Source organism: Magnolia sinica, chromosome 11 (assembly GCF_029962835.1).
Source record: "Magnolia sinica isolate HGM2019 chromosome 11, MsV1, whole genome shotgun sequence".
Lineage (NCBI taxonomy): Eukaryota > Viridiplantae > Streptophyta > Magnoliopsida > Magnoliales > Magnoliaceae > Magnolia > Magnolia sinica.
This window is the reverse complement of record NC_080583.1, coordinates 55,238,912-55,311,000: the sequence shown is the minus strand read 5'-3', so window position 1 is coordinate 55,311,000 and position 72,089 is coordinate 55,238,912. Positions and strand designations below refer to the sequence as shown.

General features: G+C 40.1%; 1 protein-coding gene across 3 annotated transcripts; it reads left to right on the top strand.

The window, feature by feature from the left end:
• The first annotated feature begins 18,791 nt into the window (after nt 1-18,791).
• Nucleotides 18,792-70,286, top strand: LOC131219157 (protein RETARDED ROOT GROWTH, mitochondrial). 3 transcript variants are annotated; one of them, XM_058214172.1, is made up of 7 exons: nt 18,792-19,229; nt 20,182-20,293; nt 29,705-29,864; nt 65,748-65,896; nt 65,968-66,119; nt 68,614-68,728; nt 69,113-70,286. In XM_058214172.1, exons 1-7 carry the CDS (start codon nt 18,982-18,984, stop codon nt 69,251-69,253), a joined length of 1,077 nt encoding a protein of 358 aa, XP_058070155.1. In that variant the 5' UTR covers nt 18,792-18,981; the 3' UTR covers nt 69,254-70,286. The 3 variants fall into 3 exon arrangements, with proteins under 3 accessions (XP_058070155.1, XP_058070156.1, XP_058070154.1); XM_058214173.1 differs by having other exon boundaries at nt 19,088-19,229; nt 20,165-20,293; XM_058214171.1 differs by lacking the exon at nt 18,792-19,229 and adding an exon at nt 19,378-19,757 and having other exon boundaries at nt 20,165-20,293.
• Nucleotides 70,287-72,089: the final 1,803 nt, after the last annotated feature.

The following is a 72,089-nucleotide window of genomic DNA, read 5'->3' as shown; positions in this document are numbered from 1 at the left end:
TTCGATAGTCAAACTCTTTCAATTCTTGTATTCTGGATGATTTTTATATATCATAGAATCAAGGGAAATCAAAGGATGTAAATGAACTCAATATAAATAAATATGATGATTGTTCTCTTTCTATTTTCTCTTTGTTATGATTAAATAAGATAATCCTCTAAACCAAAGGCATTTGTTTCTTGTCGAAACAAAATGGCAACTCTGCTGGGGAATCGGTCTTATTTAAGATTAACATAGAGAAAATTTTGAGAACTTTTGTCATAGTTTGACGTCTTATCGACCCCAAAATGGTGACTCTCAACGGGAATATTCTCCCCTTCATCTCTAAGATAGAATATTTTACTATTTAATTACTAATTGTAATTTTATACTTTTGTCCAATGGTTATAAGACACGATTTCAAATTACGAGCAATGGCAAGCACAATAAAAATGACGAACTTCTACTTCACGGTGACCGGGATTGTAGTAGAGTCTGCAATGAATTAGATTACAAATCATGAAGCCTAGCTTACTACAAGCAAGAATGACAAGCCCCAAGTTATGGCCGGAGTCATATCCGTTTCGCCACTGGCACAAGAGAATGATAATGACTGGATTGTCGTAGCATCTCGAAGAATAAGAACCCGAAATACAGCAACTACCAAGATGAACTCATCTCCACATAAGATCAGGGGACCAATAACACGGAATACAGTTAAAAATAATCCTGAACTCGCTCCTCCAGCCTTGTATCCAAGGATATGTATTCCTTCTTTGACATTACAAGATTTCTTGGCACTACCTATTATGAAGACTCGATGGACGAGAAAAGAGAAAGGTAAAGCACCGATGAATAATCCAGTTTTTGTTCTCAAGATAACTTGGCAAGAAATCTCACAGTCAGCCGAATTCTGTGGGAGTACGAACGTGGCAACGGTGCGAGCCCCCCGTTGGGTGGACTGCTTGGATAACATACATACATCATGGTGGATCACAAGATGAGAAAGAGGGAGAGAGAGAGAGAGAGAGAGAGAGAGAGAGAGAGAGAGAGAGAGAGAGAAGGATCAAAGTAGCGAAGGGGCCTCGCCATTATGGGCCCCTCTTGATACAAATCATACATTAAGATGGGTCCCACCAATGTGGGCCCTTAAATTACAAAAAGGTAAATACAAACTCACCCACCTTTGATCATGGACTTCTTCTTCCATCAATGCATTCTAGAGCTCCGGGGGATGCATTTCAACGGTAGAGATGATCTTTAGATGGGGGGATTGGGTGGCAGGGAGGTGGGCCACCTCAAGCTTTCTCCTCTCCCTTGGACATTGGATTTTCATGGGGTTTGCTTGAAATGAAGAAATGAGAGAGAGAGAGAGGGTGGGATGTAAAGAGAGAGAGGGATGGGTGAGTGAGTGATGGGTGTACTTAACATGTATGGGTTGTAAGAGAGAGAGAGTTGACTTTAGGGGAAGGGTGGTTGTACTTGGGGATGGGATGGTTGTACTTGACATTAGGTGATTGATGTGTACTCGCTTGATGGGACATGTTGTAGAGATTCTCTTGGGATTGTAAACACGTGGCGTTTTTCCAAACTGAATGCGGGCCCACATCTCCTGGCCTGAGTATCGCCTCGGCGTGCGAGACGCAGCATCAGAACTGCAGCGACGGTGCAGTCGCTAGGGTACAAGTCTCGGGTTGAGCCAATTCTGAAATACGAGATACAACTCAGGGCTGCGTGTAAATGCTGATAACATATTACGAGTTGCCGAAATTTGACCGGGAGGACCACGGAAGCCTACGGAATGGTACGGGCTAGGATATGGGCCTTACGGCTCTCCTCTCCTAATAAAAATTTCATCTTCAAAATTTAAACCACAACACAACCAATACAGAGCTCACTAAGGGAGGGATATCCTATCGCTATAGATATAATCAGAATACAACATACCAACACAATCAAACACCTAAAAGATGGGCCAACGCCCACAAATCTTAGCCTCTTTCTCCCAAGATACCTCATCAGCACTATGATGATCCCACTGAACCTCGGATCCTGGATCGGAAATGATTGAAACTGGAATACTACGCAACCTCACAATCTCAACGGAAGGGAGCTATATCAAAAAATCTCTAAGTTATTCGAACTTGGGGATCTAACCATTCTAAGTTCTCAACAATCACACAGTGTAGTGTAGCTATCAGCAGATATGTGATGTTATCCTCAGGTATTCCCAACTTATGCTCTGATACCAACTTTTGTCACCCCCAAACTCAGAAACCAGGCTCACAAAATTTTTGATCGCCTAATCCGGTGCCGACAACCTCTGTAGTACCTCATTCTCAGCTCCCAGCGTCCATACGCCAGATTCCGATCCCAGGATCCTACAAGGAGGATTTTTCAATGTACATTTAACTCATAATAAGCATAACTATAAGTTTACCCAAATCACAAAGGCAACATCATCATCACATATCCACTAATATTAACATTTAAATACAATGCTGAAAGGAAAATACATATGTCGAAAATCAAAGCCCTAGAAGATTGCTGCACGCTCCAAGCTCAATGTTGCTGCAACTTAACATCACCTGCACGCATCTATCGTGCATAAGCTTATAGAAAGCTTAAAGGGTGGTGTAACTGTGTGCACAAGATAAGTGCCAAGTTTTCAATGCAATGCCATAATCATACAATGTCAGAAATATTGGCAAGATCATGAATCATACAATAAGAGAGTAAGCAAAAATACTAACAAGTCTATGAGTCATACAATATCAGAGTATGCAATACAGATTAGCTATACAAATGAAGAGTCATAGAGAGCCAAATATCAGATGCCGAGGGTACAATGCAATATATAAATCCTGCTAAGTCTGTTTAGGCTATATAAGTACAGAAAACATAACAACCCAAAATGCCTTATGCCTGCGGATGCAATATACGATGCGAATGAAATGACCAACCTGAAGTATGAAGTCGGGATGATAGTACGTAGTATCGCAGGCTACGGGGTCTATAACAAGGGTGTAACGCATGAAAATCGGGGGGTCAAGTAAAAGTCCGACTCCTGAGTTCCAATGCATCACTTATGCAACATATGTAATGATGATTAAATGTTGTCTGTATTAGTGCATAAAACATGAATAAGATTAAGCCAAAACAGCAAACATAATCCAGGGACAGTTGTAATACGCAAGCGGAAGACTAAAATGAATATATATAGGTTTACAAATCAGTATAAGTCCCCAAAGTATGTGTGCTCTACCAGGTCAATAATTACATTTATTATTTCAAAATACAAAATATCAAAAGTGTAATAGTCCACTACAAGTATAACCCTGAAGCCCCGCCGATCAGAGCGGTCTATGTAAACCCACCTGAATACTGCATGTAGGAGAATGCCTCCTCATCATCCTCAAAGTCTAGCTCTGCCTCGTAGGCTGCGCCATCGTCTGAACCTACAACAGGGTCTGGTTGGTGTTTAAAACACCGTCCCATAACGTAGGAGTGAGTGATCAACTCAATGGAACAATAAAGCAAAGGTTAACATGTTATCAATTCAATCAAGCAATAATGATAAAGCAATACAATCGAACATCCCTAAATGCTCTGATTAATGCAGGATAGTATGAATAAATGATGTATGCTCTCGCCTACACTCCCTCAGCGATCTTCATCTAACGGTCGTGCATGTCAGTCACTTCCTCGTGCTCTCTACACATCACCAAATGGCATATGCAATGTGGTGCATGAGCGTGATTACCAAGTTCTTATTAGTCCTTTTCATACAGCAGGATTGGGAAGCTAAGGTACCTCCCTTATATCAATTCCCAAACGATGATCCATTCTAGGGTCGTCAGTCCTAGTAAGTCTCATACGATGTTACGGTTCTAGGTCGCTGCAAAGGGCTCGTCACCTGATCAGTGCAGGCTTAATTTGTACTCTTATTACTATGAAAAGGCTCGTCACCTCTACGCAGTCTCAGAGTATGTTCGAGGTCACTACAAAGGACTCGTCACCTGATTAGTGTAGGCCGACAGCTCGAATACAGTGTCCCATACCACCGTATTCGGCTCACGAGTCAGGGTTGCTCACTGGTCACTACGGGGAGGCTCGTCACCCCAGCGTAGGCCGACAGCTCGACCACGGTATCTCATACCACCATGTCCGGCTCATGAGTCTTAGCGGATCGAGGTACCAAGGTTTAAAAGGGTTTCATTGGTGAGTTTGGTACCTTAGATTCAAGCAGTAGCGTCCATACATGGTGAACATACATCGGGTCAATCGGGTTACTTGACGAGCTCGACTACGAGCGCACGTTGAATTGACCGACATGAAGTGCATAAGTACTCCATGTGGCCTAACCACCGCCGACAACCAAGGTACGACTCGGGTTCATCAAACACGTCCTATGTGGCGAGACAACATCAGCCACCTATTCAGTGCCTGTTACCGATTGCCTGGACTATTCTGTAGTCCCAGACACATTCAATTATAGCAGATAATTATACAAGCTAATTAAAATAGTAATGGATCAACAATTCCAATCATATAAGCATGTGAGCATTTGATGGATTTCAACTAAAACATGAATTCACATATATGCAGTCCCTAAGTGAAATAGACAAGAATGTAAGTTACATGGAGGAAATCATACACATCGTTAAGATAGTTGAGAATCTCTTCTCAATGCCCATATAAAGTACAATATATCACACACTTGTTCATTCAGACATTTCTACAAACACTTAGGCTACATATTCCAGCATACATGACGTATGTTGGTGATAGCACGTATTATGGCAAATCCTTTCATCATGGAGTTGTTACACATGCAACTAGCATAATCACACGACAATTTATCATGGCAAACATTCCTTCAAATTCCATACTTATACGATACTTTCTACATATACATGAAATACACTAAACTCAATATAGTTCATATATATTAGAAACAGGAAATAAACATCGCATTTAGCATGTGAAATAACACCCACATTAGTAATAAACCATTAACCGGCATTGAAAGCCTTGAAAACCATAACCTATATGTTTATAGTCTGCACCTTTCGCTGGTAGACTCGTAACGAACTTAGTTTTAAAGCTAAGTCTTTGTCTACGGCAGATTGACAACCTATAGCATAAATTAGGTTAGCTATTTCATAACTTACACTATCTGAAACCCTAAAATAGATTAGGGTTAGGTTTTTCTTACCCAAGTTTGTTGTCAAAAATGCCGGATTTGTGATACAGAGGGGGTGGCTAAGTGCTTGGAGTAATGGGATCGAATCCCAGGAAGATCTTCCAACTCACTCTCTCACTTCCTGTCTTTTGCTTTCTCTTTTCTCTTCTCTCTCTCCTAGGGTTTTTTTAAATTCGTATGGGATATGAGAGAGGGGGTTTAAAGTCCTTATATAGGCCCAGGTTTGATGGAAATGGCCCCAGGGCCAAGGTATACTTAGGTTATATCCAAATATGGACTGTTCCGATCCAACGGAGCACTTCTGGTGGCCCCTTTTCTACGTGCGGTCGGACTTAAGTTCCCTGACCATGGATTTAGGTCAGGCTGAGTTTTTGTTCCGATCGAATTTACAGATCGACCGTGGCAGACCAGTTTCAGTTTAACGGTCATGGTCACTTGATCAGGGTCACAAGTACACCGACATGTGTGGGACTTTTCTCCTGATCCGAGGGTGTATTTGGGTTAGATTCTGACGGTCTGAATCCTTATATTTGGCCCGTTAGCGACACAACTCAGATTACTTAAATTTAAATTTTTATTTCTAAATATTTTCACGTTTCTCACACACTTTGCCCCAGGCTCAAGTCGTGCATTTCTAGACACAGTCAGGACTTGATTTCCAAAGGAGTTGTCAAGTCCAGTAATGTGGTCATAACCATTTAGTTTCGAGGTAATTGGACTTTCGACGTGCAATCCAGGTCTGATACGGAGTTTCGGTGTGCTCCCGAGAGCAACCGGGTTTAAGGACGGATTCTAGATTTCAGGATAATGTAGCGTTAATGATCCTGCACGTTTTGGATCTTGTAGATCATATTTAAAGTGATTAGTGCTAATTTCACAAGCACTCTAGTTTAGCACTTGCTAACATTAGCCTAATTTCTAAAGATTTTGGTCCTGGGTGATTTCTGTCTGAGGTGGTACTCAGGTCCCTATATGGATTTTTTCGAGACATTACAAAGGGACTTCTATCCAAACTAGCCCCATACCTAAATTTGGATCGTTAGACTCAATATGGTAAACTCCTAATCTCAGGTTAGTCGCCGGCCCAACCGAAATCCTGGTCATGCGAAGGTACACGTAACAAGTAGTTGCACACCACCAGCCCGAGTGGATAGTGAATGAATGAGTATGCAATTCCTGCTCAATAAGTCCACATATCAGTACAGTTCCTCTCTGGGGAATCACTGGGGTCTATTACACTCTAAACTAGATTGTTGCCCCATCGCGCGCAACAAGGTAGGTGGAAGAGACCTCACTATCCGCCTGTCAATATCAGGCCCGACTCATCGATAGCAGACCCATTCCTCGTGCTAGTTAGACTCAGCCTAGTATTGCCCCCTCCTCTCGGGCAGGTAAGGTCGTATCCCCTTCCAACCGACCACGACACAGTGAGAGACATGGCCTAACGATATACGGCCCTCATGCGCTCATGCATCCACTTGATCTAGATGTTGGAGCAACCTCTGGAACCAAGAGGGTTCTGAGACTTTCACCAGGGGATATCTATAGCACCCCATGTAGAACAGATTTTTGGTGTCCCATCTGGCCATCCATGATATGCCTGTGGAGGCTACGACCCTGATGTTGCTAAGGCGTATGGTGGTCATATCACAAAATTTGATATACATGAGTCATACCATCCAGTCATGTATCAAACCTGCACATATCGCATGCTCATGTGGGGCAACTCCGCCTATCAGGGAGTCCCATAAACAACCAGTACTATGGCATATGCAATGGTCAATCATATCTCATAATAAACATGCAGATGATGCGTATGGGCATGTATTATGATGCTATGCTGTCACATACTCATAATCGGTATCAATTATCGTCATTGACAATCGACCTCAACAATGTAGACATTTAACCAACATTGCCCCCAAGGAATGGCCCACATAGAGCCTAACATATAGTGGACCCATGGCCTCATACAGGTGCTAAAGATACAACACCATGGGCCTCACTCAAGAGCTTAATACACATCACGATGGGCCTTTTACATGGGCCTAACATACATCACAATGGGCTCCATCGCCTGTCCCTCAAATGCATCACAATGAGCCTCATCACATAGGCCTCATATACATCACATTGGGCCTTAAACACGGGCTGAATACACATCACAACGAGCCTCAAATACAGGCCACATATACATCACATTGGGCCTACATATATAGCTGGTGTGAGTACCAACCAACCCGTCCAGCAGGTGAGTCCCACATGGGGCCCACCACATACATACACACACACACACACACATATACATATATATAATATTATATTATATTATTATATATATAGCAAGTGTGAGGTATACCACCATCCCACTGTCCAGGGATTGGACGGTGAGGACGCAACACATTCATCATGGTAGGCCCCACACCCCACACGTGCACACATGCAAGGTGGGTCCCACCGTGGATGGACGGTGTGGATATAAACCACATATATTATGGTGGGTCCCACGCCATGTACAAGACGGACGGTGGGGATTAAACCCAAACCTCATGATCAACCAGACTTGCTAGCGATGCAGAAGGGGTTGCTGGGACCCACCGTCCCTTGGATAGTCTGGATATAGCACCACATCATGGTGGCCCCAGTCCCACGTGTGGAAATCCCACATACATTAAGGTGGTTTCCACCGTCCAGCAGATGGACAATGGGTATATATAATATATACATCAAGGTGGGCCCACGTGGGTGTGGCCCACTAGGCTTGGATCAAAGCTGGTATTTGCTATTCCCTTTGTCCAGGCCTGTCCTCAATGGATAGCTAGGTGGGCCCCGTTGGACATGGCAGCGATGCGGGCCCCCGTTGGGGGGATGGCTTGGATAACATACATGCATCATGGTGGATCGCAGGATGAGAAAGAGGGAGAGAGAGATAGTGATGAAAAAGAATGAGAAGTGAGACAAGAAAGTGACTATGAACACGACATTTGCAAGAGATCCTTTAAAAATCCTAAAAGACAAAGGGAAGACTATTGCGGCAAGAGAATGGCCAATTGCGATATATTCCATAAAAAACTCTCATTGTAATTCACGATTTGTTAGACATCTTCTGAAGAAGTCAGTAGTGACTTAGCTTCTATCCACCAAATAGAAGATGAACTGGTCAAGGAATTCATTAGTTGACGGAGAACCCTGGGGGCATCAAGTTTACGATTGGTGAAAGAAAAAAGAGAACGAATCAAGCTATGCATAGGATGCATAAGAGCAGATATTGCATTGGGTCTTATTGGTTTAAATATACACACTTTTCAAAATCTAATCGAAAAGGCTGGCCATATAGAAGAGATCACTGCAAAAATGGAGTCTTATAAGTGAGCTATTTCAAAATCTTAAAAGAAGTTCAATCAGTATCACGGAAGAAGAAAGAAAGATGAAAAATCAACAAGATGAACAAAGGAAATCTAGCAGAAGAAGCAAATCTGGCAGAAGAAGCACGGATGAACGTAGAATCAAGAAAATAAAGACAGAATTTGGATAGTCCAAGGATTACGGAAAATATTCATTCGAAGAAGATGATATACTTCCTATGCTGAACAAATTGTTAGCAGCAGAAAAGATGAAGTTGTCATGGCTAAAATGTCCAAAGGAGATGAAGAAGATAAGTTAAAGCGACTATTGTTATTATCATCATTTCCTCGGGCATCGAACTGATAATTTCTTCAACCTAAAGAAAATATTGCAAGAAATGATTGATAGCAGTGAAATAGTCATCAGGAAAGCATACGACATAAGAGAAGAAATAAGAATACACAAGCCTAATTGATTTGAAAATTGGAGGCAATTCTAATCTCAGATAATCTGTATGTGATGATGAGGCATTAGTGTATTTGTCAAAATTCACAGCATCGTGATATATTGTCTCTTAGGGTCATTATGATTTTGATTACGAAGTTTATCAGCACAATACTTCCTAATCAAAAGGGGGCAAGATAAGCAGAAAGATGAAATAGCCTCAAAAGAAGAAGCCACGTATTCTTCGTATGAATGAATAAACAGTGGATTTTCAAGCATATTATCATCAAGCGTCAATGATTACTCTCAAATCAGGAATAGTCATCATCGCCATTGCTATCGCCATATAGCTAACGCAAAGATTATTCTATTATCAAAATTTATCGAAATTGATATTATCGCTGAGCTGATACACCATTTCAACCATATATAAGCATATCAATAGCAACGACGATTTATTATTTACGGCTACATAGCTTGATAGCAATGGCGATATATCAATTATCAATTTGTTATCTTCAGCAAAGCCTATACGATCAACCATATATAGACATATCAATAACAACGACGATTAAGGGTGTACATCAGGCCGAACCGAGTAGAACTGAGCTTAACCCAGCCTGGCCCGGTCAACAGCCAAACCCAGCCCAGCCTGATCACTGGGCCAATATGTCCAGCCCAAACTCGGCTCGGTCAGCAATCGGGCCAGTTCGGGCCAGTTTCGGACCTTATAGCAAGTTCATGGAAAGGGCTTTGACAGGTAATCCGCATCCCATTACAAGGCCCTCGATCAACGGTTTAGATAGTTGAACTATAGACTCCATAAAAAATCTAACTAGTCAGGACATTATAATTCCTTTTTATATTTGGGTGAATCTAGGTCGTTCAAGTTATACGTCTCATTATGACGGTGCATAACTTGAAACATGTCAAACTATTCAGGCTATCCAGTAAGCGGCTATCAAATGAATGGTTAAAATGTTTCAATCGTCAAACTTAAATGGTTACGACCTTCCAATTTACGTGATTTTTGGACTCTGCTCCATCTACAAAGGGACCCACGATTTGGACAGCCTGGATTGCTGTAAATCTATGACACCTGTGAGGTGGATGAGTCACTGTCACATCAAAGATGAGCGGTGAACTATCCCAGAAGTTAAGAGAGAGATTGAGAGAGAGAGATCGAGAGTTTTAGGGTTTAGGGTCGGGCGGCATTCTCACTTCTCTGTCTCAAATGGTTAGGGCAAGGATTTAGGAATATATATGTGTGTGTGTGTAAACGGCCGAGTTGGGCCGGGTTGGATTGAGTCAAGCCGAACTGGGACCTGTTCGAACTCGGCTTGAACACAGTTTCGAGCTGAAGAAAATGGCTCGTCCCAGACCGAACTCAGTTATGGGTTGGGCAGAGTCGAGCTTTTTTGGACCGAGTCGAGCGAGTTAACTGAGCTAGCCCAGTTCGTGTATAGCCCTAACGGGGATTTATTATTTACGGCAGCATAGCCAAGCCTATACGGCCAACTACGCATAAGACCTACCATCATCGGCAGTATATATATTATTCGGGTAGTAGTGAGAAGCCAGTGGCCCTAAAAAGCCTGTATAGGCCATTACATGCATACCCATGTGGGCAACAGATGGAGCCAGCGACTAAAAGCCCTAAGCGGCTAAAAAGTCCACAATGGCTAGTTACACGTGAGACCAATGCTGTCTGTGTAGCTTCCGACAGCATCATGGGGAAGGAGGAAAGTGCCCTCCCATGAATGGGTCCGACCTTGCAGGCGAAGAAAAAGTGGGCTGTAGTGTGCGCTCTTTGGCTCGTCCATAGATAGGCCAACCATGTATAAGACCCCTTAGATTCCTGGTTTGTTTCCAGTAGAAACTAATGAGGAAGGATTTTCAGCCTACTCATTGATGGACTGGTGACCTTGAATTTGGTACCCCCAAGGTAGCCTTGCGCGCCCCATGAACTCTAGGGAGTTATGCGGCCAACTCTGTGCGTAAATCCCACCGAGTTCACGGCCCCGGTAGCTTCATTAGGCCCCTTTGATGGATCGCGGTTTGTGAATTCCCCAACTGCGATAAGTCCAGCGAACTCATAAGAGTTACAGCGACCATTCGTGTAAGACCCAACTCCAACATGAGTCTAAGAAACTATGCTTGCTCCACTACTCAAGAGCTAAAACTATGTGAAAATGTTTAGTCAGTTTAGTCATGTCAAGTCAAGTTCAATCAAGTTAAGTCTAGTTAAGTCAGGTCATTTCAATCAAAGTATGTTCAGTCAAAGTATACTAGCTACACTACTCAAGAGTTTAAACTATGCGTAGCATCAAAATGCTGCAGACACATTGATGATATTATGAATGAACATTCGCCTATTTTGCTTAAGATATACTCAAAGATGCAAATTGCCTGATATAAGAATCTCATGCTTAGATTAAACAAACATACAAAATGCATATCTTCTGAAATAGGTTCGGATTACAACAATATCAAGTTTGATCAAAATATTCACTACTTTCTATTATAAAGCCGAGATGCTTTAAAATCAGTCGTTAGTCTTCGATGATGATATGCTTATCTTTCCGAAGAAGACGAGTCTTCAATTTATGATGTGTTTATATTTTTGAAGAGGACGATGATGCCTTTCTGTCTCTTGCCTTTCTAATGACAAATGAGAGTTATCTTGTAAATTTTACAAGGGCAGAGGAGGATAGAATTGCAAGGAATCATTATTTTCTTTCGTAAAATTCAGAGACTCAGGTGTATTCATCAAAGGAGTGCCGAAAGTTATCTATCCTTCAAGAGTATCAATAGCCTTCACTCTAGAAATATTATCTTCTAAAGAAATCTTTATGCAAAGTTGGCCTGAAAATGGGTCACGATCTGTTTCTTCAAAGTAGCCAATGCCTTGGTCTTTCTGATAATCTTTTAGGTGAGGAGGAAGAATCCATATTGCATGATCTACCGGGTAATAATTGTCCACCAAGTAATACTGACGAACCCACCAGCGCATCCAGCAATAAGAAGCACTAAACGGATAATTATAACCAAGAATTATGAAATGCGATCCGGTATGAACGTTTAAGATCTACCTCCATATCAAAGCCCAATTATATAGCCCGACTTCGTAACTTCTCCTCTCTTTAGTGACAATATCGCAAGTCTCCGGTATAGTTTGATCGAATATAAACTCGCGAGCAAATCTACTTGGATAGTAAGGTTCACGCTAGAATATGCTACCTTCCCTCCAAGGAAGAGTACTAGACCCGATAGAAACAAGAAAAGAATGCTTGCTAAATGATATGGAATCATCATCAATGACTGCTACATCTTCGGGCGAACTAGTAAATGGGAATTGATGAAAGTCGATAGGATCATTGCTTTTTATCTTCCTAGTGACCCAGCCATTCGACTTTTTAATCATCTTTCTTAGTTGAAATGTTGAAGAGGAAGTCGATCAGGGTTCGAATACACTCTTCTAGAATCAGAAAACGTCTAGGGGAAGTACACTCCTAGTCAGTCGATGAAGAAATGCCATGGAGCACAAACAAAAAGATTCGGAAGAAGGATCTTTAGAACCAGAGATGACATCCCCAAAAGCGCGATATAGAGAGCACATAACTGTAGGAGTTAGTGAATATTTTTGGCCATCCACCTTTGCACCTGCGACCATGAAGAAGGATGGCTTGATGGTATCTATCTGTTCGGAATCAGGAAATATTACCAAGCTTAGCCAGTAAACCAGAAAAGTAGGTAGTTCGCAGGAAGAACTGTATTTAGTGGTATTCATGATGCCCTTGCAAATGGTCTTGAGTTCTTAATGGTTATGGCCTGCAAAACTGTCAGAGTGAAGATACAGTTATTAAAGCAAGACCATGCAAGATCAAAATTTTGAGAAAATAGAAGACAAGAAGAAGAAAGTATACTGCAACTTTCGAGAAAAATGGGCTAGCCATTCAAGAGAAGTAATGTGATCAGGCCGAGGAAAATTAGCCAGGGCGCTAAAAAGTTCAAGTGTGGTCTTTGAAATCCTAGATTTATTGTTCCCTACGGAAGTTAGAGCAAGCTCTCCATTAGAAGGTACATACGCATAAAAAATATTACCCATGATGGGGAGACCTGTTATGCAGAGAAGGTCTCATAAGGTAATACTCATTTCACCTAAAGGGAAATGGAATGAGTTGGTGAGTGGAGACCAATGATTGAGGAAGCCTCTGAAGATAGTTGCATCCACATGAAAATGTTCAGATGTAGCTATAACTGCATCAGAGAGGTTGATTTGCTCCAGAATAATGGTGTGTTTTCGAACAACGGCTTGAGCCCAGGCACTGTAGAAATTGCGATGCGACAGAAGACCTATTGCCGAGAATTTTTCTGTATTCCAAGGTAACCTTTCAGAGAAGAAGAGTTATTGAGCAGTTTCAAAATAATGGGCAGGGAAAGGTTGCTGAGGGTCACGGCATGGACGCATGAATCTTATTTTATCAATCCTACTAGCTCTTTGGCGGGGTCCATTTTCTTCCCGATATCCTAATAAAATTCTTGGTTCCTTCGTGACCCAATTGTCCACGGAAACAAGGGTATTTCGTTGATCAAATGGTTCACTATGTAATATTGACCAGTGATGCCGTAGATTGATGGGAATGACAGTTGTCTCATTACCAGAAGAGTTATGAAGCACCAAAGTTTCTTCATTTATCTCTACATGATCCCAAGAATGATGGAGAAACTGTTTAGATTTTGAAGAAGATGGATAATTCTTTCTTCTTGAAGAAGAGGCCTTCGAACGGTGCATATTTATGGGCCAAGAGTTATCAGACTTAGAAGAATTCAAGGGTTGAAGAAGGATTTTGAAGATCTGAAAGTTTTTTCAAGCTTAGAAGAAATTTTCTGAGACTGATTGCGCGCAGGTGTGCAACATAAGTTAGTTGCGCGGTATTGCGCAAGAAGGGATTCAAGACTTCGGGAAAATTCCAAAGAAAGGCTTTAAATAAGATGAAGATGATTATGCAAGGGCGCGCAACAAACAAGTTGTTGCGCATGGGCACGCAAATATGGAGTTCGCTAAAAAAGGAAGATTTGTGTTGCGCGAGAATGTGCAAATGCAGTACTTTACGCGGGGAGACACTGAATGGGTAGAGCTTCTGCAAGGAAATGAAACGATGAAAACGAAGAGTCGGTTCTAGTATTTATAGAAGAGATAGACCCGATTACAGGACCCAATTGTCCTTTACGTGGGCACACGCAAACAGTTGAAAATAAGGAAAAAGAGAGGAGATTGATCCTACTTCTTTATTCTAAAGAACAAAGAAAGGATCAAGGGGGCATCTGTTGAGGTATAAAATAAAGGATCAAGAATAAATCAGAAAAAGAAACTAGAAGAAGAAATATGTGAAGAAAAGTGAGGAATAGGGCAAAAGTTCACAGTGTTTGCGCAAACCCGCACAAACCCTACTGATTGCACCGGTCTGCGCAAATGGTCTGGGTGGTTATGTGTAGCTGCACAGAGGGAAATCAGGCAGAGCTATTCGGACGGTTGAGATTTGATAGAAGGTAGACCCCATGGCACAAAGATCGAGGGTTCGCATGTATGGAGGTCTATAAATACCCCACTTCCCCTCTCATTTAGACATTAAAGATTTTGAAGAAGATCAGAGCTCCAGAGAGGAAGAGAAGTTCGAAGGTATTAGGAGGAGAAGAGAGGAAGAAGAAAAGGAGGCTTTGTGCAGGGCCGCGCAACAGCATGGTGTAATCTTCAGCAATCTTCAATCTTTAGCAAGGGGTTTGATTGCTGTTGCGCAAAAATGAATATTTGAAAGCTGAAATTCTGTCGAAATGAATGAAGTGTAATCTTCAGCAATCTTTAATATTCCTTTTGTACAAGAACATGAGTTCAAGAAAGAAAGATCGGATGATCAGATCCACACAACATTCCTCTCAATGAGATGAACAAATTGTAAGCCGAAATGTTGTCGGATTTGATATCCAGATTCGATCTTCGAACTCTTTCAATTCTTGTATTCTGGATGATTTATCTTAGAATCAAAGGAAATCAAAGGATGTAAATAAACTCAATATGAATAAATATGATGATTGTTCTCTTTCTATTTTCTCTTTGTTATGATTAAATAAGATAATCCTCCAAACCAAAGGCATTTGTTTCTTGTCGAAACACCTATAAATTGAGTTCCTCTCTCAATTCGAAATATCAATTATTATTATCAAAATCCTTCTGTAAGAGAGAGAGAAGCTCCAGTTATTAGCAGGCTATTGAACGATATTTATAAATTTTATTTATAGCTTTTGTTTAATTCCCTTAATCCCAGATCCTTTCCTTCTGATTCTAAAGAGAGTAATATACTACTCTTCTTTTGAGATTTAAGAGAATTAACTTAAGTAGCCATTGGTTTGAGCTTAATTAAAATCAATAGAACCCTGGACCTTTTCTATCTGACTAAACATTGAAAAATTAACATTCAAGAAAATGGTTCTTTGGCTACAACTTCTTCTATAGTGAAGATCAGTATACTTTTAATTTTAGGTTTTAGTTTTTCTGAGATAGCCAAAAAATCTCAGTGTAGGTTTTGTCTAAGATATCCCGAAAATCTCAGTGTAGGTTTTGTTTAAGATAACCTGAAAATCTTAGTGAGGGGTTTGATTGTGATAGCCCGGTAAAATCACAAGAACTGTATCAGGTTTTAAGGTAGCCCTGAGAAAACCTTTTTCATAGTGAAAGCCAAAATTATGTAGAGAGTAATTTTGGGAGTGGAGTAGGTGTGGTTGTTTTAGAACAGTCGTTGACACACCGAACCACTATAATTCTCTGAGTTTTGACACACCGAACCACTATAATTCTCTGAGTTATGTGATGAATGTTTTTATCTTTTATGTGGTGAACGGTTGTATTTACATTTCAGTTCGAGTGGTGAATGATTGTAATATTTATTTTTATTTACTCTTGTAAAGTTTGGAATTTTGATTTTAAAGGAATTCGTGAAATAAGGTTGTCCTACCTAAACTTTAGGTGAAGGTTATCCTATGAATCATTTGGAATTAACGTTCAACACTTAGACAATAAAGATCTCCGATTTATTTATTATTTAGCACTTTATTCGATTATTTGGCATAGTCCTATTCACCCCCACTCTAGGACTTCTTAAGCTCTCCTTTTCAATGGGTGTCTTTATTTTAGTGGCTATATCTTGCTACCATCTAATGTAAGTTGATAATGACTCATCATCCTCTTGCCATATGGCAACAAAATCTGCCCTTTTAGGGACTGAGTTAAGATTGTATGCAAAATGATCGACTAATGAGTCGCATTTCAAGGATTTCTGAAACAAATGGATTAATGCCCCGTCATTGCCTACCATGGCATTAAGCTCTCCATAGAATGCTCTCAGGTAGTCTAAAGGACACCCCGTACCATCATATCTTTTAAATTTTGGTACCTCAAAGTATTGATGTATCTTCGCATAAGGGAATGAACAGAGATCCCTAAACTTGGTAATGGAAGATCCGCCCCTTGTTGCTTTTGCACCTTCCTCTTCATTTCTCAAATTTGCTCTCAGATTTGTTCGATTTCAGATGGAATAAATGGGAGGGATTTTGCCCATTGCCAAGCTTGAACTACCTCCCTTTCATAATAATTAGTCTCATTGGTGCCCTTATAACTTCGACTTGAAGGAGATTGGACCTAGTGATTATAATTATAGAAAGTTTGTTGAACTAAGAGGTTTAATGTGATTGGAGATGGTTCCCGTTTGTGGGAGGATACTGGAAGAAACACCCTGAAGTAGAGGATTGTTCTAGTTGAAGGTCTCCATGGCGAGGGTATCGAAAGTCCTGCGTGAATCCTGACGGTTATGGTTGGATTGTACTGGAGGTTGAAAGAGACGCAAGAGATGGTGGCTGTTGTTGTTATGCTAGGCCATCTTGGAGGTTTTGTGCACTTCTTTCTTTCACAAATCAGCCAAGCATTTCTTATATGATCTTTGTAGTTCGAGATAGCTCTTGGATGTAGGAGACTGGCACTAGTTCTGTCAGATGTGTCTATAGGGGAAAGCCTTCTTCGTGGGCCATGGCCATTAAGGATCTGGTATGGATTGGGTTGTAGTAGAAAGCTATTCGGGATAGTCTGGCTCAAGTAGGCGCAATGGTTTTGAATTATTATTATTATTTTATTTTTTGTTTTGTTTTTGAGATTTTGGAATTGTAATGAATGCAGATGCAGATGCAAGTGCACAAGGACTGTTAACCCTCAAGAATTGGTGAAATCCTATTTTTCAAGTCGGATTGCAACTGGTGCGGCTAACACTTCCCCAATAGCGTCGCCATTCTATAGACGCTGGGATTCCGGGGCGGAATTGACTTGAGGGCCACTTTCTCCATCGGTTGTCTCTTTCGAGGGCTTTGCACTATGGTTGATTGATTATGTTTGACCAGAGTCGCCATTAGCCAATTTTTTCATCTCTATAGTTGGCTAGACCCAATAGAAATGTTAGGGTAGGGATACAAATATTTCCCGCCCTAAGATGATTCTTTGGTTCTGCAATAAGAGATTATGCATAAGGGACAATAGTTACAGAGTGGGAATGTGTTAGGCACCCACTCTGCTCGTACAAATGTACGATCTCTATTTCACAGGATCTGATTGTTCTTAAGGGTGAGGATTAAGTTCTCGTATATGAATAGATGCAATGCTAGTGACAAAATGTGAAGTAATTGGCAAGCTTTCTATTTGGTAAGGTCCGATTAAATTGAAAATCCTCAGAGCATACTTCCGAGCCAATTTGGTGCAAAGTTGTTGGATGATGAGATGAATGTTGCGTTATGCAAATGCTATGGCTAGATGAAGCTTGATTAAAAACATTTAGGTGGATGATAGTATCGCAATGATTGTATCGATTGACTTGGATTGAACTTGGGGCAACTCAAGATGCTAGTGTTAGGGCTGGACCTGACTCTCTCTCTCTCTCTCTCTCTCTCTCTTCACTCTCACCCTCATTGGTGGGGATGGCTATGAGGGTTTGGGATGCTTATGGATGGGTGTGGATGCTTCAAATGTGAAGGAGAGGGATAGGGTATTTATAGCCCTCCATCTCGGTTTTCTTGGCGAGTGGCACTCTGTGCGCCGCTCGCCATTCCCTTTTGCTTCAGCTTTAGAGGGAGGCTCTCCCTGTACATGTGGACAAGTTTGCCATCCGAAGCTACCTTGTTATCTCTCATTTTTTCCAAATTGAGCTTTGGAATTTGCTTGTGTAAAAATGAGTTTATGGACTTGGTTTAACAAGGTGAGTTGATTGGGTAGGCTCTATGGGTTGAATAAGTGAGTTGACTCAGTGGGTTGACTTAGTGGGTTGACTTTGTGAGTTAGGTTTTTCCTAAAGTTTAGGTATAGGATTAGTTTTAGGGTCAGTTTTTAGAGTTCGGATTATGGTTAATGGTATGGATTAAGGTTAAGTGTATGGATTAGGGTTTAGAGTATGGATTAAGGTTAAGGGTATGGATTAGGGTTTAGACAAAAGAGTTAGGGGTATGGATCGAGGTTCGGGATATGAATTAGGGTTCGCATCGGGGGTTAAGGGTATGGATTAGGGTTTGAGATTATGAATTAGGATTTGAATTATGGTTAAGGGTATGAATTAGGGTTTGGATCAGAGTTAAGGGTATGGATTGTAATTTCTGTTCAATCAAACTTATCTGCTGAGGTGGGGGTGTCTACCGTGTCATGAACTTTCCAAGCGGTTGGACGGTGTGGATTTAAGTCACATGCATCAGTGTGAGCCCCACAGTCGGGGGTCTCGGTCTCACCCACCTCGGTTGATCCGGGATCTCAGCGAATCCGCTCCGGCGCAATCCGCTTACCAGATGGACATTGCGGTGGGTCGAGAGAGAAACGGGGTTAATAGGAAATTGGCGTCGGGTCTACACAGGTGCATTGAGCGAGCGGTTTTTTTCCGGCGCGCGCATACAGAGAGGGCGAGAGGAAGCTGATCAGGACGCGAATGGGAAGGTTGGGAGCTTACTCTCTCCTCAAACGCATATTACCAGAGGCTATTCAATCTCCTTTTCTCGCATCTTCTCGACATTCAGTAGAAACCAAACGTCTATCCACGAATCACTCTGCCAGCGGTGGCGTTGATGGCCATGGATTTTTGGGTTGGAATCATGAATTGGGTCAGAAACAGGCAATCGAGTCTCAGGAAGAGGAAATCAGATGCATTCCTATCAAAGCTTACTTCCTATGTACCAGGTACTCCTTTTTTTCTTCTTTCCGATCTTCCTCATTTTCTAGTGTTTGAAATCTTTATATATATATATATATATATATATATATATATATATATATATATATATATATATATATATTCTAATGCTTTTGGTCTTGAACAAATGATTACTTCTTTTGGGGAAGGCTGGATTCTGAAGTTTTCACCTTCAACCGAGTTTAGGGTAGGGTCACACTCCGCTCAAGGCATTTTCCTGTCTTCCAGTCCTCTCCATTTCTTTCCTAGGGTCGATAATCATGGAGGCTTCCCCTGTGAATATGTTCATTGGACATTTAACAAAACTGGATGTAATTATCATCATCATTTATGAAATTAAGGTGCTTGTGGAAATGTTTTCCATAGCCGCAAAAGCTGATTCGTTTTCATTCTTCTCTCCTCCCGGTGAAAGAGGGGGAAGCTGTCTGCGATTTCCATTGCGGTACCTCTCCTTTGTCTTTAACAGGAGGGGCCAGCAGATGGAAGGATTCACATCTAATTCCTGTGTCCCACACGTAAGTACTTGCTACCTAATGCTTCCGGTTTAGCACCGGATACTTCCTCTCTTTCTATTTATTCTTTAATCTTTTTGTTTTGTCCCATCGTTGTTGGATTTAAATTCTTGTTGTGCTTACTTTCCCACATAAAAAAGGGTGCTTGTTGTGCTTTAGCATGTCCGGTTTGCTTTTTATGTGCCTTTTGTCCGTCGTGGGTTCAGTCAATTCATGGTTTTTTGAGAACCAAAATGTTGGGTTGATTTTCTCATCTTATATCTTTCAGATTCTATGTTGTTTGGGTTCATTCAGATTCTATGTTGTTTGGGTTCATATTTATGGTTTTGTTGGATCTTATAATCTGATCTTATAATCTGTTAATCTCTCTCTCTCTCTCTCTCTCTCTCTCATTGATTTGAGTGCCTCAGATTCATGGTTTTGGCAGTATTGATTTAAAGAGCATGCAGACAGACAACGCTTACAATGTCATTCCTCCAACTTCTCGGTCATTGAACTATGTTACTCTCCGATATTGTGATTTTCCACCTGAGATTACTGTAAGAAGATTCAATTTCTACCTTATTTGGTTTCATGTTTTTCTGTTATCAGTTATTTTTATGGATTATCTCCTAGACTGTGTTGCATTCGATATTTTCTTTTATTTTTATCTTGGCGATTGTTTCATTTTTTTCCCATAGCCAAGCGATGGTTAGGATTATAGTTAAAATTCACTAAATTCATCTTCTCTGAACCATGTTTATTTGAATCTGTTCGCCATTACCATGAATTCAGTTCATGAATCTGGGATACTTAAGTTTGTTCAGATTTTTTCTTAATTCATTCAAAATCACTGTTTCTATTCCATGCAAAATTGTCAGATTTCCATGAATCCCTGACCCCTAAATTCGCCCAACATTTAAAGCTTACCGAGTGTGAGTAAAGTATGAGCTTGAGAAAATTGAATCCTACCCCTAAATTTGCCTGACATTTAAAGCTCACCAAATGTGAGTAAAATATGAGCTTGAGAAGATTTGAATGGAAGATCTACAGTAAGCTTAAAATGGCCACTACTATGAAAAATCAATGTCATGAATTGAACAAATGGTGCTTGTGATCTTATGCAATGAATTGAATGACCTGATGTCATACCAAAAATTAGAGAACTGGATTCACTTGAAAGCCCACAACAATGTATTCAATAACGGTAACAGTGGCCGTAATCGCCACCACTACTGTTACATAACCATTTTTGAATCCCTTTGCCCATGGGTTACAAATTGTGAACTGACCCAAACCAAATCAAATTGTGAGCTCAGCCTCTATGGTTAGAAGCACATGGGTTTTCAATTTTGATATTATAGAATACCTTGAGCATATGTGACGCAACACAAAAAATGGCCAGATTAATCCTCACCGTTGACTTTAGAATGGTTTTGGCTTTACCATCCAATGGCCCAAGTTCCCATGCAATTGGGATCATCATCTACGATCCTGGTGGACCAGACATGTCGTGGATAAAATGACTCTGTACATTGAACTGATCAATGGACCTGCACCATCTATGCTTCAGATCTACAATCAGAGAATATCTGACGGTCCAGGTCAACATTATCAACCTAGCAATGGTTCCAATGATCCTGATCACCACTGCCGATTTATCCAACATTCTAGATCTCAGTGGCCCCACTCAAATGTGAAAAAGTCATAAAAAGGATTGCTGTTTAAGGAAACAGCCATATATGTAGCTATATGTTCATGTGTTCCTCTTTGCATCCAGACTCCCATTGAATACTTTGCCGATTTTTTGTTTTGTTTTGTTTTGTTTTTTTTTTTTTGTTTTTGTTTTTGCTTTTTTTTTTTTTTTTAATTTTATTTTGTTTTTTTGTGGGTTTGCTCCTGGCATACTTGCTATTGGCAGTTGTTAAGTAGTGATTGGCTTGAAGGTTTTGAGTGAGCCCCACATGGAGTTTGAGGCTCTAAAAAATCGAGCAAATAAGAGTTGCGTAGGATGTTGCTGTGCCTACTTTTCTGGGCCCAATTTTGGGTGTCAGTTCTCTCTCATCCAACATAAGATTGTGATGATTATTGTATCTTTGTGAAGCCCACATGGAGTAGAATAAAACCGCCTTGTTATTCATGATGAATGGGCCCCATAAGATAGATAGATTCCAAAGTTGCTGAAAAATCAGCTTTCTATGTGTATCTTGCGAGGAGCTCATATACGCACCGATTTTCCTGCTGCACGTCTTTGTATGGGTTCAAAGACCAATATAACAATGTGCCAAACGGTGTTTGGTTTTTCATATTTGGTGAACCCCGTTTGGAGATCAAGTGGTCCAATGTTAAGAAGAAAATGAAAATTGCAGCGGTGCCCTGAACTATTTTCAGCCAAAATTCTGGGTATTCTTGTGCGTTTTCCAACCTTGCAATGCATCCTTTAGTTCACATGTGATTCTGAGTGCAGAGGGGTTTGCGTGCACCACATGCATTGGCAAAGCCTCCCGCAATTAGGAAACGTCATAAATTTCTATCTTTCTAGATTATTTAGATTGCTTAGTTATATCTTGTTATTACTTTATTTCTTATTGGTCTTTAGATTTGATAATTCATTGTGATTGGTTGTTGCTTTAGAAATTATGTATTAGGAAAATTTCGTTGAGCTTTACCTATAAATAGAGGGGCTCCATATGTGAGGGCCATGTTGACTCATGAAAAATAATTTTGCACTTTATTTGTGTTCGTGAGACTGAGAACACCCTCACTGAACCACTCCCAGGTTTTTTCAACTCTCATTTGTCTTCCCATTGTTGAACCACTTGCTAGGTGACTATACCCACCCCATCAACATGATTTGTCTCTGAGTTGCTCTCCAAATTGGTATCCGTTATCCATTGATGATCACGTTGTTGATCTTCATTGCCATTGTAAACGATCATCCGTGTGCTTTTGGATGATATGAACAGCTGATAACAGTTGTGCATGTTGCTCTGGACGATACGAGCATCCATCATCACTATGCATACAACATACCCACTACATGCAATGAATGGCGTGCGGATAATTGTTGTAGGTTTATTATTTATTTATTGAACTACTTAGGATTCAAACATGAAAGAAAGGTCACTGTTACCTTGTTTTTGATGCATGAATCCTTTGGAACACAAGAGGGAAGAATGCCATAACTATTCTTTTTGCATTATACACACTTGGAATTTATCTGAAGCTTGTGATGGTGGAATGAATGCTTTCTTTTCTTTTCTTTTTTTGAAGGATGCAATCCGATATAAATGTTGACTTTTCATTTGAGATGGAGCCGATAATTGGTATATTTTCCTATGAAACATACTTTCTTTTCATGTTCACGGTGGAGCCAATTATGCGAGGATATGGGATTTTCTTTTTCAAATTATTTGGTCTCAGAGTTTCCTTAGTCCTTGGTTGAATCGAGCTCTTTAAAAAAAATTCAGCACAAAGATTCTAAATGCATGGGATTACACCACCGAAACACCTAATAGACAGACAGATTCTGAAAGAGAATTGAAACTCAAAACTGTCTGACCATTTTTTTTTTTTTTTTTCCCTGAAAGGCAATGAAAAATTATTAAAAGAGCACCAAAAGGATCAAAAGCAAAAAGAAGAAGAAGAAGAAGAAGATAAAACCCACACATATATATGTATATGTATACATATATATTCTTTTGAAAGGCAACAAAAATTTTACTAAAAGAGCACCAAAAGGATCAAAGCAGAAAACAATAGCTAAAACCTAAACATTAAGGACCAATCACAATGGTCAAAATCCTTAATACAAGAAACCCATCCTATTACATCTAACTTTTCCCTCTCAAGACTTCGACTCCGTCCCACTTATGTTTCAGAAGTGTTGATTATACTTTTCTGCCCAAATGGTCTTGAGAACAACCAAATGAAGTATCCTCTTCAATACTCAATTCTTTTTCTTTCCCCACCCACCCTATGCCAAGCAAGGAATAGGCTGTCGAACCTAAGACATCTTGAGGAAGACGAGAAACCTCTCCCACACCTTTTGAGCAAACGAGTGATGAATGAATAAATGATTTACCAACTCCTGAACACTATGTTTGCTGGCAATCACCTTTCTCCACATATTTCCTTCTTCGGACTTAAACCTTCATCGCCACTTAGCAACTTTAGATTCACCTGCTCGAAATTTCTTATGCCACTGAGCGAGAGATGCTGATTCTTCCACCTAGATAGTTTAATTTTCACTATTTCATACCTATCTTAAAGATGTTTTACCGGTTTGTTTATACTGAAGGAAACCCAAGGTATTGGGGTGGGGGGTTTGGTCACAGAGAATTTATTGTATCTCTAATCTTCTTCATTCATCCATTCCCATGTCAATAACTAGAATGAAAAATAGGGGATTTCCAATTGAATCATCAATGATTTAAATCAGATGGATGGGTCGAGAAAAAAAATCGAATTGATTTGTTTTCATGGGGATGGATAGGATTCACAACCCACTGACTTGAGCCACTTGGTTACATCTGCCCCTCCCCTCTCATTTCCACCATTCATGATTATTGTATTGAGTCTTTCTTACTTTCTGAGATACAGATTCCGGACTTGGTTCAATGGTCCTGAATCCATTAAACAACTAATCTCTGTTTTTATCCATTTTCTTTTGATTTTTCTTTTGTTGAGATTCCCGCATTCGACAAAGTAGGAAAGGAATGAATTTGCCTTTACCGACGGAGAGAACAATGAGGTGTTGTCAAGCAGACCCATCTGGGATTCAGAATGAATGCTGTTTCGAAGGAAGTGACCCTACCTGACAACCAAGCACCTCGGCCAATCTTGCCACCTCATTGTTAGAAATGCAAACACCCAACATTTCACTCTTGATGGTATTAACCTTTAATGTGAAACACTTCGAAACATCCCACAATTTTCCTTAGATTATCCACCATAACTACTTTTGATCTCAGAAAAAGATAGTATCATTGGCAAGTTGGAGATGAGATATCTACAATTCGGTGTTTGTCACCCTAAAACCTCTTATCAGCCTGGTAGATTTGCCTGTACTTAGTGCTTGGTGAACACCACCCCCCCCCCCCCCCCCCCCAAAGGGGAAAAAAACTTGATGCCTAGAAAAAGCCTTTGGGAGATCCATTAGCTAGCATTGAAAACTTTGTCGATCAGGTACATTGTTGCATCCAACTCTTCCACTTCTGCCTACATCTTAATTCTTCCACCTCAATCCACATCCAATTCTTTTATTTAAGCCTCTCGTCATCTCTTCGCTGAATTCTAGCGAAAGGCGAAGCTGCACCCATTACCTGACTCTAGCCCCACGGGAATTTCACATCGATCATGCTCCCAAAGTTCTAAGTGTTGGTGAAAAGTAGTAATATTCCACTCATATGGGAAGCTTCAATGAAGGCAGTGAAAATGTTGTGACTTGCAACTCCCAGCTTTTGATTTGGTCTTTGATCACCTGTTGTGCACCGGAGTTTGTTCGTCCATCTCCGCCAACCGATACAACTGGCCTTGTTGCTTGGATATGGAGAGAGTGTCTGAGATAAGGGAGAATTTTAGGTTGTGTTTGGATGCAAAGGTGATTGAATTGTGGGGAGAGAGAGAGAGAGAGAGAGAGAGAGAGAGAGAGAGAGAGAGAGAGAGAGTGAGTGTCAAAGTGAAGGAAATGAAGCTTATTTATCCTTGTGCAACTTTTAGATGGAGTATGACAAGCCAAGAGCTCAATTATAAATGGTGGCCAAACTTTTTTGTTTTTTGGGAGATAATAACAATTTATTGAAGAAGCGCGCCAGGCGTGCAAAAGAATTCAAGCTAACGACAACTCAAAGAAACAGAAAAGATTTATAGATTCAACTTCTTTAACAAAAGAAGCCCAGCCCACCGACTTCCACTTATTCTCCCTGATAACCTCTTGAATTGAAGGGCTTCTATTATGAAAAGCTTGTCTATTACAGTTCCCCCAAGCAACCGAAAAACCCCCAAAATGAGCCTTTTCTGTTACGGTTCCCCCAAGTAACCCAAAAAACCTCCAAAAAGAGCATCCTTCACATCAGTGTTTTAAGTATCGATGATATTGGCTGATATATCCCATGATATATCTTGTATCTCACCTGTGCGATATGAAACGCACAAGTAGTTGGATATATTTAACATGTTCGATTCGGTGAGCATTCTCAATTTTCGATTATTTTTTCCTTGTAAATCAATTTAAATTAGTGTTAAATTGTTACAAATTCATGATTTTTCATGTTTTGCATGAAAAATATGAATTGGGAGCTTCAATTTTGAGATTTGGAGGAGATGGGCCGAGTTATGAAAAATTGAAAAAAATCAAAAATTTCCAATTTCTCACAAATCGGTTGCAATCTTGTAATTCTTCTTTTGCTTTTAAATGTATTGCTTGTGTTTCCACACGTCTTCATACATTTATAAATTATATAAATAGACTTTAAGTATACTTGTATCAATTCAGTTAGACAACACATAGATTAAGACCCTATATGAAGAAAACCTATTATATGCACTTGGGTTTTTTTTTTTTTTTTTGTAATGTTTTGATTTATAAGTGTGTATTGATGTCTATCTTTTATAACAATTACTAAAGTTTCATTGAAAAATTCGACCAATTTCCCAATGCTTCCCCATGTTTCCAAGAACTGCTATACATTACGTGATTCAACCGATATATCCCATGCAATAACCGATACGTATCCATATCCCAAGGGTGCAATATGTAATGCAATACCAATATTTTGAACACATGCAATACGTAACGCGATGCCGATATTTCAAACACTGCTGCTGCATCAAACCAAAGTATGCAAATAGGGCAACACCATAGGCCCCGACAGCAGACACAAATAGTCAATAAATCTGCAGCAATACCAACATAGCGCCACACGGTTGATCAGACAGACTCTCCACCTGGATGGTCTGCACTGCTCTCAAATGGCCAACAAACATGCCTTCAACTAAAGCACCTTGTCGCCAAAGGAATGGCCTCCATCCCCAACCGAAGGGAACTAAAGTACTTCCTGGACTGTTGCTTGCTCAGGGGCATCCCTCTAAGCTAAAGAAGTATAATTTAAGAAAAAACCTCAAAGAAACTGAGCAATGTTCTGAAAGAACAGAAGCTATCTCCATCAGTTAGTCCCTACTCCAGCCCTGTCCATGGAGAAACCACCCATAGCCTACCACAGGAGATCAAAGTGGTTCTGCAGTAGCCTGTCTTTTGCACCCGAGCTTCCTGTTCGGGCTAAAACATCCATCACCGCATATTCCCTGAACGTATGAACAAATTGGTAATTGATGCCCATGATCTCTTTGTGAATATCTTTTACTATATACCAAATCCTCCAGTGAGGGTTTGAATGGGGATTACTAACACAGTCAGTGACCACCTTTGAATCTGATTCAACAATGATGTTCTGAAGGCCTCGAGATTTGCATAATCTGATTCCATCCAGCATAGTCTGAGCTTCTGCTATTGTGTTTGTGACTAGATCATAATAATGGTGGAAAGTAAGGATAAAGTTTCCTTTCTGATCCTTACATATTCCTCCTCCAATTTCTCCCAGGTTGCCTCGTGATGTACCATCTATGTTTAATTTTACCCACCCTTCTATTGGTGCCATCCTTTTGATGAGCTTAGGCTTTTTGCGAGTTCTTTGGATGCGCTCTTTTCCCATTAGCCGGAGTCCTAGCTCTTCCATCCATGGACATCTATTATCATCCAGCATCATTTGTGCTAGTTCCTTGATCCAACATTTGATTCTGGAGATCTCCGATTTTGGATGGATGGGTTTGTCCTCGAACCTCCGTGAGTTCATTGCCATCCAGATTTCCCACACAATGATGCATGGGCAATTCCATTGAGCCTTTTGAGCTTCAATGCGTTGCTAGTGCCCCTTGCCCATCAACGTGCTCTTTGGTCAAGGGGCAGGTTTTGGCTATTCCTAAAATAAAAAATTTAGCGAAAAAAGACCAGACTTCTTCTGCCAGATTTCCTGAGCTGAAAAGATGGTCGACTGACTCCTCCCCTAGGCCCGAAACAAGGTTGCCTGGGCTGATCCCTTTTGATGATCTCTGTCGACTAACAGTGGGCTGATCCCTTCTGATGATCTTTGTCACCAATTTAGTGGAGCACTCGAATGCCTTCAAAACGGGCCAAATTTAATGCAATCCATGGGATTTATCCTACTAATGCACATCCTCTGAGCATTTGAATCATTCACCTCATGAAATTTGAAGAAAACAAAATAAAATTGAATTCGCATGAATGGCGTCGTTGATTTGGTGGACCACGCAAATGCCCCCAAAATGTGTTGAAATTCATGTAATATGTGGGATTGATCCTACTAATACATATCCCACAGAGTTTGATATCATTCCCTCAAGAAAATTGAAAAAATTAAATTTAAATTCGGGGTTGAAATTGATATAATCAATGGGATTCATTTCAGTAATGTATATCCCTAAGCATTTGACATCATTCTTCTCAAGATATTTGTAAAAAAAATTAAAAAAAAATCTGGCACTATTCATTCTAAAAACGACTTGAAATTTAAAAATTACAAAACCGAAAAGGAAATGATATGAAAAAATTTGATTTAGTGCAGGCATGTTTACATTTAAACTTTGTACATGTATTTGAACAATCTACACTCCAAATGTTATACAATTTTTTTTTTTTTTTTTGGAATTTTGCTGGAAATTATGTAGAAAACAATGAAAAAAAAGAAAAATTAGACAAACATGGCCAAACCGATAAAAAATCTAGCCAGATTTAGTTGACTTGGTAATATAATGTTGAATCAACACATTTGCAGCAAGAAATATTTTTTTTCTAAAACCTATTTTTTCGATCCAAATTCCCCAGACTTTGATTCTTCGAAAACGTCTTAGTTCTTGGGTTCTGATATGCAACAATTGCACAAATCTAGTCGAAAATATGTTAGAAATACTCCCAAAAGAAGCAGAAATTTCCAGAACTTGAGAAGTGGTGAAAAAGGTGTGAAATGCTCTTTTCTACACATAAATATGCGTAACGGCCCAAGTTACGCTGGACCGTAATGGCCCATTATGGTGTGGAATTTCCAGAATAGGCCGTTACAGCCCCTTATGTGTAACGGGTGGGACTGTCACTGTTAGCAGTTTTTAAACATCTTGCTACTGCCATTTGGCACTACCTCCTAGCGACACTTGAACTAACTGAACAATCTGGCTATTGCCATTTCTTGTTCCACTCTGCTGATGCTTTGTCAGAAATTCCTTTGTTCTTTTTAAAAAAATAAAAAATTAAACTTTCAGACTTGTTCCTTAATCTTACATCAATTATCGCCGCTTGGTCAAAGCTCAAAGCTAATACTATCTTTCAAAAACCATCCTTAGGATTTTCAATTTTGATTTTGTCAAGCAAAGCAAATGTCCCCCAATTTTGAAAGAGAAGAAAAATCAGTGTGCGCTCTGCAGCTTGCCCAACGGAGTTGATTTGGCTGATTACTAATCATAAACCCTACTTTTTGAGCATTGCACGTGGAATTCCAATAAGTCATCAGGCGCTTTACCATCGAATCTCTTCTGGTTTTTTGAGTTTGATTTATCCAAGATTCAATTGTTACAGTTCACTTCCAAGTTAAAAACTGGAATAGTGAATGCACCACAGAATGGATTTGGTGTTCTAGTCTTGTTCCAATTATTGTTGTATATTTGGACATTCGTATTGATGCAAGTGCACTAATATCAATTTACTTCCACACTTTTTGAGGCACATAATAAAGTTCAATGCAGATATCTGTCATATGGAGCTATCAAACTCTCCTATTGGATGCTACACTGATGTGCATGCATGCAAACATGTGATAAAATGTCTCCGTGTACGAATGCTAATTTTGCCTTCCCACATGATTTGATTAATTGCCATTTTGATAACGTTACTTTAATTTTAGGGTATGCGAATCAAATTGGATTGGAGTTGCTACCGTTACATGGTTGTATTCCAGTATGGATCTGCCGTCTTGTTTAATGTTGCAGATCATGAAGTGGAGGGGTATCTCGATGTTGTTAGGAAACATGCTTCTGGATTGCTCCCTGAATTGAGAAAGGATGGTAAATTTCTAAGAAACACCTGGACTGACATTCATTTTGGATTTTGTGACCCTAGTTTTCTTGAAAATGGAATTTTATTTTGTTGACAACTTGGTTACCTTGACTGTATTTCTTTTGAAATATAATACCTCCTGTTGTTTCATAAATCGCCTGAAAGTGCCCACTTTGAATTTCTCTTTTACATTTTTATTCATTTTATGAAACAACAACTTAAGAATGTGAATATTGGAATTTGTAAATTGCATAAAGTGCAAGTTCAGTGGAGTGTGGGTATGATTAAGTTACAGTGGTTTAGCTAGTGTATATTTTCTGCTTCAAGTTCTCTTTATACACAGTTTGAACATCAGCCTTTTCCTTGAACTTGGAATATATCCATCTACTTTTATCAATGGGATCACCACAAATTCAAATCTTTGATAACTGGGGAGCAAGGAAATCTATATTTGTGACGATTTTTTTCTCATTATTCTTGAAATATTGTCCTTGATAAAAAGATTCATGTAACCGTTTGATCGGTAGCCATTAATATTGATGTTCAAGATTGTTTACACAAAAATTGGCCCACAACAATTTGATCCATCTATTTGTTTGGGAATTGTTTATTTGTTAGGCAACGCTAACCATCCTATTGACGGCTTGGTGAAAGGATGGCTATAAAATAGGGCAAAATCAAGGGTGAATTGGATCTTCCGATTAGTGTGATTTTTGCATGGTAACTCATAATATGTCTTTGGACTTAATGGAAAGTTCAAATCGATCAGTTGGATTGTCCAAGTGAGCAAAAGCATCTCAGAGCATATGCATTGAATAGAATAAAAAAAGAGGATGACTGGGACACAAAAATTACTATAGCTTTGCCGTGAGATATTTGCTTATTTATGCATGTGTATATTCGTTGTCGTGAGTATTCTCCTTTCTTTATGTTATATATAAAGTATGTGATAATCTTTTCACTAACACAAGTTTCTCTCTCTCTCTCTCTCTCTCTCTCTCTCTCTCCACTCCATCCTCTTTATCTTCCTTATTCACTTTCCACCCCATCCTCTTTACCTTCCTTATTCACTTTCCCCTTCTTCCTTTTTCCTCATCCTTTCTCCTACTTTCTCTGTCAGTCTTCTCTACTTTCTAGTTGTATCACCGTATCAGAGCAAGTTTCTAAGTTGATCGAAGGGGTTTATAGTGGGCCCACCACTAACTTCATTAACTCATATGGGTGACTCCAACATTGTACAGTCGGATGGCCCTGTGAAGAAAAAAATGTATGGGATCTAGAATAGTATTATTTTGGAATTATGGTGATTTTTTCAAGATTTTTTGGTCGTGTTCCAACAAAAATAGAGAAATAGGGGGAAAAAAATTTTCTGATTTCGGTTTTTTGCTTGGGCTATTTTTTGGAGGTTCTATTGAAGATTCTTTTTCGCTTGTGCTATTTTTTTTTGGAGGTTCTATTGAAGTTTTTTTTTTTTTGGAGGTCCTATTGAAGATTTTCTATGGGTTTTCCTCGGTTTATGAATTGCAAGCCGTAGAAACTCGAATCTCTTGATTCTGTTGAGATTTTGGAGAGAAGAAGGTTTTTGTAATGTGCGGCTTTTGGATAGTCTTTCTTTGGTATCACTTTGCTGTTTTTTTGTGGTTTTCTGTATTTGGAGGTTGTAAAGTAGTAGATTGAAGAGAGAGAAAGAGGAGAAGAGGAGGAGAGAACAAAGTTAAGATGCCCACCCTCTCCCTTCATATAATAATAGAAAGTTGAAATGACAAAAATACCCTTACTAACAACAACAACAATACCCTACATGACTAACTATTTTAATGGGTAAATCTCCTCATAGAGTTTTGCTCTTAGATACTTCGTTATTTTCTTTACCTTCCAAAGTTTTTGGATGTGTATGATATATTTATCAATTAGAGTTGGGCCATGAAAAATTAGATCCTAGAGCTATTAAATATATTTTTCTTGCGTACTTCCGAAAACAAAGAGGTTATCGTTGTTACAGTCATTCTCTTTGAAGCTAGTGTGTGTATGTAAATATTATATTTTTTCAGTCCATTCCGTTCTTCTTAAAAGACAATGAAATCTCTTTATGTGAAAGCTGTGCCGGTACCTGTTTTGGTTGAAGAAGACATAATCCAATCTCCTCCCTTTGCTGACTCCTCCGTTCTCACTATGCTTCAACCAAAAGTCTACTTACGATGGAAACAAACAGATAGTGTGGGCACTCATGATGTGCCATCCACCATATCTTCCTCTTAAATGTAGTTATTTAGTGATTCGTCCAAATAGATCTAATGTTTCTATTGCCTTGAGAAAAGGTAAGCTCCAGATATGTGTCCTTTCAATGCTCATCTCCCACTTCCCATAGATTTGCCATATCCTTGTCTTCTCATTTTATTGTTAAGTCATACCAGGAAGCATGGTTACGTATAGTGTTCGAAATATCGGTATCGTGTTATGTTTCGCACTCAGTGTTTTGAATATTGATGATATCAGTCGATATATCCCACGATATATCTTGTATCCCACCTGTGCGATACGAAACGCATAGGTAGTGCCAATATATCCCACCTATTCGATTCAGTGAGCATTTTCGATTTCCGATCCATGTTTTTGTTGTAAATCACATTAAACTAGTGTCAAATTGTTACAAATTTATAATTCTTCATATTTTCCATGAAAAATCATAGATTCGAAACTTCGATTTCAAGATTTAGGGGAAATGGGTCGAGTTGTGGAAAATTGAGAAAAATCGAAATTTCTCACAAATTAGTTGCAATCTTTGTATCTAAACACAAAATTAAACATGTAACCTGATTATGGTGTGCCGTAAAGGCCGTTACGTAAAGGTAACTGTGGCAACCGTTACACGTTACGGGGTCGTAATGGCCGTAACAACCATTATGGAAAAAAATGACCCGTAATTGCCGTTAATGGACGTTACATCCCCTATAAAGGCCATAATAGCCCTGTAATGGTCTATTACGGGACATATAGGTTTTTCATACTTTTTAATCAACATTACGGGGCAAATACAGGTTTTTCAAGGGTTTTTTCAATAAATAAAAAAATAAAAAAGAGAGACTAACGGCCGTTACGGGGTTGTAACAGCCGTTATCCCCCGTATCATAAAGGTAATAGTGGTGGCCGTTACGGCCACCATTACCATTACGGAACACGTTGAACCTGATATAGTGATTCTTCTTTTACTTTTAAATGTATTGCTTGTGTTTCCATATATGTCTTCTTACGTTTATAAATTATATGAATAGACTTCGAGTATACTTACATCAGTTCAGTTGGAAAGTGCATATATTAGGACCCCATACAAAGGAAACCCCTATTATGTGCACTTTTTTTTTTTGTAGTGTTTTGACTTCTAAGTGTGTATTGATGTCTTTTTCAACAATCTTTAAAGTTCCATTGGAAAAATCAACCAATTTCCCAATGTTCCATGTTCCCCAACAACAGCGATACATTAGGCGATACAACCGATATATCTCATGCGATAACCGATAGTATCCATATCCCAAGGGTGCGATACATTATGCGATAGCGATATTTAAAACATTGATCGCACCCTTGGGATATAGATACATATCAGTTATCGTATGGGATATATCGGTTGTATCGTGTAATGTATCGTTGTTGTTGGAAATATGGGAAAACATTAGGAAATTGGTTGAATTTTTCGATGAAACTTCAATGATTGTTAAAAAAGACATCAATACACACTTATAAATCAAAATGCTACAAAAAACAAGTGCACATGATAGGTTTTTCCTTGTATGAGGTCCTAATCTATGCATTGTCTAACTGAATCGATGCAAGTATATTCAAAGTCTTCATATAATTTATATATGTAAGAAGACGTGTGGAAACACAAGTAATACATTCAAAAGCAAAACACGAATCACTAGTCTACCTTCTGGAGAACGGGTTGTTGGTTGCAGGTGGGTGTACAACATTATGTTTCACCTTGATAGTATAGTTTAACGTTTTAAAGGCTCGCTTGGTTGTGAAGGGATATGCTTAGGGGTGAACATAAACCGAGCTAGCTCGGTCAACTCGCTCGACTCGGCTCGAAAAAGCTTGATTCAGCTTGGTTCGAAGCTGAGTTTGATCCGAATCGAGCTGGTTTTTAGAGCTTGAAAATGAGTTCGAGCTGGCCCGAGCTCGACTCGACTCGGTTCGATATATAGCTCGAACTCGGCTCGACTCGGATCGACTCAGATCGACTCGGTCAGATGGTATTAAAAGAAAAAAAAACCCTAAATCACTTTTACCCTTTTCTTTGAAAAAAAACTGCCTGCCCTACCAGCGACTCTAGCTCTCTGCCTCTCTCTCTCTCTGCTCGTTCGGCTCGATTAGTGACCCTCGCTCTCTGCCTCTCTCTCTCTTTGTCCCACTCGACCAGTGACCCTAGCCTCTCTATCTTTGCTCGTTGTGCTCGACTAGTGACCCTAGTGGCCTAGCCTCTCTCTCTCTCTCTCTCTCTCTCTCTCTCTCTGCTGGACCAGCAACCGACCCTTCGTTGTCGCCCTGCTCGGCTGCCTCCCCGTCCATCACCCTGCGTTGTCCGGTCTCCGGTCGTCCTTGCCTGGTTGCCTGCTTTGCTTGCCCTCCTCCTGCTGCCACTCGAAAGTCCAACTATCGCCTGCCTTGCCCGTCGGTAAGCACTCGAACTCGAACTCGGTTCGAAAGTTCGAGCTCGAACTCGACTCGAAAGCTCGAGCTCGAACTTGGCTCGAACTGGTCCGATCTGCTGACCGAGCCGAGTCTAGCTGGACATGATGGCTTGGTCACTGACCCGAGCTGGACAGGAGCTGGGTGTGCCTGCTGGTTTGACTTGGTGTACACCCTTAGATATACTCAAGACCCTTGGTGTTGATTATATTAAAACTCTTTCTTGTTGCGAAGTTGAACTCTTTTCATGTTATCCTATCTGTGGCCGTTACTCATGACTAGACCCTCTTCCAATTAGATGTAACAAATGTCTTTCTTCACAGTGATCTCGCAAAGGTCTATATAAAGCAACTACCTGAGGTTATTGCTCATGGGTAGTCAGACAAGGAGTATAAATTGGACAAGGTGATTCATGGGCTGAAATAATCACTACGTGCTTAGTTTGACAAATTTGGTAAAGTTTTGTCGAACTATGGCCTTGTTCGAACTTCGAAGTCTTGCTAATCATTCTGTGTTTATAAGGAAAGGCACCTCAGGTCTTATTTTGTTAGTGGTGTATGTTGATGATATAGTTGTTACAGGACGCAACAATAGGGGAATTGAGGAGCTTAAGAAGTATCTTCAGAGGCATTCTTCTCATAAAAGATCTTGGTCATTTTACTTTCTTAGTGTAGAAATTGCTAGATCTAAGGAAGGAATTAATGTCTTAACAGAATTATGTTCCATATTTGTTCATGGAGAGAGGTCTTCTTGGTATTAAGCAGGTTGATACACCAATGGATTTGAATCGCAAACTGCTTGTTGACTAAGATGGTATATTTGTAGACCCAAGGAGATATAGATGATTGGCTGGGAAACTCATCTATTTAACTATCGCTTAGCCGGACATCTTCTGCTGTGAGTGTGGTGAACCAATTTATGAGCTCTCTGAGAGTATCTTACATGGATGCAGTTGTTCAGATACCGCGTATCTTAAATATGTTTTGGATCTGCTCATGGAGACAGGTCTTCTTGGTATTAAGCGGTTGATGCACTAATGGATATGAAACACAAACTGGTTGGTGATCTAGGAGATATATTTAAAGACCCAAGGAGATGTAGAAGATTGGTTGGGAAACTCATTTATTTAACTATCACTCGGTTGGACATATCTTATGTTGTGAGTGTGGTGAGCCATTTTATGAGCTCTCCGAGGGTACCACACATGGATGCAGTTGTTTAGATACTACGATATCTTAAAGGAGTGCCGGGACATCGGATTGTGTATAGATAAAACAATCATATTTAGATTATAGGGTACTTTGATGTAGACTAGATAGATTCATTAATAGATAGGCAATTTACCATTGGGTATTATATGTTTGTGGGAGGAAATCCACTCACTTGAAAGAGTAAGAAGCAAAGTGTTGTTGCCCAATTGAGTGTTGAAGCAGAACATAGAGTAATGACTCGTACTACTTGTGAGTTGCGTGGATTAAGAAATTGTTACAGGAGATGGGATTTGTGGTGAATCTACGTATATAGTTTCTTGGGATAACTAAGCAACATCCCACAAAGCAAACAATCCGGCTTGTCATAAGAGAACTAAACATATCAAATCAGTTGTCCCTTCATACGTGAGGTTTTCAGAAATCTCTACGCCACATGTCCGATCTCAGAATCTGTGGAGATGTGTTCTGTACCACTGTATGACCCACGTAGACTTTTTTTTTTCCTTAGTTATTTCTTCTTGTTTTTAGTTGTTTATTTTGGTCTAGGGTGTGTAGGGTATTTTTGATTTATTAGAAAATACATCGTGAGTATTGTATCACTTTAAAAACTTTTGGCAACATTCATCTAAATTAAGAAAGCACAAGTCACTTCAAGCATGCGACTTTTTCTGTTCTATAACATTGTTTTGTTGTGGGGGTGTGGGACACATGGTGTTTGATGCAATATACTTGTTTTAGAAAATACAGGTTAAACATTTGGGATATATATTTCTTGGCATTATCTAAACGGAACATAGAAACTTTTGAGTTAGGAAAAAAATTAGTTTTGTACTTTCATGTGAAAGGTCTTAAAAATAGACAATAATTTGGAGATATGAATTCAACCTGTCTCGGGAAGTGGATTTGGGGATTTGCTATTGAAAAGGGAAGTTATAGAAGGACCTTATGAAAAGGTCGAGCTATATGTCCGAGAAGGGGGGGGGGGGGGGAGGGGGGGGATTGAATAGGACTGCCAAATTAAAATGATAACAACGGAATTTAATCAATTAAAGGAAAGATAGCACTTTAAACAATCACAATACGGAAATGTAAAGCAACGTCAAAATTCTAGTATTGAGAGGTTGATACCAATGTTGTTCTAAGGACAACCTTACACCATAAAAGCCAAGGGTTTATGGTAGGACAACCTTACTAGAACAATTTATGTATCAAAAACTCAAACTGAAGAGGAATAAAAAGGAAATATCTTAAAAGAAAATATAAGCTATTACAACATTCACCACAATGCTTGAAATGTAAACGATTACAACATTCACATCCACAAATACATCCTACAAACTTGAATGATAAAAGATATAGAAAATAAACCACACATCCAAACACAAAAAATTATAGTGGTTCGCCTGTGTGTACACCAACTGCTAAACAACAGCCACACAACTACTCCACTCCTAATATCCTCACACAGTGGATATTAGCGTTCACTATTAAAATAGGTTTTTCCAGGTTCACCTAAAATCCTCACAATTGTGTCTTTCAAATGGGCTTACACAATTCAAAAACCCCACACTCTGAGTTTTCTGGATCTCCTCAGATAACCAAAATAATGAGATTTTTTTGGCTCAATCTCAAAAGAAACCAAAAACTGAAGATGTACACAAATGTAAAATACCTGGATATTCTCCTTTCGTTGCAGCCCAGAAGAACCAAATCGGAGTAGAAGTTCAAATAGAATTTCAATGTCCACACTCACAATTGAAATGGTTATAGATTCTATATTGATTTTAAATTAAATCAAGTTGGGTTAGCTCTATTTGATTTTGATTCCAAGAAGTGGGAACTCTTCAATCCCTCTTTCAAATCAGATTGGAATGCAGAATACAAAATCAAATATAAAAAGCTAATAAAAGAGAATATTAAATGAGTACAATATAGCTTAAGAAGTTTACAAACTTATCTCTCAGAGTGATGCCTTGATTTTACTTGAATTGAATATCAAACTCTGAAAATCTTGCTCTATTTATAAGTGCAGAAGTCACGTTCAAGATTGGTCCTGTGGACACCACGACTAGTCGTAGGACTAATAGATTTTTGAAATTTTGAGCGCGATCGGATAAAACCGTTCCACGACTGGTCGTAGGCCATCCACGACTAGTCATGGAGGACCTCCATGACTGGTCGTGCGGTGCTGAAATAGTCGCTGGAGTTCAAGTCGTAGCTGCAGGACTGGTCGAGGACGAGTCATGCATTGTTCACACGACCGGTCGAGCAGTCTCCAGGATTGGTCGTGACTCAACAAAAAAATTCCAAAAATTTGCAACAAACTTAGGACTGGTCTTAGAATTTCTTGGACTGGTCGAGCCAGTGCTAGGACTAGTCGAACAGTGTCCAGGACTAGTCGAACACTTATAAAATGGTTCAATTTGAGTTATGTATCCGAAATAACCTACCCTAAGGTCAATCTAAGGTCTTTCATACCTTGAACATGACGTATGAACATTGAATCTTCTTTTCTTCAAATGATAGACGATCTTTGAAGTTCATGAAGCTTGATATCGTGACACATAATGAAGCTTGAACTTGTGATCTTTTGAAGCTTGATTTTGTAGTACTTGAGTTGTACTTCATCTTGAGTCTTGAGTATAAACAGTTCACTTGTCTTTCGATGTCGCTTTAAGACATTGAGCTTTAAAGCTTAAAGGAGTGAACAATGTACTTGATCTTGCATTTCTTTGAAGTAGATCTTGTTTTTGTCTTGAAGCATTGTCCTTGTACATGTGATGCATTGCCTTGAACATATACATCAATGTGCTACACAAGACGCAGATTGTGGTTTTGGCACTACAAAATTTGGCAATCAAAGGGGCATGAGACCATAGCACTTACACCTTATAGCCAGGAAGTATGCGGTCCAGGATGGTGGGTGGTTTTTGAATAGCTTTTCATTATACAGAGCCTCCCACATTTGGAAAGTGATTGCGGCCACAGATCTTGTTCATAGGAGGACTACCTTCTCCCTGGGAAATGGTACCCGCATTCGTTGTTGGGTGGATATATGGTGTGGTGATTGTGCTTTTTAGGATCTTTTCCCTAGATTGGTGCATTTTGCTTCTAAACGCTTCGTTTCTGTGGCAGACTACTTCTCTGTATGTGGTGGCTTAATGGTGTGGAAAATTCATTGTTTGTTCACTATATAGGTGCATCTCCTCTTTTCCTTGAGCTTCTCCTCCGACCCACCCTTTTCACTGTTGGTTCTATGGAGCCTCGCCTAAGGTTGCGGTTTTTATATGGTTGGTGGGCCGCAAAAGAATCCTCACTGTGGATAATCTTCAAAGGAGGGTAATAATTCTCTCCAATATATGCTTGATGTGCATGGAAAACGCAGAGTCCATTGATCACTTGTTTATTCATTGCTCCTTTGCTTTTCATGTTTGGACCCATTTCTTGCTGTTGCTTTAAATAGAGTAGGTGATGCCGAAGTCAATGAAGACCACTTGTGGTCTTGGCATGGCGGAGGTATTGGAAAGGCTGGCAAAGCTATTTGGAGACTGATTCTCATGGCCATCTTTTGGGTTATTTGGGAGGCTAGGAATGGGAGATGCTTCCATAATGAGAGTAGGGGGGTAGATGGGGTCATCAGGTGTATTAAAGGGCTATATCGGGTTGGGCTAAGTATGCTAAGGCCGGTTTGGCCGATAAGCCGTTTATCAAAGCTTATTACTTTTGTTTTTTTTTTTTTCCTCTGCTTGTATTCTTTCCTCGTTTCTATGGGTGTTTCTTAATAAATTCTTTTGTTTCCTTTAAAAAAATTTCTTGCTGCAACACTTTTACATTGAGGATTTTGGTTGCCTTTGTGACTTTTTTGGGTATTGAGGTAGCAAGGTCAAAGGTGGGAATTAACTTGTTAGAGCGGAAGTATGTGATGGATTTATTAAAAGAGACCGGTCTACTAGGCTAAACTAGTTAAAACTCCCATGGATGCTAATTCATAGTTGAGTATTAATGAAGGGGAAATATTTGATGATTCAGGGAGATATTGCCTACTGGTTGGCAAATTGATCTATTTAACGATTACAGGACCAATATTACTTAGTTAGTCAGAGTGTTGTTAATCCGTTTATGAAAGCTCCTCATGTCTCATGTAGAGGCATGCTTAGTTATTTGAAGGGAGCTTGGCCGTGGAATTCTCTTCAAGTGAAATGGACATCTTAGAGTAGAAGGGTTTATGTGTGTGTGTGTGTGTAGACTGGGCTGGTTCTCCTTTTGACAGGCGGTCTACCACAGGCTATTGTACATTTGTAGGGAAAAATTTGGTTACATAAAAAAACAAGAAGCAAAGTGTTGTTGCTTAACCAAGTGTAGAAGCAAAGGGCTATGACCCATGCGGCATGAAAACTTATTTGGTTGAAGACATTAATGTGAGAGCTCGGGGTTCGTGGTGGATGTTCCTATGAGGTTGTATTTTGATAATTAAGCAGTGTCTCACATTGCCAACAATCTAGTTTATCACGAAAGAACTAAGCACATCGAATTGGACTGTCACTTCATTAGGGAGAAGGTTGCTAACAAGGAAATATGCACGCCGTTTGTTAGGTCTCAAGGGCAAGTGTTAGACATGTTTATGATGGCTTTAAGTCGGGCTTATCTAAATAGATTCTTCGTTAAGTTGGACATTCATGATCCATATGTTCCAACTTGAGGGGGAGTGTTGATGGATTATGACCACACATGTGGTCCACCCTGGCTACAAGTGTGGTCCATCAGTTACTCATGTGGTCCAGGTTTGGGTTTGTGTTGGGCTTGGTTATATGTTTGGATTAGAGTCTTTAAGCTCCTATGGTATTGTTTTATATTATCTCTTAAGTGAGGGGGTATAATTGTAATTTTCATATGATTAGTAATTTCCTTAATAATAAAAGAGATAGGTGGGGTGGCGTGGATGTGTTGCTGCTCTCTCCCCCTCTTCTTTTTGCCTCTCATCTTTCTTATTCTTTTCTTCATGATTAACTACAATATCAATGAAATTATGGCGAAAGAAGTAAGTTTTTTTTTTTTAAGAGATAACTGAGGATATTTATTAAAAAGAAAAGGATTACAAAAAGGATGATCTACCCGCTGAGTTAGCGAGAAAGGGATCCTCCCAGGGCAAATAGATTACATTCCTTGATATTAAGAAAATACAGGGCCCATTCCGCTGTATACTGCTGAACTTTCTGAAGAACAACGTCCATTGAAAAAGAGGTGTTGTTGAAACATCTTCCATTTCTTTCCTCCCAAACCGACCACCAGACCGCCACGAGACATAACTTCCAGATTTTGTTAGCTTGGGGCCCAATATTAGGACCAAGCCACGCTAAGAAAAAATCCCCCGTTGAAATAGGGCTACACCAAGATATGTTGAAAGATCGAAGGACCGCGTGCCAAACTTGAGAGGTGAAGGGACAATGTAAAAACAGATGATTCACTGATTCTTCTTCGTTCATGCAGCAGAGACAAATGTTAGGGATAATCATTCCCCTTTTACGCAAATTATCCACAGTCAGCACTTTTTGTTTAGCCACCAACCATCCAAACGTTGAAATCTTTTGAGGAGCCTTGATTTTCCACATTTTCTGAAGCAGATTCTGGGGTAAAATGAAAGAGTTGCTGGCAATGCACTCGTATAGAGCTTTGACAGAAAAAGGGGCTTATTGGTCTTTCCTCCAAACTAAGGAGTCCTTGCGGCATTTATCTAGCTTAAAGCTGTATAGCTGACGATGCAGGGACGTGAACTCCACCTCCCAATCATTCAGATTTCTCCTGCAAACAACATTCCAGACCTGATCTTCCCCCACTGAAGTGTTACAGTCAGCCACTAAGATGGACTGATTAGGAGCTAGCCGATAAAGATTGGGGAACTCCTCCATGAGGAGAGAGTCTCCCGCCCATTTATCTTCCCAGAAACAAGCTTTGTTCCCTTTTCCGATTGCTAGACTTGTCCCTTCCACCACCAGCTTCTTTGAGGCGAGGATGCCTTTCCACAGCAGATATTGTTTTCCTGGGAGTATCGTTTGTCCACCACCCACCCGTAGATGAACCATACTTCTGACTATTCTCGTCCATAGACTGCCACTGTCTGAGCCCAATCTCCACGTCCATTTACCAAGCAATGCTCTGTTCATAATGTGGAGGTCTCTAATTCCTGCACCTCCAAACCGGTGTTGTTTACACACTTCCTTCCAATTAACGAGATGAAATTTCCTTTCCTCTTTCCCATGCCACAAAAAATCTCTTCTAATTTTTTCAAGGACAGATAAAACGGCAGCCGAACATTTAAAAAGAGACATGGAGTAGATGGGGAGGTTTGACATTGTTGAATTGATAAGCGTAAGCCGACCGCCAAGCGATAGATAACGGCTTTTCCATCTAGCTAGATAGAGATTGAATCTCTCGATGACACGGTCCCACAGATTGGGGGGGGGGGGAGCCAACGCAAAGGGGAAGACCCAGAAAAGAAGTTGGCAAATTACCTGTCGGGCAGTCCAAGTTATTAGCTAGGAGTTGCACTGCTTCTGCTGAAAGATTAGCACCGTACAACTTGGATTTTGCAAGATTTATTTTGAGGCCCGATACCGCTTCGAAGCAGCGGATGATGGTTTTCAAATTGCCCACTTGATCTTCTGCAGCTTGACAAAAGATAAGCGTATCGTCGGCAAACTGGATATGCGATATCGGTGAATCCATCACTTTCACTTTGAAGCCTTGAAACAACTTTTTTTCCTGACCCTTTTACAGCATTCTGGATAGCGCCTCTCCAACGATGAGAAAAAGAAAGGGGGAAAGAGGATCTCCTTGACGGAGGCCTCTCGATCCCTTGAAAAAACCTTTGGGAGAACTGTTTAAAAGAATGGAAAAGATCGCTGATCGGACGCATTCACTCATCCAGGCTATCCATTTGTCCTTAAAACCCATGCGGCCTATCATGTACGAGAGAAAACCCCAGTCTACATGTTCGTATGCTTTTTCGATGTCGAGCTTGTAGATAAGACCCTTCGTACCGGCCTTTTGACAGGAATCGAGGCATTCGAGAGCAATGAGGGCATTGTCGGTGATTTGTTTGCCTGGGATGAAGGCGTTTTGATTGTCGGAGATGATTGAACCCATAACTATTTTGAGAGAACTTTTGCCAGGATCTTATAGGGGCTGCCGAGAAGACTGATGAGCCTGAAATCAGTCACTGAGTCGGCTCTTGCTCGCTTTGGAATTAAAGCTATGAAAGAGGCCCCCTAAATCCTTAGATAAGTGCCCTCTGGCGTGAAATTCTGAGAGGAAAGCTATGATGTCTCCCTTTAGGATCTCCCAGAACGAGTGGAAGAAACTAATGGGGAAGCCATCAGGGCCGGGGCCTTATATCCTTCCAGGGATGCGAGCGCTGCTCTGACTTCCTCGATCGAGAATGCTGATTCGAGGGAATAGGCCTCCTCAATTGAGATTTGATTGAACAGTAGATTATCAAGTTTCAGCCTCACCCAGTCTTCATTGCGATAGATATTATTGAAGTAAGCGACTGAAGCCTCCTCGATTTCCAGTTTGTCCTCTGTGTGGACCCCATCTATAATGAGAGAGGATATTCTGTTAGTTCTTGCTCGGGCCGAAGCAATGGCGTGGAAATATCGAGTGTTCTTGTCCTCTTCTTTAAGCCATTTACATCTCAATTTCTGCTTCCAAAACAGTTATTTTTCGAGGATTCTTTGGGAGTATGTGTGAGCGAGCTGGAATCTTTTTGACCTTTGATCGGAGTTTGACTGGTTTGCTTCAGTAGCTGAATCAATGGCTTGAATTTCTGCAAGAATTCTCCTGGTGTCCTCATCCCTCTGGTAGAGCGCGACTGATATCCAGTCCTTGGTTTTGAGTTTGAGAAGTGTCAATTTCTGGCATAAGACGAAACCAGCATACCCTGTAACTTTCAGCTCCGACCACCAGAGATGAATTTGCTCTTTAAATCCATCAATCAACAGCCATGCCATGTCAAACCTGAAGGGTTTGCGACCCCAATTCTCCTCGTCCACTGAAAGGATGAGAGGATGGTGATCGGAAGTGGGTCTAGGGAGAATGGATTGAGAGACTGAGGGGAAAGAATCGACCCAATCTGCCGAGACCAAGAATCTATCCAGACGGGCTAATGAAGAGCTGCTCCTCTTGTTAGACCATGTGAATTTGGCCCCCAGAAGCGGCTGGTCCACTAAAGCCTGATATTCGATCCACGTGGAGAATTTCTTCATTACAGCTGAAGCGGGCCTCCTGTGCGATCTTTCGTCCACCCGACGAGTAATATTGAAGTCGCCCCCGATACAACAGGGCCCTTTGAAGATCTGTCTAGCTGCATTCAAGTCCTGCCAGAAAGCATCCCTTCTTTCTTCTCTATTAGGATCATAAACGGAAGAGATGAGACAAGAAAAATCTAAACTGACCTGCTTAAGGAGAGTGGAAACCGAAAATTCTCCAATGCGACTGTCCATCAGAGACCATTTGGACGATTTCCAAGCAATTAGAACACCGCCAGCTGAACCTGAGGCATTGAGAGGCACCCATCTCACATCTTTTGGCTTCCAAACAGAGCCTCACAACTTGTCTGAGAAGATTGGAGTCTTTGTTTCTTAAATACAAATGATGTCTGCCTTGCTTCTTTCGATGGTATCACGAAGAAGGATCCGCTTCTTCCTGGATCCTAGCCCCCTAACGTTCCATGAGAGCACTATCATTAAGAGACTGATTTTCCCCACACCCTACTGTAGGTTCTGCTTGCTTTTCTCTCTGGCCGGAGACGAGCTAAGATGGAGGTTCCTGGATGCGTCAATTCCACCTGATTTGTTGGGAGGATGTCTTAAGAGGGGTTCTCCTAGAGAGAGGTCTTCCACACGATTCGATGCATTGGAATAGAGCAACGAAGTCTTCCGGGTGGTCACCAAAAGATAGCCCTATAGATCGTTCGACATGCCCCATGGCTTCCCTGATCAACCGTTTCTTTTGGATAATCTCAATCATCTTGGCCTTTTGAGCATCTAGCTCTGAGTTGATCATCGATGGAGATACCTTGAACGTTGTAGAGTTTCCCACTCGAATCTGAAGAGGTTTTGCTACAATAACTTCGGAGTTGTTTTCATCCTGGAACAGAGATATCATCGCCAACTCCGGAAACGTGTCCATGGAGCAAACAGATACGGGAGAGAGACCAGCAGGAGAGGAGGGGTCCTCGGAAAAAGGTGGCTCCCTATCTGATTGGGATGGAGAATCGATGTAGAGAAGGTTAGGGTCGCAAACTTCTAGAACCGGAATGAAAGGGACTATGCCTTGGTCAGAAAGGAGATGTGGGTGGGACGAGGTGGGGGTGTTAGTACCATTGTTGAGATCGTGGGGAGGGTGGATAGTTGTGGGGGAAATGGCCGAGGAGGATGGGGTTGGTAGGGCTGGGATTGGGATAGATGGAATTGGGTTTGCGAGAGGAGGGCGATAAATCCTCACTGGTGAGATTTTGCGCGAGGTCTGAGGGGGTAAGGAGGGAGAATTTGGGAGGTTGTCGACTCGCGAGATATCGCGAGAAGAGATGGGATTAAAAAGTAGAGAAGGGGAGAAGTCAAGGTGGAACGGGGGATTCTCGGCCATCCAAGTGGCGATCGGACCACTCGCAATAGGACACGTGTCCGTGACAGACGAGGATGGGACTCGGCCCTGACACTTGCCGCTCGAAGACGCTCTCGCCGCTGGACGCGTGTTCGGGATGGACGAAGATGGGACATGGCCCTGACAATCGCCGCTCGAAAACGTTCTCTCCGCAAGACACGTGGCAGTGTCTGGGAGAGATGGGACTCGGATCTAACGAGCTGGGTAGGAAGGGGAAACCACCGCTGGACGCGTGGCAACAACAGCAGGCGATGGGACATGCCCCTGACGCGCGTGGCTTGAGAAACCAGCTACGTCCCAACCGTGTACTCCGTCTTGACACGTGGGTTGGGGCTGGTTCGGTACTCCAGCGGAACACGGACCAATGTGATAGTGTCGCGGCCGAGCTCCGACGGAGCACGGAAGGCGTACTCCTTCCAAAACACTCCCGTTTTTGATAGACGCTGATCGCTGGGTCGGAGGTTTGGACTTCCATATTTCACCTCATCGATTAATACGTTGTCCTCTAGCTTCCTGCTGGACTGGCAAGAAGAGCAACCTTCCTGCAACCTTGACCTGGATGTTAGCTGGCATCTATTCCCCCTTTTTCCTGCTGACTCTTGCCCTAATGACTCCCATTTCTTCCCCATTTACTATTTGCGGGTCGAGTTCAATGAGGGTCCCTAAAGGGGAGACCGCTCTTCGAAAAAACTCTTCATTCCATAATTCTAGGGGAACAACCCAAATCAAAACCCATACTTCGTAGCCGAATTCTAAGAACGCATTCCAGTGTAGAATTTCAGAGATGGGGCCATCTTTGAACAACACCCCCGCCATGATTAGGATATCAAGGGCCCATATCTTGGGGTTTCTGAATCCATATGGCATCGATACCGATTGGTTTTAAAGACAGCTTTTGAACCGGTAATCTATAGACTTCTTCAATCCAGCCTGATACCTTGTCGATCGTCACACCGTCCCTTGTAATCGCCACCACTGAGTCTTCAAGAAACTTTGAGGATCGGTCGATGAAGTCTTGATTGATTACTATGACATTGTCGTCCTTCTCCTTTTGATCGGCTTCCGTGGCTAGTTGACCTGACTTTTTATTGTCTGCTCCCGACGATGAGGCCCCATAGATTTTGTTGAGAAGGGCTTCCTTGTAGGTTGTGCCTTCCGTCTGCTGGGTACAAAAGCTCCCTGATTCTCTCTGTAGTCCTTTGCCAATCTTCTGTTTTCCAATAGCTATGCTTTTGCGTTTTCTTTCCGGGCCGTACCTCGCTCGCTGAACGAGCATTTTGATTCCGCTGAATCTTATGCCGTTGAGGAGGTCGATTGCTTTTTGTAGCTTTGTTTCCAACTGCATCCTTACCATGGCGATGTCTCTGAAACCACCACCTTCCATGTTTCTTGGACGGACGACGTCCATGACTGACCCTGCCCTTTCGAATACTCTCGTGAAGTTGATGGGAGCCCAACCGTCTGGGAAACCCTTCACATATAACATGGGGAAGCTAGCCGGATCGCGGTCCCCGATCCTCTGGGGTCTGGGGTTTACTTGTTTTTTCCCTACCACTTTCCATGAATCTGAAGTTCCCATTACCGCACCTACTTCCGAGGGAGATTTTTCAGTGCTGTTCGTCGTCTCGCCTTTCGTCGTCTCATAGTTCATCATTACCGAAGATCCTTATCTCCCTGCACATCCCATGCATGGAAGAGGAGGAAGAAGAAAGAGTCCTTGCATGGACAAGTAAGGTTTTGAGGCACTCGTTTGACACGTTGATGAGGAGCAAGAGGTTCATGAGCCCCATGGGCCTGGTATTTGGAGGAGAGGCATTAGGGTTGCATGGGGTGTCACTCAACATGAGCTTGGGTGATTGATAGAGCGACGATCGAACTTTGCACTCATCCGCAATGGCAATGGAGCATGATAGAGGCGATGACTACGCTGATAGGGTGACCACAATGATGATGATATTCATAGGGAGAGTTTGGATCAGAGGCCTCTTTGTCCATTCACTATGGAGAGGTAGTTTGACCACATTACCTAGGGCTTAGACCATGGTGATCGTCCCACAGCTACACATCCATGGGTCGGAGAGACGATTCAACTATAGGAAACATTTGACACATGATGAGGAGGCTATTGAATACAGCATTGGGTTTATAGATTTGCGCGATGGGCAAGGGAGCTCTATTTGCATGGTTTTGGATATGGCTCCCCTTTGTATGGTTACAAGATGAGTATTTGCAGTTGCTACGACACGTATCCTTAGTCATGAGTATTGTAATGGTTTAGAACATGGTTCTAATACTCGACTCAACTTGGATCGTGAGACTAGATATGGGAAGACTGAGATTCGAACCCTAGACCTTTTACAAAGGTAAGCAACAATCTTCACAATAAAAGGTTTTTTTTTTTTTTCAATGGCGATGAATATATTTGAGAGAGGCCAAAAGCCTAAAGAATACAAGAAAACCAAAAAAGAAAAGAAAAGAAAAAAAAAAAGGCTGCAACGCTACCCAATTGTCAAGAAATTGATCCGTCGGTATCATTTTGGAATTGATCATCCATTCCGAAATCAGATCTATCGCTGACTTGTAGAATTCCAAAGAGAGATCTAAATGGTTCCTGAAGCATTGATTGTTCCTTTCCCGCCATATAAACCATATCCTAGCCAAAAGACAGACGCCATATCTTCTTTCCTATCTTTCCTTTGCCCCTTCATGCCAAGACAAAATGAAAACAACAATAGAAGCCGACATAACCCATTGAGCTTCAAATTTATCAAGAAAAGTATCCCACACCTTCTTTGCAAAGTCGCAATGAAGGAAGAGATGAGCCACTGTTTCCTCATCTTAATAACATAATAGACACATGTTCGGAAGGGGCATTCTTCTCTTGCGCAAATTGTCGACCGTAAGCACTTTATTCCTTCCCACTAACCAGGCAAAAGTGACTACCTTCAGGGGAGCACCATATCGCCATAGATAAGCTGTGTGACTCACCTCGGAAGCATTTAAACTGCCATTAATCCTTCAACACAAATTTGATTGAAAACCTTCCAGAATTTTCTTCTAAACATCTCATCGAGTCCCTTTGAGAAATCACTGGGTGAACCTTACTCAAAATTTCCAATAATCTCATACTCCTCCAACTCTTCTTCATACAAATTCATCCTACAAAGACGGGCCCAAATAAGTTCCTCACTAAGGAAGGAATAACACCTCGCCACAAGCAAGTTTCCCTCGAATGATAATCTTGCTAGTAAGGGGAAAGCTATCCCTCAACATTTTATCCCCAAGCCAAACATCATCCCAAAACCTTATCCCCTTACCATTTCCCAAAGTAAGCCTCACTCCTTCCCAAACCTTGTCCTTTAAAGAGGTCACTGCTTTCCAAAGGGATGATGCTCTATACAATGATGATGACTTTATCCATCAAGATTCCTCTTGAACCCCATATTTCCTACCCACTACCTCCCTCCATAAGCTATATCCTCTTTGATCCCAAATCTCCACACCCATTTACCCAATAACGCTAAATTCATCTCTCCCAAAACCCTCGACCTTGCTCCCACTGCATCCCAAGGTTTGCATACTTCTTCCCACATCATAAGATTAAACTTATGTTTTTCTGCCGCCCCCTCCATAAGAAATCCCTCCTAATCTTTTAAACTTATCCACTACCATAATATACCGGTAAATTGGACATTGCCGCCGTAATCAACGTTAATCTTGTTCCCAAAAACATGTGACTATTTCTCCAAATTGATAGCTTACTTTGAAATCTTTCGGTAACTTTATCCCATGGATGTTTGGGCGGCTTACCTATACACAATGGTAGTCCAAGATATGTGTTCGGAAATGAACCTTCCCTACACCCAGTGTTCGAATTGTTGGTATCGCTACAAGTTTCACTGGCTAGAGATAAAGATATAATATCGTTATCGCCGATAACCAAAAATGCAGGGAAAAATGGGGAAAAGGTGGAATTTTTCAGTGAAACTTTGGGACATGCCGAAACACACATATTTACTTATTTAGGAATTAAAAAATTACAAAAAGAATGCATTACATAAAAAGTTTTCATTTAATGGGCCCAAAAAGCATGCACCGCCATAAGAAATCACTCAAATAATAACCAATCCATGACTCAGGTAGGCCACACCACAGACAAGTTGAGAGTGAATACCCCCATTGAAACATTCCTGATTGTTTATAGGGCCCACTAAGACGTAGTTCACACATCAAGCCCATTCATTCCATGCGTCCCACTTGGATGAGGGATCACACCAAATTTTAAGCCATTCCAAAACTCAAGTGGGTCCCACCAAGTGTAGAGCACTGTCCAGTAACCACCTTGCTACTGGCAATGTCAATAGGCAACCACGTCCACTGTGGCCTTGCTAGAGATAGACGGTCCTGTAAGGGGATTTGTGGGGCCCATTGTGATGTATGTGTTTTATCCACACTGTCCATCAGATTTGACATATCATTTTAGGGCATGTACCCAAAAAGGAGGCAAATTAAAGGCTCAAGTGGACCACACCGTAGGAAGCAGTGGGGATTGAAAGCTTACTGCTAAAAGCTTTTTGGGGGCCGCAGAAGTTTTTTATTGAGTTGATATTTATGTTTTCCCTTCGTAGAGGTCTATGTGACCTTACGAACAAGTTAGATGCCAAATAAACATCCCAGTGGGCCTTATGAAGTTTTTCAATAGTAAGAATTCAATACCCATTTTTTTCATGTGGTGTGCTCTACTTAAGCCTTCAATCTAACTCTTTTTTTGGGCTAATGCCTGAAAATGATATGTTAAAATGGATGGACAACGTGGATAAAACATATACCTCACGGTGGGCCCCACAAATCCCCTTACAGGACCTTCTATCTCTAGCTAGGTCCTGGCGGAGTAGTACCCAATCTGCACCCGTTTGGGTGGGATCCCCGGATCCACCGAGGTCGGCGGATCCCTATTCGTGGGCCCACTATGTTGTATATCCCGTACATCCACACTGTCCCTCCATTTTGAAAGCTCATTTTAGGTCATAATCCCACAAATGAAGCATATCTAAATCTTAGGTGGACCATACTACAAGAAACAATAGTGATTGAATCCCCAACATTAGAAACTCCATGGGGGCCACTGGAATGTTTATTTGCCATCCAACCTGTTGATAAGGTCACAAAGACCTGCATAAGGAGACCACCCAAATACCAGCTTGATCCAAAAGTTCCGTGGGCCATGAGAAGTTTTAATGGTTGATTACCCTATTTCTTGTATTATGGTCCAGTTGAGATTTGGATCAACTTCATTTTTTAGATCATCCCCTAAAATGAGTTTTCAAAATGGATGGGCGACATGGATATAAGGCACATATATCATAGTGGCCCCACAATAGGGATGCCACCGGTGGATTTGGGGATCCCCCAAAGCCGCGCCCATTATTGCAGGGGTAGTACGCAATCTGCACCTGTTATTGTAGGGTTAGTAGGCAATCCCACTATGGGATCCACCTTAATGATTTGTCATATATCCACATTGTCCATCAGTTTTTTCAGCCCATTTTATTACATGGTTCCAAACATTAAGCTAATCCAAACCTTAAATGGACCAAAGTCACCAGACCATAGGAAAGCGTGGTGATTGAACACTCACTAGTAAGAACTCCCTAGGGACCACTGTAATGTTTATTTGCCATCCAACCCATTGATAAGGTCAGCCAGACCTAGATAGAGGGAAAATACAGAGATAGGCTTTGTGCAAAACTTTTGTGGCCCACAAAATGTTTTTAATGGTCATTCATCACTGTTTCCAGTGGTGTGGTCCATGTCCACCCGAGATTTGGATTTGATTAATATTTTGGATTGCATTATAAAATGACCTTTAAAAACTGATGAACGGTGTGGATATACAAAGAAATATCAATGTCCCTACACGGTAAAGGTAACAACATCCACTAAGGTGTTAGCCGAGGAACATAGGCGTGACCCACCACGACCTATCTAGAAATAAACGGTCTTCTCAGGGGCTCTAAGGGGCCCAATGTGATGTATTTGTTTCATCCACGCTGTCTATCCATTTTGAAAATTCATTTTAGGTGATGAGCTAAAAAATTAGGCAAATTGAATGCTCAATTGGACCACACCACAAGAAATAGCGGAGATTGAATGCCTACCGTTGAAAACCTCCGGGGGGCCGCATAAGTTTTGGATCAAGCCGATATTTATTTTTTCCCTTCATCCTGGTCTATATGATCTTATGAACAAGTTGGATGGCAAATAAACATCACAATGGGCCTTAGGAAGGTTTCAATGGTGGGGGACTTTGTCAACACTACGTCCTGTGGTGTGGTCCACTCGAGCCTTCGATATCCCTCCTTTTTGGGCTCATGCCCTAAAATGTTCTTTCAAAATGGATGGACGGCTTGGATAAAATAAATATATGACGTTGGGCCTCACGAATCTCCTGATAGGATTGTCCTACCTAATTCGCGCTTGAGTAACGCCTAATCCGCTCCCCTTTACCAAAACTGCAGCCCTTGAAAAAAAAAAACCCTAAAAGCAGGTTCTTACGAAACAATTGAAGGAAACAAAACCCCACTTCCCGTCGAATAATACTCTCCCCTTATTGATTTTTCCTCCAAAACCCCCCAATTTCTGTAACTTCGGAGGTTGGTAACTCTACTTCTTTCTAGAGAGGCAGTCGTTGGAGGAATTATCATTGAAAATCTGAAGTTTTTAGGGTTCTTGACGTACCTTTCGAGGAAATCTGCAAGATGATCTTCCAGAAGTCCTAAAACCCCATTCCCTAAACAGATCCAAATGAAAAGTACAAGTATTTTCCTTTTTTTTTTTTGGATTTTGAAAATATTGAAAAATCAAAAAAATCGCCGACATTTTGGTGATATTTAGAAGGGAGACGAAAAAATGGGTTTTTGGTATCGACTAGCCAGCAATACCGAAAATATCGGCGATAATTTGATATTATCACTGATAATTTAAACATTGCCTACACCTGGAAATTGAAGCATAAGAGACTACCTCTTCCCTTGATAAACCAACACCTAAAAGTTCACTTTTATCGGAGTTAACCTTTAATCCCGACACCACCTCAAAACAAACAATTATCATATGCAAATTATCTATTTCTAATTCATCTACCTCACACTTGAATAAAGTATCATCTGCGTATTGTAAATGAGATATTTGAAACTGAGAATTGTCGACTTTAAGACCTTTCACTAGATCGACCACCACCCCCTTATCCATCATCCTGCTGAAAGGCTCCATTATTACCACAAACAAGTATGGTGACAAAGGATCACCTCGCTGTAACCGTCTTAATGCTTGAAAAAAAACCGTTTGAGGAACCATTTGCCAAGATCGAGAATTTTGCCGATTTCATACAAACTTGAATCCATGATTGCCATTTCCGACAACACCCCAATCAACCCAACATATAATCTAGAAAATCCCAATCGATATGATCATATGCTTTTTCAATATCCAACTTGCAAATCATCCCTTTTAAACCCTTTTTGTTACAAGAGTCAATTACTTCATGTGCTATGAACGCGCTATCCACAATTTGACGCCCACTACAAATGGCCCTTGTGATTTGGAGATCACTTTGCCTATAACTGTATGAAATCTTGTAGCTAAATTTTTTGCCAATATCTTATAGGGGCTCCCTAAGGACTAATGGCCTGAAAGTAGCCCCTAATTCCATCGCTATAAACACCTTTTCAAAAAATTCATTCATAAAATCAATCACCTCCTTTACTAGCTCCCAAAACTTTTGAAAAAAAGCAATCGGATAACCATCCGGGCCCGGGGCTTCACAATACGAGTTGAGTCACCGAGTTTTAGAATTATGTTCTAAACCCATTACATGGTATCAGAAATCTTTCGGAAGGTGGGCCGCAATAGCAGGAATGATTTGTGCAGTTGCAGCAACGTTCTCTGATGCATTAAACAAAACGGATGGAAATGGTGGGTCACCAACAATCTTTACTCCAGATGTGGGCAGCCAAAAACAATCACAGTAGCAACGCTAGGTGGGCCACAACTTCAACATGAGCTCTGATTGCGATCAGCAAACTCTGCAACAAAGACCGCAAGCTAGATGAATTGAAGCCAATAGATCTTTAATGTTCACCACAGCAATAGTAATCAAATGGCCACAAAGCAAATATGAGATACGACCATGGAGGTAGCAACACCAATGATTAGCAACCCCAACGACCAGATCTGAGATCCAGCAACCACAATTGTGGGTTTCACAACATTAGATCAGATCATCAACAACATATTCGGTGTAACACGCTGATGATATGCCATTGGTTAGAAATGAAGAAGAAAGATGATGGCTGGATCTCTAATGCGGCAACATATTTGAGAAAACTGGTTGGTTTCTGGCTGCCGGAATCACTGACAGCAGATCTGGAACTCCTCATGTAGTTGAAGAAGAGAAAATGTCAATGACAGCAATCTGGGACCTACCGGATCTACTAGATCTCCTTGGGAACGGCCCACTTTAATACCATGTTGACGACTTCATTGTACTGTTCTTAGGGGCTGATGATGAGCAACAAGGGTAGAGAGAGAGAAGGGCGAAGAAGAGAAGGAGAGAGTGGTAGAGAGAAGATTTGAGAGAGAGGGGGCTAAAGGGAGATGTGGAAACATAAGATGCTAGGATTATTTGAAACCCCAAGCACTCTAGTCCTTTTATAATGATATTATATGGGCTTGGGCCCTATGGCCATATTACATGGACTATGGCCCAATGAACCTTATTACAAGTCTCAACCCGTCAACACTTCCTGTCACGTCCCTAAATCTAGTGTCAGTAATCCGTGATTACTATACACCAAATTTTGGTTGACACCCTCCGTAGAACTCCGATTTTGGGGCTTCCAACTATTGCATACTAAGTCCCATAAGCGGGGCTCCACAAGGAGGATTTCTAAAAGTCAAGACGACACATACGTATCATTTCTCAAAATTTCATCATATTCAACAAGTGTTACTGTGTACAACTGAACACATGAAGGCAAAACCAAAACATAAACCATGTCATATTTACTATACCTGCTGTACATATACAAGGTACTACAAAAAAATATATACACTGATATGTACAAGACAAAAAGGACAACTGAAGCCTGTAATCTTTACTCCTTCAGCTCCCTACTCTTACCTGTAAAAAAAATAGAGAGGAAACCTTGAGCTACTAAGCCCAGTGAGTGTGTGTGTGCAGTGAAAATGCATGTTTCATGTCATGCTCATATCATGCACATGCCTATTGGGCCGATAACAATAAAAGAAAGATACAATGCAGATGCCACTTTCCATGTTCCAAAATTTTCACATTTCCCAATTGGATTACCAAGGTTTGAAACAGAGGTGGGACTCGCATATGATTGCTGCCCACTTGCATAGGCTTTTCCACCGTGGTCCACTACAGTGGTGGGACTACATAATTCTTGGGCCGAACTAGTCTAACCCACTTGTGTTGAAACTCACTATCTACCTAACAGTGAGAAGTCATAAGTCGCTTGGCAAAATGATAGCGGACAATTTACGAGCTCGTCACACACAACTTATCTTTGCTTACCCATAAGCAGTTCAGGTCAAACCTCTCAACCAATTGACACGCATCGGTGGGAGTCGCCGCTTACTTTGGTATTTCGGCATTCCAGCACTCTGTTCTTCCACCCGGTCCAAGCATTGGTTGCTCCCAATGGTACCAATCGGGATTTAGGAATTTTCACCCAGGGACCCTCTAATCATGTCCCGTTGAATTACACATTTCCGGTGTGGTGTCCAACTCAAGTCATAACAAAGTATGTTTCAATGCATTTACAATCACCGTATGCATATGTCCACACACAAGCACAATATATCATGTTTTTCAAGGTAAACATAGGACGACTTTCCTCATATGGTCTCCTCATGAATTTAAGTTCCTAATAGGGGTCTCATGTAATGCACCCTGTATGTAGATGGTTCACATACTAATCATAGACACATCGTGTGTCGCAACACAACCCACTGTGATCACCATACCATGATATGAATCATTCACTCTCAATCATACAATGATATAACAACTATGAACCATGCATATGATATGCACATGCCTTAGCCAATCTAAATCCAATCCGGGATTCATTCCGCTATAAGACTTCATGCCATAAGCATGCTTTTTCTCAAGAGTTAACAACACCAAAAGGAGGAAGGATAACTCTTTCAAACGTTTTGTCAAACAGGTAGTGGGCGGACTTTGTGAGGGACAGAGAGAAACCGACGGAAATACGTATGAATTTAAACAAGACTAAATCATCTCTATCATCCAATCTTCCATTAATAACCTAACCAACTAAATCAGAAAATCCAGCAATAACTTTAAGAAAATCCAGCAATAACGTAACCAACTAAACCAACAATAACCTAACCAACTAAATCAGAAAATCGATTCTTCTATAGGGCTTTCAAGGAAAATCCAGTAATAACCTAACCAACTAAATCAGAAAATCCAGCAATAACCTAACCAACTAAATCAGAAAATTCAGCAATAACCTAACCAATTAAATCAGAAAATCTAGTCTTCTAAAGGCTTTCAAGGAAAATCCAGTAATAACCTAACCAACTACATTAGAAAATCTAGCAATAACCTAACCAATTAAATCAGAAAATCTAGTCTTCTATGGGGCTTTCAAGGAAAATCCAGCAAAAACCTAACCAACTACATCAGAAAATCCAGCAATAACCTAACCCTAAATTAAAAAAAAAAAAAATCTATTCTTCTATAGGGCTTTCAAGTAATCTAACGCACATATATGCGTGCTCCTAATCTATGCACTAACTTGTAACGATCAGAGGATTGGATTTCAAACTCGGCTTCTACTTCATTTTCTTCTTCTTCTTCTTCTCAACTTCAAACTTAAGCTAGAAGAGAGTGCTGGAAATGGGTTGTTGAAAGAGGGTTTTTATGTTTATGGACTTGAAAATGGTTTTAAAATTGGCTTTTGTCTAAAAGAAGGGATGGGAGGTGTTTTGTGATATTTTTGAGAAGTTTAAGCTGATGGTAACAATAAAAAAATGTTATTTAAGTGATTTGACATAAAACATTCGGAGGATTTAAAAAAAATCGAGGTCATTTGAGTTATTTTATCAAAATATATATGCGCATATCTATTCATAACTTACAATCCGGGTGTCATATTGACTTGCCGTTTTCGCTACTAATTCCGTAACTGGACTACGGTCACAACAGTTAGGCTCTCGGACCTAACGGATTTTGAAAACTCGATGATAGCCTACCGCCAGATAAAATAAGGACATAGTTGTCATTTCTTAGATTGTTTAATTTCAAGTCCGTATATTAAAATTCGGACATCGGGTTGAAATGCTGCTTGCGGCTCGATAACAGAACAACATTTTGATCAAGTCAAAATATTCTCGGGGCTAATGGATCTACAGTCAACGGCTATCCAGTGTACGAACTAGATGTCCGGGCCTTGGGTCTTACAACTCTCCCCTCGAAAAAATTTCGCCCTCGAAATTTCAAAACATATTCGGGTATAACAGTACAATACAACAATAACCATATCATACTTATACGTACCTAGGAATCAAATAGATGAGGGTAATGACTGCGTGTCTCTGCTTCTCATTCCTAGGTTGCTTCTTCTACAGAATGATAACCCCATTGGACTTTAACTAAGGGGATTACTTTAGTACGAAGAACTTGTTCTTTTCTATCCACGATACAGATTGGCTGCTTAATATAGGATGCATCTTCCCGAACTGCTAAGGATTGCCAGTCAATAACAGGTGCTATTATCTTCGGATCACATTTCCGAAGCATCGAGACGTGAAAAACATTATGAACTCCAGATGATTGGGGTGGGAAAGTGAGACGATAAGCTACGGTGCCAACTCGTTCAACAATATCAAAGGGTCATATAAACCTTGGGGCTCACTTTCCCTTAACACCAAATCGTATTACACCTTTCACTAGTGAAACTTGGAGATATACATGGTCTCCCTCGATAAACTCTAAGGATCTACGTTGGCGATCTGCAAAACTCTTCTGTTGACTCTGAGCTATAAGCATACGTTGTCGAATAAGATCAATCTTTTCAGACGTTTTCCGTACAATATCAGGACCTAAAAGACATCGCTCACCAACCTAAAAGGTCTACCATATAACGCCTCAAAGGGAGCCATGCCAATAGTCGCTTGAAAACTATTATTATACGCAAATTCTGCTAACGGCAAGTGGTCGTACCAACTACCAGAGAAATCTAATGCACATTATTCGAGCATGTCGTCAAGAATCTAGTTAACTCTTTCGGACTGCTTGTCTGTTTGTGGATGATATGCTGTGCTAAATCTTAAATTAGTCCCCATTGCTATTTGAAAACTCTTCCAAAACTTTGATGTAAACCTTAGATCTCGGTCAGATACAATCAAAACAGGTACACCATGTAAGCTAACAATTTCGTTTATAAACAAAGTTGCGAGCCGATCTTTAGACCAAGAAATACAAATAGGAAAAAAGCGGGCTATCTTTGTCAAACGGTCTACAATAACCCATATAACATCATGTCGACGTAAGGTTCTTGGTAAACCCACAATGAAATCCACAGTTACATGTTCCCACTTCCATACTGGTATCTTCAAAGGTTGCAATTCCCCTGCAAGCTTTTGGTGCTCTGCCTTTACTCGTTTGCAAATGTCACACTCTGACACATGCCTAGCAACTTCATGTTTCATTCTAGTCCACCCAAAATTGGCTTTTCATGTCCTTATACATCTTCGTAGATCCTGGGTGGATAGTAAACTTAGTGCGATGTGCCTCATCCATAAGAGCCTTCTTCAATTCTGAGATATCTGGAACATATAATCTGCCCTGAAACCGAAGTCCACCATCCAAACCTATCTGCCACTCCGGTTGACTTTTCCCTATTATCACATCTTTACAAAACAATGCCCATTGGTCAAACCGTTGGGCTTCTATTACTTGCGATATCAAAGAGGGCTGAATCATCAAGTTTGCTAATTGAACAACTGAGGACTGTAGAGTCATCTCAAAATCAAATTCAGCTATATCTTCTACCATTTTCCACTCTCGCATCTTCAATTGTGCCACTTGGGCCTGTGGCTGACGACTTAAAGCATTCGCCACCACATTAGCTTTTCCTGGGTGGTATTGAAGATCAAAATCATAGTCTTTCATCAATTCCATTCAACGTCTCTACCTCATATTCAACTCGGCTTATGAAAAGAGGTATTTCAGGCTCTTATGATCCAAAAAGAGTTCGAATCTATCCCCGTACAAGTAATGCCTCTATACTTTTAGGGCAAAAACTACCGCTGCTAACTCTAGGTCGTGTGTGGGCTGAGGCCTAAGTTGGCGAGATGTATATGCTACTACCTTGCCCTGTTGCATTAGGACACACCCCAAACCTATAAGCGAGGCATCTGTATAAACAACGAATCCCTCACTCCTAGATGGAAGAGTGAGAATCGGTGCCGTTGTAAGACGAATTTTTAATTCCGCGAATGCTCGCTCATAGGCTCCACTCCAAAGAAACTTTGCATCCTTTCGAGTCAATCGGGTCAGTGGGGCAGCTATACGAGAAAATCCTTTAACCAAACATCTGTAATACACTGCTAGACCTAAGAAACTCCGAATCTCAGATGCATTCTTTGGCTGTTTCCATTGTAAAGCTGCTTCAACCTTAGCTGGATCAACTGAAACTCCATTCTTCGAAACTGTGTGCCCCAAAAATTTTACTTCTTCCTGCTAAAACTCACATTTTTCCAGCTTAGCATATAGCTGGTGGCACGAAGGGTTTGCAACATCATCTTTAAATGACACTCATGATCTTCCCTTGTCTTTGAATATATTAAAATATCATCAATAAAAACAACAAGAAACTGGTCCAAATAAGGACAGAATACCTCATTCATCAACTGCATAAATACTGCAGGTGCATTAGTCAGACCAAATGACATAACCTGAAATTCAAACTGTCCATAACGAGTCACAAAAGCTGTCTTCGAAATATCCTCCTCCCGAACCCGAATCTGATGATACCCAGACCGTAAATCTATCTTCGAGAAATACTACGCACCACTCAACTGATCGAATAAATCATCTAGTTTTGGGAGCAGATACTTGTTTCTAATCGTAACCTTATTAAGCCCTCTATAATCGACACACAACCGTAAAGAACCATCCTTCTTTTTTACAAAAAGCACAGGCGCTCCCCAAGGTGAAGTACTCAGGCGAATAAACTCCAAACGACGTAATTCATCTGTCTTTGCAACTCATGCAACTCTAACGGTGCCATACGATAAGGGGCTCTGGATATAGGGACAGTGCCGAGGATAAGATCTATTCGAAACTCTGTACGTCTAATGGGTGGCAAACCTGGAATTTCCTAAAAAACATCTGGAAAATCACGTACTATCGGCGACTGTTCAATACACACACCTTTGGACTCTTTATGAATACATGATATCAAAGTCTCTATAAACTTATCTTTAGGATTAGCCACAAACTGAAATCGAGGCTGGTCGGGTATAGAAAAGGTGATTGTCTTAGCTGTACAGTCTAACACTGCATGGTACTTGGATAACCAGTCCATTCCCAAAATCACATCATACTCTTAACAACACCAAACATAAAAATTGATTGGAAGGGCATACTCTTCTATGTAAACAGGACAGTCTTGGCACATAGAGCTTAACACCATTCTTTTCCTTAAAGGAGTCGAGAGCTCTAATCCCTTGGTCATCGATGTTCTCGGCAAATCCAACGACTGACAAAAACTATCTGCTATAAATGAATGTGATGCGCCAGAATCGAAAAGGACACGTGCTGAAAGGGATGATACTACAAGTATACCTTCTATGACTCCTCCCTTAGTCTGAGAATCTCTCTGCTGGATTGTATAAACACTAGGTTGCATTTGAAGGGATAAGGGTTGTCTACCTTGCTGCCGCTGTGACTGCTGCTGAGACTGTTGTTGTTGGGACCTATACTGTGACCTATATGGTGGCCTTTGTTGCTGGGGTTGCTGATGTCTAGGTGGTTGATATGGTTGCTGTTTCTGCGGATTAGGTCAATCCTTTTTACGGTGCCCTACACCACCACAATTATAACAGGCTCCAGATAACTGTCGCTGAGGAATAGACTGTGTTACTAGGGATCTGACATCAGGTTTGGCTGCATTATCATATCTAACTGCAGGCCTCTTTGGGGGTGAAAAGGACTGAAAACTACTATCACTTTTGAAATAAATCTCCTCTTCCTTTGCTGATTAGAAGTAGATGGATGAGTACTTTGTTGTTGGTTCTAATCAGACTCAAAAATCTGTGCCTTCACTACTACTCCCTCAAGGGTTGGCAACTCAAACCCTCTAACTCGAGATCGTAAACTAGGACGCAAACCATCCTCAAATTTCCTCGCCTTCAAATCATCATTGGCTACTAAATGTGGAGCAAAATGAGATAATTCTATAAAACGAGCCTCATAGTCAGCAACAAACATCTCACCCTGAAGCAAATAATCAAATTCATGTGCTTTCTGAGGACGAACAGCTACGGGGAAAAACTTACGATCGAACTAGTTTTTAAATGCTTCCCATGTCCACACAAATTTTGGATCTACTGAACGAACCACTGACTTCCACCATTGTTTTGCCTCTCCTTGCAACTGATATGTCGCTATGGTAACACATTGTTTGGAAGTACAACTCATAGCTTGAAAGAGTTCTCTAATTCTGACTTCCATAACTCGGCTGCCATAGGGTTTGGCTTGCCAGAAAAACAAGGTGGATCTAGACGTCTAAAATCCATAAAAAGAGCACTGGCCCGCTCCTACACTGACGTCTCAGGAGTGTAACTATATCGCTGCTTTTGATTAGCCGTTATAGTTGACATAGTCTGCAGCATTTGTTGAAGTTGTGCTGCAAGAACAGGTATAACTGGGTCTGGAACAGATTTTGACGTAGATTTTGACTTAGACTTGGGTTGCACTGGAGGAGTCCGAATAGAATTCTTTTTAGGCGGCATCCTATAGACAAAACACGGAATTAGCCTAAAAAGAACAAGTAAACCTACACAATATACACAATACTAAATAACCATACAACTCCTCTACTTCGCAAAGCATGAACCTAACAACTCTAACGCAACAACGTATAATAAATACAATATATGATTTATGCAGATATTTCCGAGATCATGCTTTGATACCATCTTTTGTCACGTCCCTAAATTTAGTGTCAGTAATCCGTGATTACTATACACCAAAATTTGGTTGACAGCCTCCGTAGAACCCCGATTTTGGGGCTTCCTACTATCACATACTAAGTCCCATAAGCGGGGCTTCACAAGGAGGATTTCCGAAAGAAAAGAGAGCATATACGTATCATTTCTCAAAATTTCATCATATTCAACCTGTGTTACTGTGTACAACTGAGCACACCAAGGCAAAACTAAAATATAAACCATGTCATATTTACTATACCTGCTGTACATATACATGGTACTACAAAAAAATATATACACTGATATGTATAAGACAAAAAGGACAACTAGAGTCTGTAATCTCTACTCCTTCAGCTCCCTACTCTTACCTGTAAAAAAAATAGAAAGGAAACCTTGAGCTACTAAGCCCAGTGAGTGTGTGTGCATTGAAAATGCATGTTTCATGTCATGCTCATATCATGCACAGGCCTATTGGGCCGATAACAATAAAAGAAAGATACAATGCATGATGCCACTTTCCATATTCCAAAATTTCCACATTTCCCAATTGGATTACCAAGGTTTGAAACAGAGGTGGGACTCGCATATGATTGCTGCCCACTTGCATAGGCTTTTCCACCGTGGTCCACTATAGTGGTGGGACTACATAAGTTTAGGGCCGAACTAGTCTAACTCACTTGTGTTGAACCTCATTATCTGCATAACAGCGAGAAGTCATAAGTCACGTGACAAAACAATAGCGGACAATTTACGAGCTCGTCACACACAACCTATCTTTGCTTGCCATAAATAGGTCAGGTCAAACCTCTCAACCAATCGACACGTGTCGGTGGGAGTCGCCGCTTACTTTGGTATTTCGGCATTCCAGCGCCCTGTTCTTCCACTCAGTCTAAGCATTGGTTGCTCCTAATGGTACCAATCAGGGTTTAGGAATTTTCACCCAGGGACCCTCTAATCATGTCCTATTGAATTACACATTTCCGGTGTGGTGTCCAACTCAAGTCATAACAAAGTATGTTTCATCGCATTTACAATCACAGTATGCATATGTCCACACACAAGCACAATATATCATGTTTTTCAAGGCAAGCATAAGACGACTTTCCTCATATGGTTTCCTCATGAATTTAAGTTCCTCATAGGGGTCTCATGTAATGCATCCTATATCTAGACGGTTCACATACTAATCATAGACATATCGTGTGTCGCAACACAACCCACTGTGATCACCATACCATGATATGAATCATTCACTCTCAATCATACAATGATACAACAACTATGAACCATGCATATGATATGCACATGACTTAGCCAATCTAAATCCAATTCGGGATTCATTCCGCTATAAGACTTCATGCGACAAGCATACTTTTTCTCAAGAGTTAACTACACCAAAAGGAGGAAAGATAACTCTTTCAAACGTTTTGTCAAACAGGTAGTGGGCGGACTTTGTAAGGGACAGAGAGAAACCGACGGAAATTCGTATGAATTTAAACAAAACTAAATCATCTCTATCATCCAATCTTCTATTAATAACCTAACCAGCTAAATCAGAAAATCCAGCAATAACCTAACTAACTAAACCTGAAAACCAGCAATAACCTAACCAACTTAATCAGAAAATCGATTCTTCTATAGGACTTTCAAGGAAAATCCAGCAATAACCTAACTAACTAAATTAGAAAATCCAGCAATAACCTAACCAATTAAATCAGAAAATCTAGTCTTCTAAAGGGCTTTCAAGGAAAATCCAGCAATAATCTAACCAACTACATCAGAAAATCCAACAATAACCTAACCAATTAAATCAGAAATCTAGTCTTCTATAGGGCTTTCAAGGAAAATCCAGCAAAAACCTAACCAACTACCTCAGAAAATCCAGCAATAACCTAACCCTAAAAAAAAATAAAAATCTATTCTTCTATAGGGCTTTCAAGTAATCTAACGCACATATATGTGTGCTCCTAATCTATGCACTCACTTGTAATGATCAGAGGATTGGATTTCAAACTCGGCTTCTGCTTCCTTTTTTTTTTTTTTTCTTCTTCTTCTTCTCAACTTCAAACTTAAGCTAGAAGAGAGTGCTGGAAATGGATTGTTGAAAGAGGGTTTTTATGTCTATGGACTTGAAAATGGTTTTAAAATTGACTTTTGTCTAAAAGAAGGGTTGGGAGGTGTTTTGTGATATTTTTGAGAAGTTTAAGCTGATGGTAACAATAAAAAAATGTTATTTAAGTGATTTGACATAAAACATTCTAAGGATTTTAAAAAAATCGAGGTCATTTGAGTTATTTTATCAAAATATATATGTGCATATCTATTCATAACTTACAATTCAGGTGTCATATTGACTTGCTGTTTTTGCTAGTAATTCCATAACTCGACTACGGTCACAAGTCACAACGGTTTGGCTCTCGGACCTAACGGATTTTGAAAACTCGATGATGGCCTACCACCAGATAAAATAAGGACATAGTTGTCATTTCTCAATTTGTTTAATTTTAAGTCCGTATATTAAAATTCAGACATCAGGTTGAAATGCGGCTTGCGGCTCGATAACAAAACAACGTTTTGATCAAGTCAAAATATTCTCGGGGCCAATGGACCTATAGTCAACGGCTATCCAGTGTACGAACCAGACGTCGGGGCCTCGGGTCTTACACTTCCTCTCAAGCCAGAGTATCCTAATGTTGCCCAGCTTGGTACAAGGGCTCCCATAATAAAAAATAAGAAAGAAATACTCCAAACCTCCCTACTCAAAACTCAAGGTGCTTTGAAAAAAGAAATTTGAGTTTGGAGAGCTACAAAAAACATGCATTAAAAGAAACAATAAATAAAAGATAATGCAACAGTTGAGATGAGTAGCATGAGCTGTGATGAGAGGCGAGCAGATGGGTGAGTAGTAGAAGTGATGAGGCAATGAATAACTTCAGGCGAATAGGCACTAATGCAAATCAAGCGATATGAACAACCGGACTAACTATCTTGCACAAACGAGTCTGGATCAACCATCAAGCTCAAACAAAGCTTGGCCAACAACTTCTCCAATACCATGTTGATGGCTACATTGTGCCATTCTTAGGGGCCGATGATGAGTAGCAAGGATAGAGAGAGTAGGGAGAAGAAGAGAAGGAGAGAGTGGCATTGAAGAGATGGAGAGAGTGGTTGCTAAAGGGAGATGTGGAAATGTGAGATGCTAGGGTTATTTGAAACCCTAAGCACTCTAGTCCTTTTTAATGATATTACATGGACTTATTACAAAACTCAACCTTTCAACAATGTCAAATAAGGAATTGCATCAGTTCTGCCATACAATATTAATTATCAGAGGATGAAATTCTTTTGGAATTTCTAATATTGCAAATCTTCAAGCATGTTTTTAAATGTACTCGTGCACATCATATTAATTCGGTACCATTTTCTGCAAATTGAATTGGATCATAGAAACATGAGGGTTGAATTGTATTGGTCATCAAAAATTTAGAAGTGGTTTTAAATTGCTAAAATATGGAAGTATATGACATTGCTTAAGCCATTCTTCCTAACACCCGACATGTTGTCATTATCAAGGCCTTCTTCCAGCTATTTGAGGTTGGCTTTCTAATTATTGCATGGCAAATGTTTGACAACTGGCTTCTTACCTGACATAAACCCTCCTTTACCTGTGTTGGGGACCATGGCGCATTGCAACCAGGCATAGTGGAATATACAACATCTACTTTAGTCAAATCATATCATTTTATGGCATTTCTAAGTAACGACAAGCTATTTAAGAAGCTTGGCCAATCAGATGTGGTAGGATTACTAACACTATTTCAACACTGTCCATCCAAAGGTAAAACTAACTTTAAAAAGTCTTAACAATCATGAATACTAACAGTTATAATGTTTTATCTTCTTAATGAATTATGTCTCAAGTACAAATTTGTCAAATAGATTTCAAGTTGAATCAAGGATGATCTTCAATGTTATCCGAATTTGCATCATCAAGAGACCTAAATCGTAAGTTAATAGAACCTACAGCATTGACTTGTAATTTTTTTCCCCTTGTATTCACAGACTATGCTGTGGTAGAGAAGCCACAATTGGTAACATGGATGCAAGGAGGCCATGATTATATTGTTCTTCAGAGTCTGGACACTGATGGAATACGCATTATTGGAAGTGTACTTGGCCAAAGTATTGCTCTTGATCATTTCATTTGGCAGGTACAAGTAATTTTCAAATACCATGGTATCATTTAATTTTAGTCAATTTTATAACCACACTCCTTCCATAGGTTGATGGTATAGTTGAGGAATTCACAGATATTAATCGCAGCATGGAGAAGAGTGGCACCTTTACCATGCAGAGGAAGAAGCTCTTTCAACTTGTAGGGAAGGCGAACTCAAATCTTGCTGATGTGATTCTAAAACTTGGTCTTTTTGAGAGGTGATGCCTTTGTGTTACTCATCAGTGATTTCTTGATTAATTCTGAGCTTTGATATTTGAGATTTCAGTATAATGATCCCGATAAGGTTTAAACAATGAGTTGTTGTCAATGTTGAAAAGGGTGGATTTGACTAGGTAGTTGATATCTTTCATCCGAGGGTGATTTTTCAATGTGAATGAAAACTCTCTCAGTTCATATATCAGGTGAGTGAATGAGTCAATAATCATAACTTGGCTAGATCTAGTATAATCAGCCTACTTCTGAGTCGATCAATGAATTGAACATTGTTGTGCACGTAGGAAATGTAATGATCCTTTAGAACACAACTCATTTGTGAAAATGACCAGCATTCAAAACCGAGTCTACATGATCAAGAAAGCCAAACTGATGATATTTCTCTGAGTATTTATTCCTTGCTAGAAGGCATGGAAGATTATTGTATTGTTCAGTCAAAGCTCTAATAACTTGTATCCGTGGCAGATGCCATTTGTATAAATCTCATCATATAAAATTTTGAGAGTCTCTCTGATATTTTGTCTTAATTGTATTTGTTCAATATAGAAAGTATTAAAGTTCCAATGCATCTGCATGGTTTTAGAAAGAAACTGACATCTAGAACTCCCCCCTCTTGAGAAAGGCTATTGATACTTATATAGCTTACCAAGAAAAACCTTTTCACCTCAGGAACTTAGGTGAAAATAATATTCAAAGAATCAACTAGCTGAGGGCCTTCCTATTGTCCTATCAATGCTCCAAAATAATAAGGCAAACATAAAAAAAAGTCTAAATATGTATTTGCAAGGTAATAATGGCGTAGATAGAAAAATACTATAGTCAACTCTATTTCAAAAATTTTGTACAGAAGGCAGTTGGAACTCTTATTTATATTTACGGTGGACATGTTTGCTACTAATTATTAGACATTACTAATTTTGAGAATCTCTTAAATAATTTGTGTGGAAACATGATTGTTTGCTCCAGAGCACTACAAATTATAGTCTTCCTAGTTGCATATAACTCACAAACAATTCAATCAGTTGTAATTGACTGTCTATTAGGTCCACAATAAAGAAGTCACACCAATAAGACAATTCTAACCATCCGAAGAACAAAATATAAAATGGATATTCATGGTTGTTCATGGAAAACCATGTTCAATCAACTGTTTGAACCTTCTATTTGGTGGGGCTCATCATGAATTGCATATAGTTGTAATGAATTCCTTTGATCAGACAACCTGGACTGTGCCATCCATGGCTTGAAAACAGATTGCTGTTAAAAAGAAGGCCAACTTTTGTATGAATAGGATCATCGAATCAGTGTGACTTTTCATGTTGGCCCCATGAAGCTTAGACTGGACCTAAGTGGCTGCAAGGATTGGTTGATTGGACTGTCCATGTGCCCCTTTACAAATAGGATCGCAATACCTTATATTGTTATATAAGCACTTGGGATTGGTTATCAGTTATGTTTTAACTGTGTTTTCCATGGGCATTTGAATTTTATTAGAAAGAAATAGGACCTCCTGGATTTCCACACATGGGAATGGTTATGACATTTACTAGATACCATGCCCAGATAAATCCAACACCTTGGAAACTTAAATGACAATATTCAAAGAATAAGCTATCTCAGGACCTTCCCTTTTTGGTTAATGAAACAAATAATAAAGCAAATATGCTAATGAAGATGTCTAAATACATTACTTTCTAAGAAAAATGGCTCAAAACAGCATTCTAATAATTTAAACGCCTCTAGTATTTCCAAAATTTTATATTAATTATTGAAAAGTAGAGTCTATACATCATCTAGAATGGAACAATCAGTGTTGTAATATGATAGCAAACACTTCTAAATATGTATTTCAAAGAAAAAAATGGCTCATAGAGTCATTCTAATAACTTGTATCCCTTTCGTATCTCCAAAATTTATGAGTACTTAAAAATTGTAGGTTATTAAAAAGAAAAAAAATGTCATTCCTGTTAATTCTGATCAACTACCAGAGGTTATAAAAAGTGTGAGTCTCAAAATTTCAAGTCTTCATTGTATTATAAATTAGAGGTACAATTGATCTACAGTGGAACGATGGCCGCACACACATTGATGAGACGATGGCCATTTATATTAATTTTCTTTTTTGGACAATTATTAGAGTAAATTGGTGTAGAGTGAGAGTCCTTAACATATTTCTTTTTCCAAAAAGTGTATGCTCAAAGTAATATAAAATCTTGAGAACTCATTGGTCTACTTGCAGCTCAACCAGGTCCTTTCAATTGACCTGGCCTCTAAGTCCAAAATTGACCTATTATATTACCAACCTAGCAAATTTCTGCTGACAGTTCACTTGGACTGCAAAATCAAAATACCAGTTTTCTGAATTGAATCCAAGTTTTTGAACATTGATCGTATATTAACTTCCAAAATTACCAAATTAGAATTATAAGCTAGCACATAATTGGATGCATCTCATGCTTGTCTACTCTCATCGTTTAGATCTGAAATTGCTTGGCGCGATGCAAACTATGCCCAGATATTGGAATACCTTCGAGATGAGTATGAGCTTGCGCAACGTTTTGGAAGCCTCAATTTCAAATTGAAATTTGTGGAGGTATAGTCCTCACTATTGTCGTTTCCCTTTGAAATAATGTCTTGTAGAGTTCAATGTTCACGAAGAAAGTTTGCAATTGGTTCAAAACTCACCGATTGAGCTAAAATCAACTTTCTGGCTTTGCTGCTGGACTGGGTTTAGTTGCGCCTTGTGCACCAACTCCAAACTCTTATCATAGTTTTGTCTGTTTCTGATCAGTTTAATTGACTCACAAACCTCTATAAGACTGGTAAGTTTGTTGCTGGCTCTGCTAAATTGAAGGTGGAGATTGAACAGCTTATTTCAATGTTTCAATAGAGATTGACAGGCTTCCAAGTCTGACTCAGGCTGTTTTACTTTTCTCACGCAAACTATTCTTGTGGCTCGTTCGGCTTCCCTTTGCAGCACAACATCCACTTTCTGCAAGAAGTTCTGCAACACCGAAGGTCAGATCACTTGGAATGGTGTGTCATCGTACTGCTAAGTATAGATAACATACTATCAATATATGAAATAGTCCATGAATCTGCCATAACCCCTCTCTAAGAAAGCCCATATTGGAAATTCCCTCATTGCTGTAACAAGGAGACTGGTTGCCGAAATCTTCCGACTTCTGAAAATTGTAGGTACATTGGGTCCTGAAGTACCACTTTTCCTACTCTGCACCTGCTCCTGCTTGTTTGCTGCTGTTAACTGAGTGAGCCTCTACGACTGTTGTTGGCGTGTCTTGAATCGAGGCTTTAGCAAATACTTGTTTACGAAATCGATAGCGGGTTTGTCTCCCATTAACATTCATAAAATTTTCTCTATAGCGTTTGCATTGCAATATTTGTAATAAGACCTTTCTTTATAATCATTTGAAATTGTTGGCAGTATAATTGTGTTATTATGATCAGTGATGTTTCACATTATTGGTTCATGACCTGCGCACACATTTTTACATTCGAATATCATCTTTTGTCACCGTGCTCTATTTTCTTTTCATCTTTTCAGTTCCTTAGAATTCAGAGGAAATGAGAATATATGGGAAAAATGTAAAATTTTCAATGTATGTGAGGGATTAGAGTTTTTACCGAGGCTACATGAGTTTATGGATCTCTGCCCATCTGCATTCCAACACATTTTCCAAGATGGAACATGTGCAAGATCTGAGTGGGCCCTCTGGTAGGACACTAGATAAATTCTTGCCCAAAATATAGGGCAACATAATTTTTATTTATTTATTTATTATTATCATTATTCAATGTAGCCCTCCTGATAAGTAAACCTGCCAGACACTCAGGCTTTGGGGAATCTGCACAGTGCGGGCAACCTCATTCACTGCTCGGATATTGCATGCAGAGCTGAACACGTAGGTGGACTACGTGTTAGATATGTTCCTGGGAAGTCTAGCTTTCATGTGTTAACGGATCTTGTTTATCTATGATCACTTGGTGGAATGTAGTCTTTTACTTTTTATTTATTTATTTTATGTCATTAATCGTTTATGAAACTCATGGATTAAATATGTTGAGGATGTGTTTGGTTTTTCCAATTATAATGGTAAATGGCTGGAAATGGATAATGATTACTTCTGTAATTGTGGTGACATCACCTACATTTGATTGCAATGATGAATTTGTTACCATTGTTTGTTTTACCCAGCATTATTGTAAGAATGATAGTTTTATAATGTAAAAATATAATTATGATGTTTTATAATGTAAAAATATAATTATTACAATGTCATTTACCTGTAAAGGAGCAGTGTATTTGACTCTTAATTTATGATGTTTAAACAAACAGCTTGAAATAATAACGATGGCTCATGTACTCTGTCTTTCACATGAAATGATCTTGTGGGTCAATGGCGAAAGAATGAAGTAGACAACCACCACCAGTGCTAAGGGAGTTGTCTCCATGATTCCTGAGTATCATAAATATCATAACCACTTCATTGGGTTCAGGCATAAATTAGTTTTATGGTTATCTTGTGGGCAGAGCCGGTGATAGCTTGGGATAGATTGATCTTCAACATTGGGCATGTTGTTGCCATCATCCTTTTCCACATGAGAGTGATTATTCACTTGTTTTATGAGTACTTGTGATGGGCTTGATTAGATGTTTCTGTTACTGAATCGTATCAAGTCTCTTAATTGAGAGGTTCGTTATACTTGGTTTGGATTGACTTGATCGTGTTTTAGCTTTGACCAATTAGACCTGAGGTCACCCAAGGACTTCTTGGTCTTAGTGTCGTAGGCTTTGGCATACCTTTTGAGGTTACATTAGTGGCTGACATGTGAGCTTGTTAGGTGCACACTAATGGCTGACATGTGAGTGTGTTGGGTGCACGCATTAAGACGCGCAGAAAGCGTTAATGCATCAACATGGTATCCACTGGCTTTTTCGGGAGTTGTTTGTGGATGAATTTTATCGATTGAACCATCAATCAAATATTTAAAAGCTGGCCAACACTCTCAAATGCTTCTGGAAGGTTTATCAAACGTCTTTAACCTTTATTATTATTATTATTATTATTATTATTATTTCACCATTAATGGATTGACATCCGATATCTTTTAAATGGCATATCACTTGTGCTTGCATGGAATTCTGAACAAGGATGGATGCCATGTATAGTGGAAGTATTTGGGTTAGTAGGGCTGTTAGGCACTTTTTCAATTTAGATGTTTTTGTCATGTGTAGTGCATGCGGGTGTGCTAGAACCAACTGTCCGACTCAATTCCAACTGAAACCAACTGTCCGACTCAATTCCAGCTGAACAACTTGATCCAAAGTGCTAATATAGGTAGATACAATGACTGTGATTGTATCTGAACGATGACTGCGACTGTATATGACCAAGATTTAGTTACTCGCGAATTGTTTTATAAAGTGATCAGGCGATTTTCAGAGGGTGGGGTTCTTCATATGGAAATGGATTCCACTTTGCCTTAGGAAAGGACTTTTCTGATACTTGGCTCTTGTCAAATGAAAAAGAAATACTCACAGTTGGTCGAGGCACAATTGTAAGAAGCCTTCGGAATGAAGAACTACTTGTATTGAGATAAAAGTCCAGCGTATGAGTGTAGACTGAGATTACAACTAATTGATTATGTCTTCTTAGTCTACTCTTAAGAAAGAGGTAAGCTATGATAATGAAAGATAATTTTATTGGTTTGTTTGATTGGTATTAGACGTCTTGCTCTGTTAATTCTCCCTTATAAGATTTTTTGCTATGTAAATACTCTATATCTGTATCTGTTTATGTTCTTTTCTTCAATGGTTACGGTAGTTGAATCATTGTCACATCAGTCTTTCAGATCCTTTTGCATTTTTGTATTCTTTTAATCGTTCTTCTTTTCTCGACCACTTTGTCTTTTAAGCTTCTCAGCCACGCTTT

Excerpts from the sequence above, each read along its gene's own strand:
- LOC131219157 (XM_058214171.1), top strand. The coding sequence starts at position 19,503 with ATGGAGGCTTCCCCTGTGAATATGTTCATTGGACATTTAACAAAACTG. Across the intron at positions 29,865-65,747 it reads CCCTGAATTGAGAAAGGATG|ACTATGCTGTGGTAGAGAAG; the intron begins GTAAATTTCTAA and ends TTGTATTCACAG. Across the intron at positions 65,897-65,967 it reads TTGATCATTTCATTTGGCAG|GTTGATGGTATAGTTGAGGA; the intron begins GTACAAGTAATT and ends CTCCTTCCATAG.